Here is a 72,089-nt window from a genome sequence, read left to right as displayed (position 1 = left end):
GGACACTGGGGATAATACCAACGGTGTCCCACCTGTTTATACTGAAAGCAGGTAACAGGCCCTCTATGAACAGGTTTATTATTATAATTATTATTGTTAATTAATTCTTTTAGAGCGCATGGCTACCAATAGGCATCCCAGCGCATACGCAGCAACAGACAGCAACCTAGAGTCTTACTGCAGGTTTTGGAATAGCCATGTTTTTAGCTGTTTCCTGAATGTGAGGTGATCCGATGTAGCTTGGGCGGAAGGGAGTTCCATAGGGTGGAGGCATTGTAGGAAAACATGCGTCCACCTGCTCGCACTCACTTTATTTTAGGTACAGTGGCTTGGAAGAGGTTGACAGATCTTAGGTTACGCATAGGTTGATGGAAAGTTAAAAAGGCATGATTTATTTTTGGGCCTGTGCCCCTGTGCAATGCAGAGGGATTTAAATGTTATGCGTTCTGCAATGGGCAGCCAGTGAAGTGCTTTTATTGCTGGTTTTGCCGATTGTTTTCCTGGGATTTTGTGTAGTATTCTGGCAACAGCGTTCTGCACTACTTGGAGCTTTCTGATTGAGGTGTTAGGAGTTCCTAAGTATAGTGAGCTGCAATAATCCAGCTGGGGAAGGACCAGTGATTGAACCATAGTTCTGCACGCGGTATCAGGGAGTAACAGCAGTATCTTTCTTAGTTGCCTTAGGATGCCCAAGCAGGTGGCTGCAACTTGTACTGCTTGATGGTCAAGTTTGAGAAACCTGTCGAGCCAGATTCCTAGGCTTTTGATCCTATCTTTGGGCGTAGGAGGGTGACCAAGACATTTTAGCCAACTTATCTTTGAATGTGCCTCTGCTTTTTTTCTGAGAATCATAAGCTCTGCTTTGTCCCCATTTAGCCTGAGGAAGGATTGATCCATCCAGGTGGCCACCTGCTGCAGGCAGGATTCTAGGTCAATATTTCTCTTTTTTGGGTGATTGAGGGCTACCACCAATTGGGTGTCATCCGCGTATGTAACTATACTAACTCCAAAAGGAAGTAGTAGCTCGGCTAGTGATCTGAGGTACACATTAAAAAGGGTGGGGCTTAGCGACGATCCCTGCGGCACCCCGCAAACAAGAGGAATCTCTATTGAGGTGTGGCTGCCTTAGAACACTTGGAACGTTCTATCTGTTAAGAACGATTTGAGCCACGAGAGGGCATTTCCTACTACTCCTACCTCATTAAGTCTGTCTACGAAGATGCCGTGGTTTACCGTATCAAAAGCGTCTGTCAGGTCCAGCAGAATAACTGCTACTGTCCCACTGAGATCAATACTTTCCTGGATTCCTCCATTACTGTTATGGGTGCGGTTTCCGTTCCATGGTTCGGTCGGAAGCCTGTCTGTGTGTTATGTAGAATATCCTGTGATTCCAGGTAGTTGGACAGTGACCTATTAACATATTTTTCCAGTATTTTACTGTCTAATGGGAGTAGTGATGCCGGCCGGTAGTTCCCCCAGTTTTCTGGATTCAAGTTAGTTTTTTTTATAAGTGCTTTTACCATTGCATGTTTACATCTTACCGGAACTATTGCGGTGGTAAGGGAAAGATTGAGCATTTACAGGCGCACTGGGAGGATTGTTTCCTTGACTTTACCCAGCAAGTGTGCGGGCGCTGGGTCTCAAGGAGATCATGATTTGACTTTTGTAAAAAGTTTACCAAGGGAGTTTAAGTCCAAGATCGGAATATCCTCCAAATAATATGGTTTCTCCAGGCCATTGACTTGTTTGGGGGTCGGTGTATTCTTTTCCTGAGAGGGTTGGAATGCGTTGTATATGTTAAGAATTTTATTGTTAAAGACTTCGGCCAGTTTCTTCTCTGTGTGGCTCCTTCTGTTGAGCCTTCTGGCTGAGGGCATGTTGAGAGAGTTTTCACTATTCTAGCAATTTCTCTTGGGATGTTAGCTGCTGATTTAATTTTTCCTCAATATATAGTGCCTGCGCTTTTTTTTCTGTTTGGAGTTTTTCTCCAAGCAGTAGTTACTCCTCCATTCCCTCTCTAGCTTTTTGCATTTTTGCTTGAGTTCACGTGTGTTCGGGGTGTACCATGGGAATTTTTAATTTGCGGGCCTCTTTGCACTCCATTTGATGGGGATGGTGGCATCCAGGGATGCAGTAATCCATTCCGTATATTTGTCATAAACCGTATTGGTGTCACTGCTCCTGTTAGGGTAGGACGCTGTTAAGATGTCCGTCCAGGTTTCGGGGATAATTTTTGGCCACGGTCAGTCCCAAACCTTTGTAGACTGGTCAGTGGGCGGAGGGCTAGGTATTCTCCAGATTATTGGAATTATGAAATGGTCTGACCAGGGAATAGGGACAGGGTCATGTGCTGAAATATTGTCAATGTTCGAGAAAATTGGGTCCAGTAAATGTCCTTTGTTGAGAGTTGGACTGGTTACAGTCTGACGTAATTGAAGAGCTAGCACATTTTTTGTAAGGTTTCATGCCTCTCCTTTCGTAGAGTTCTCTAGGTGCAGATTAAAGTCTTCTAGGATAGTGAAGTTGGCGGCAATGATTTCCCTAGCTGATGCTATGTTGGTGAGGGATTCCATAAACATTCCACAGGGGCCAGGTGATCTGTATATGAGGATTCCTGATTGTGAAAATGTAGGGGTAAAAGTTAGTGTAAAGCCCATGCTCTCACAGTCCTGTATAATATCCAGTGCACCCTTTTATGTGCTCTTTGAAGAAATATAGCAATCCCTCCTCCCTTCCCTGAAGTTCTATCTTTTCTTAGTATGTTATAGCTTTGGGGGAGAGCTTGTACCACGTCTGGCTCTGAGTCTGTGTGCAACCAAGTTTCAGTCAGGAAAAGAGCCTCCGGCTCCTCCTCACTGAGTAAGATATTGATTTCCATATAGTCTTTAGGCATTGATCTGCAGTTTACAAGGAGTAGTTTAACCTCCAAGTTATTATCTTTATCCCTGGTGCCCTGCTCCGGTGTCTGGATTTGGAATTTGCATGTAGTGCAAGCGCGAAACCCAGATGACGGGGAGAAGCATTGTCTGCAAAGCTTGTTTCCCGATTTACTGAATTCCATAAGATGCTGCCTTGTGTGCGTTATTTTCACCACATTTGATCCAGGGGGACAGACGCCAGGTGCAGACGGGCGCATATGGGCTTGTCTATGGCGCGACTTTGGCGCGCCAATGGCGTGCCCGCTACGCGGGATGCGTAGCATTGTTATTTATCTGGTTTGTTCAATGAGCTGGGAGCAGCTGATTGGGGAGAGTGAGCAGAAGTCGTAATCGCTTCTGGTGGCACGTTCAGGTCCCTCCACGCAAACCGAATAATCGGCGGTGGACCCAGGATCTAGTGCTGAGGGTGCGGTGAGTGGTGGTGAGTAGCAGTGCTACGGTGCAAATTAAAACAATTATGCAGCGTTTTTAAAAATGGGGCGTTTCTGAGTAAATACACAAATATTTTTAAAATGGTGTTGTAAATCAACAGCGATTAGGTTAAGCATTAGCAGAAGACATGCTGTATTTGACCATTGTTGTAGCAATTAAACCGACTCCCTTTTATATTTGTGGCAGCCATTTTGTCTGCCACATGTTTCCATGTGCTCATCATGTGCTTTGTCCTACCTCCTTGTTAACTGCACCTGAAATCTGCCCAGCAACAGGCTATATTTAGCATCCCCCACTTTCAGCATTCCCAGGCATGCCCAGTAGGGTCTGCAGCTGTTACTAATTAGTTCCAGATAGGAATGTGTTTACTAGTTTCTGAAAACTGTTAACTCCGCCCACTCATCGATTGTGCCTTCCAATATGCCCTTATATGTACATAAAACTTGCTCTTGTATTTTGTACCGCCTTCTTTTGAGCCCCCTCATTGTGTATAAAAGGGGCCATGTGCTTTAGTTCATTGTGCTACTCTATGCAATACTGAAGGGTGTTGTGTGGACTGTAGTGCCACCTTTAAAGGTTTAATAAACTATGCTTTTGTATTTTCCAGTTTCTGTGCCAACTTCATCCTATGGTCTGAGGAGGCCGAACCCCTTGCACTGGTAGGCCTAGCTGAGGCTTGCTTACATCAATTGACGCCCGACACACAAGGCTCATCGGCGACTCGGATGCCCGAATGAGTGGTTGTGACGAAGGATTGGAATCTCGCTGCGGACGTGATCACTGCCAGAAGAGACCTGAGTCTTTGCATCCAAGGCTTTGTTCCTTTCTTTCTGATCTGGCCATCCAGGTGGTGCCGGTCCTCGACTGAGATCTCTTCTGTTGGCTTGCTCTGCAGTGGCCGTTTGGTCGAATTTAAGAACTTGGCAGTTGGAATCTGGGCACCCTGTGATTGGTAAGAACCATTGTACGGTACTTGCTGTGGGTTTTGGAAGCCTGGGATTGGCAAGGCAGTTTTAGGATACGCTTGCTGTGGCAATTTTGGTTTGGTATGACTAGTCATGATGTGTATGTGAAAGTGAAATATATGCGTTGCAACACATATAGGCAGGTACTGAGGTGATTTTTCTCTTAAATGGTGATTTTGATTTGAACGGCACAACGTATCACAGATAATTTAAGTGCTACTTTGATTATAATACTGCATATTTTGCACTATTTGTGGCATGCCTGCTTTTAGCGCACTTCATAGGATGTGCTGCTTTTGTGAAAATAACCGGTTAAGCCTTGAGAAATCGCAGCCGGCTCCCCCAGAGGGGACGCCTAATAGAGATATGTACATAAAATATGGTCTTTCTTCTATAATGTACAGCACATTATGGAGGAAATACACACCAAAAGATCCTGAGTTACGTTGGCCAATGTATGGGTCATTTGATATGCGAAAGATTGAGTATGTGGAACAGTGTATGTTCGAGCAGAAATCCAGACAAGACATGTTTGAATGTGTGCGAATGTGGGTGAAAGAAGTACGTGAGCATGAGAAACGTGAGCAAGCGCTGATTGAAAAAGAGCAACGGAAGAATGTGTATGAAAAAGCGCAAGAATTAAGGAAGAAAGAAGTGAAAGAATTGGAAGAGAGACAGGAGAAGGAGCGCAGATTACAGTTATCTGGCCAATATGCTGTTCGGCAACCTCTTTATCCTGTCCTTAATAAATCACAAGATGATTTTTCATCGCTTCCGTATGCCGTTCCGTCCGCTCCATCAAACGAAGATGACGATTCCAGGGCAGATCGAACAAAACCAGATTCTCGCTCTATGCTGTCGGTCGAACGTGCGGCGGAACTTAGAAAGACTGCTTGTCAAGCACTTTGTGATTCTGTTACTGTTTCTAACATCTTAGATTGTTTACAAGGGTGGCAGGACAGAGAGCGATTATATGTTACCAAGCATTTTGCTGAAGAAGTTGTTGACATGTTTCGGAAAGTCTCTGGTGTTTTAGAACCTGATGATGTAGCAGCCAATTGTAAGCAAATACATAATGGGCTTTTTACTCTCCCACAGGTGGCTGATACGATAAGACGGTTGTTCAAACTTCAAACTGAGGCACTTCATATGCAAGAGGAGAAACGGAAAACAGATGCAGATGCACGGACGGATTTGCTCGGCAGGAAACAATCATCTATCTTTGGAGCAGATAAGACCACAATAGTGCATGCAAAGCCTATGCGAGAGGCTGCGCCTTTATATGTTCCTCCTAAGGGAGCGGCTACAAGTGATGATAAGTCCTCTGTAGATGCTAAAGGTTATTTTATTTATAATTGGGTGTACACTCCCTGGAATAGGGCAGATGTAATGGCACTTAAAGCTGCATTGCCTGACCAGCGGAGAAATCCAGACGCTTTTTATGAGGAAGTTGAGGGAGCCTTAAATTCTTGTACCATGACATTAGCTGATATCGATTTATTTTTCGGGCTAATATTACCGCCTGATATGTGGAGATCCGTGCTTAAAGTTGATGATCATGCAGCGTATGGGGCATTATGGAAGGAGATAGAGATGGAATATGAGGATAGAGAAACAGCGAAAAAGCCATGTGAGTTGATTTTAGATCTTACTGTTGCAATAATTACTAAGCTAAAAACGATTATTCCCCTAAAAAGATTAATTGGACTATTTTAGCATCATGTAAACAAAAGGTGGATGAATCAGTTTCAGATTTCTTTACACGTTTTGAGGAAGCCTTTCATGATTTGGCCAGTCGCTAACGGACGATACAGGCCGACATTTGTTTGTAGATAAATATGTTACGAATCTATTACCAGGAGTGGCTAGCCATTTAAAAGCTAGTGAAAGCTCTTGGACTACCTCTTCTCCGGCATCCCTCCTGACGATGGCTCAATATTATGAGCGTCAGGAATTAGAAGCGAAGGGTAGTGAGGATAAGAAGTCTAAGGTACTAAAAACGAAGGTTATGTTATCTCAGGTTTATTGTCCACCTCCTAGAGGTAATGATAGAGGCAGACGAGGATTTTATGGTTCTTCTTACACTCGTTCGAATTTGGCTGTTGATCAATGCGCGTATTGTAGGAAATTTGGCCATTGGGCTGATGAGTGTCCATTGTTGCGCTCACAACGCTATGTCCGAGGTCGAGGACCAATGAGAAATCGTGTGGGATATTCAGGTCCTAGGGGCAACACGAACAATCGCGCTAGGTTTGATTCTAATGTGCGGGTACAAAATGGGTTCAATACTTTTGACAGGCGCAACCAATACCAGATGTCTGATCTGTGCAGCCTGATTTACATTATCCTGCTTCTGCATAGGATTGCGTAGGGTGGGGTAAAGAATCAGTTGAAGTTCCAGTAGATCAGAGGGGTCCTTATGTTACAGCACATGTTTTGGGTTATACTGATCAGTTTCTGGTTGATACAGGAGCTACTCGTAGCGCTCTGTCTAAACAATTGGTTCCGAGGGCTCCCCTGTCTGGCTTAACGATCACATCGATAGGGTTCGATGGAACACCCTTCCTTAGCCCAATATCACAGCCACTTGCTTTTCATGTTGATAAATTTGCTGCTCTGTGCCCGTTTTTGCTCTCCCCAAATACACCAGATAATATTGTGGGTCTTGATATGCTTAAGTTTTTCAGAGCTACAATAAGATGTTCCCCTGAAGGAATACATACAATGATAATTACCCATTGATGGACATAGTTTGCATTGCTAAAGAGGATACTGCATTAGCGTCCCTACCTAAAACTTTGTGGGCTACTTCAGATACTGATGTGGGACAGATGGTTATTCCCCCGGTGCATATTAATGTAAAGGAGGGAGCTGTGTTTCCACGTTTGCCTCAATATAGAATTTCACAGGAGAGTGAGAAAGCACTCACACAAATTGTACAAGATCTCATTGAAGTGGGGGTGGTTGAAGAAGTTCCATTTAATGTTTGTAATAGCCCGATTCTCCCAATTTTGAAGAAAGACACTGATACTAGGGTTTATCGATTTATAATTGGCCTACGGGAGATGAATAAGATAGTGGTGCCACAATACCCAGTGGTTTCTGACATCACAACACTTCTTACTTTAGTTCCACCTACTGCAACCACATTCTCTGTTATAGACTTGAAGAAAACCTTCTTTTCGATCCCTATTCCTGATAGCCGATATCTGTTCGGTTTCACTTTGAATAATCGATCGTATAGATTTTGTAGAGTTCCTCAAGGCTATACTGAGAGTCCTAGTATTTACAGCCAAGCATTAAAGACACAACTTGATTCTTTTGTTCTTCCTGAAGGTGTGGCGCTCATACAATATGTCGATGATATCTTGTTGGCAGCCGATACCCCTGAACAATGTTAAAAATGCACTTTGTCCTTGCTCTCTTTCCTTTCTTCACATCAGCACAAAGTATCAAAAAAGATATTGCAGTATTGTAGACCAAAGGTAACCTATTTAGGTCACCTTTTGTGTAAGGAGGGGCGTGCACTCACATCAGATCGTATTCAGGCAATTCTAGGCACACCAGTACCTTCTACACATAAAGAAGTTCGAGCATTTTTAGGTCTTACTTCCTTTTGCATGCAATGGATATTGGGATTTTCATATATTAAGCCTTTGTTAGCACTTTTGACAAAAGACACTCCAATACCCCTTCCATGGACAGATGAATGTGAGAATGCTTTTTGACAGTTACGACAAGCCCTTTGTTCAGCACCAGTGTTAGGTGCTCCAGATTACACAAAGCCCTTTACATTGTATGTACATGAGCGAGATGGATGTTCATTGTCAGTTTTAGTGCAGATACATGGCGATAAGCAACATCCTTGTGCATATTTTTCAGCAGTACTCGATCCTGTTGCTCGAGCGTTGCCTGGATGTTTCCGCTCCGTTGCAGCAACAGCTGTGTCAATACGCCAGAGTGAAGGGATAGTTTTGTCACACAAACTGTTGGTGCTGGTACCCCATGCTGTTGATGCCCTTTTGAATGAAACAAAGACGCAGCATTTAACTAGTGCTCGTCTGACAGGATATGAGCTGATGCTGTTAGCTCCTCATATTACACTGAAGAGATGCGCAACACTAAACCCAGGTACTTTGTTGCCGTACCCGGTGACTCAGCCTTAGGCGCAAGAAACACATGATTGTATTTTCCTGAGTAACAGACAAAGGGTCGTATTGATTTGCAAGATACGCCCCTTCCAGATGTAGATGGAGAACTGTGGGTTGATGGGTCTTGTCTGAAGTTGCCGGATGGTACAACTTCAGCCGCATATGCAATTACTACGCTTCACACAATAGTGGAAACAGCTCGCATACCACAGAAGTCAGCTCAAGCAGCAGAACTAATAGCTTTGACACGAGCATGTGAGCTTAGTACAGGTTTGCGTGTGAACATTTATACAGATAGCCGCTATGCTTTTGGAGTGGTGCATGATTTTTGCCCGCTCTGGAAGGAAAGAGGTTTTCTGACGTCACACGGGATGCAGATAATGGACGGAGAACTAGTGCATAATCTTTTGACTGCATTAACATATTCAAAGAAAATAGCTATAGAGAAATGCAGTGCGCACAAGAAAGTGACAGGTGGGACAAGGAAATGCTTTTGTAGATCGAGTTGCAAAAACAACAGGTGATGGACCGAATGTGGATCAATGTCACACATTCAACCCAGTCAAAAGATCTGGGTCCTAATCCATCATTTTTTTGCACTCCACACCACCCTGGGTTAGACAATGGCGATATGCAAATCAGCTCTGACCCTGTGCCCCATGGGAACAGTCCAGTCCGAACTACAAAAGCCATGTCCTTCCCAGAACGGAATCAAGCATCCGAGGACCGGACCGGTTTCGAGGTAACACCTCTCATCAGCCCGGCTAGCTTGACTCCAGTGGTGTGGAGTGCCTGGGACCCACGTCTGGGCATCCCCAGTACACTTATAGCGGAATTGCAAAAACAACAGGTGATGGACCGAATGTGGATCAATGTCACACATTCAACCCAGTCAAAAGATCTGGGTCCTAATCCATCGTTTTTTTGCACTCCACACCACCCTGGGTTAGACAATGGCGATATGCAAATCAGCTCTGACCCTGTGCCCCATGGGAACAGTCCAGTCCGAACTACAAAAGCCATGTCCTTCCCAGAACGGAATCAAGCATCCGAGGACCGGACCGGTTTCGAGGTAACACCTCTCATCACACCACTGGAGTCAAGCTAGCTGGGCTGATGAGAGGTGTTACCTCGAAACCGGTCCGGTCCTCGGATGCTGGATTCCGTTCTGGGAAGGACATGGCTTTTGTAGTTCGGACTGGACTGTTCCCATGGGGCACAGGGTCAGAGCTGATTTGCATATCGCCATTGTCTAACCCAGGGTGGTGTGGAGTGCAAAAAAACGATGGATTTGGGCCCAGATCTTTGGACTGGGGTGAATGTGTGACATTGATCCTCATTCGGTCCATCACCTGTTGTTTTTGCAAATCCGCTATAAGTGTACTGGGGATGCCCAGACGTGGGTCCCAGGCACTCCACACCACTGGAGTCAAGCTAGCCGGGCTGATGAGAGGTGTTACCTCGAAACCGGTCCGGTCCTCGGATGCTTGATTCCGTTCTGGGAAGGACATGGCTTTTGTAGTTCGGACTGGACTGTTCCCATGGGGCAACAGGGTCAGAGCTGATTTGCATATCGCCATTGTCTAACCCAGGGTGGTGTGGAGTGCAAAAAAACGATGGATTAGGACCCAGATCTTTTGACTGGGTTGAATGTGTGACATTGATCCTCATTCGGTCCATCACCTGTTGTTTTTGTAGATCGAGTGGCACGTGAGACTGCGATGCAGCCTGACACTACTTCCAAGTATGTAGTGAAGTCACAAGCTGAGAGGTGGCATGATGCTAGGAAAGAAGTATTAGAAATACAGAGGACTGCTTCTGACAAAGAACGGGAGCAATGGTCCAAGGATGGAGAGTTGGATGATGAAGGTTGTTGACGAAACAAACAGATGGATAGATGGAAGTTGCCTATAGCTTTTGTACAACCTATGGTTCAGATGGCACATGGGCTAGCACATCTTGGAGCTTCAGCAATAGTGAAATTGCTTACGCAAGTTTGGGAGCATCCAGAAATTGATAGTACAGCTAAAAGAGTAGTACAGTCCTGCATGATTTGTTTGCAATTCAATCCTGGAAAAGGGATACAAACTCCAGCAGGAGGGTTTGCTACACCAACTGCACCTTTTGAAGTTTTGCAGATGGATTATATTCAGCTTGAACACTGCAATACTCTGAAGTATGTCTTGGTGGTGGTATGTGCCTTCAGTAAATGGATTGAGGCATACCCTACAAAGGACAATACTGCAATTAGTACGGCAAAGGTGCTTTTGAAGGAATTTTTTCCTCGTTATGGTGTTTGTAGACTTTTGTGGAGTGATAACGGACCTCATTTTATAGGGAATGTTATCAAATATGTCCTGAAAGGATTAGGGATCAAACAAAAGTTTCATACAGTGTTCCACCCACAATCAGCAGGATTGGTGGAAAGATACAATGCTACTCTGAAGCTGAAATTAGCCAAGATACAGGCTTCTACTTCTCTGACTTGGCCAGATGCGTTGCCACTGGCATTGTTGTCTATTAGAACAGGTCTCACCCCCTATGAGATTCTGTTTGGTAGGCCCATGAATATCTGGGGAATTCCTAAACCAAGTTCTGTATATGATGTACCTTGTGTCTTAATGAATGACTATATGGCACAATTAACTGATAACTTGGTTTCTATTCATCAACAGGTTCGAGAAGCACTTCCTGACAGATCTACAGGTGAAGGCCATGAACTCCGACCTGGTGACCATGTGATGAGCAAGGTCTTCGAGAGGTCGAGCAGTTTGGAGCCAAGGTTGCGTGGACCAGAGCAAGTGCTACTTGCCACGAGGACTGCAGTTCGAGCCACGAACCGGAAAAATTGGATCCACAGCATCCATTGTCGGTGAGTACTTCCTACCTTGGTGGAACCTTCTGTGTTGACCGACCATCGAGAGGTTCTGACTGCGGAGAAAGGCCTTGCTGTGACACCTGACGGATCTGAGGAGTTCTTCCCGGACCAGACAATCCCTGGAGCAACAAGATAGAATTTGAGACTGAGAAAGGAGTCTGCAGTGCTTGTGAAAGTTGTCTGAGCATTCCCTGGGTTAGTGAAACGGAGAGCCGATGTGGCAAGGGGGGGGATCAGCCCTGCATTAGAGTAGTGACACCCGTCTTGGCCCGTGGTGAAGAAATCAATGGCTGCCCAGGGGTAAGAGCTCTGACAACTACTTTAGATTCAGGAAGAATTGTTTTGTGCTTTTGTAAAATAAAATGGAGAAGAAGATTTTTGTGCTGTACGGCTTATTGTTGTCTTGGTGATTGTGGCAACAATAACATGGTCTGTTGAGGAGACAACTCCTGCTCGTGAGTTGTTTATTGTTACTACACCGACAACTGAGGAGCATTATTTCTTCACGCTCCCATATCAAGAATTAAAGCACCGACAATCCTACCTTAATGACACTTTTATTCAGATGCTACACCATACCCACATTGCTTCAAATGCCACGAACTGTTGGATTTGTGGGATGATGCCTGCACATCAAAAGAAGGGAGGTACACCGTTTATACCTATCCCTTTTTCGCATAATGGCTCCTGTCGAGCCTGGTATACCCTGCTTTTTGCAACTAGGCAGCCTACCGTGGGCAGACTGCTTTTCCGGTTGCATAAAGAATGTCATCAAGACAAAGATGGTTATCCCCAAGCGAATAGAACTAAATGGGAGTGGGAGGAATATCGACCGGACAATATTTTAACGCCATATATCTTCACCAACACAAGAAACTCTATTGAAAGTGAACATGTTGTTATCTCTGTCACTCAGGCACAAGCAGAATTATGTGTACAGAGCATTGGACATATTGCTGTTGGAATTAGTGACTGTATTACTGTTTTGAATATAGATGGATTGAACAATAGTACCTTTCTAGCTTCACTTAACACTTACTTTGTGTGTGGAAATCGTAGATATTATCGATTGCCAGCTGGGTGGAAAGGTGTATGTTATGTGTCATTTTTGTTGCCTCTTGTGTTTCTGGCACCTCCATTGTATCATCGAGATCTTTTTCAACAATATTACTGTAAATCGTTGACCTTGAATACTGATGATGTAGATCAAACAGATACTAGCCTGCAACAATATGTAGATTTTAATTTAGGATTGTTCTTCTTTGTGGGTGCTGCATTAAATATTTGGAAAGTGCGACGATTTACTAGAGTTGTAGAAGCTGTTACAGATCAAGCAGCTGTAGCCCTAGGAAACCTCACTGAAGAATTGCAAATTGCTAGAATTGTTGCTTTACAGAACCGAATGGTTCTAGATGGTATGTTAGCAGATAGAAGTGGTGCATGTCGCATTATAGGTAGTAGTTGCTGAGTGTTCATCCCAGATCACACACCATCAGTGTATAAAGCGATCAATAAACTCCATAAGAGCACTGCAGACCTCCACACAGAGAATGGTATGTGGACTCTTGCAGGATGGTTCTGAACTTTAATCTCTGCTTGGGGCTGGAAGGTATTGACTGCTCTATGTATATTAATTGCAATAGTCTTCACATGTTGTGTGTATATCCAGTGTAGTCCGATGATATGTTCTATGTGCAGTACTGCTTGCATACCGACCAAAAGAAATGTTGCAGAAGTCAAAATGCTGAATAATTTGAACAAGGAGATAGCTGAGATGATGGTCATTGATATAAGGGATGAGTATCTAGCTTATCCTAGGGAGTCGAATGTCTTCAGCTAATGCTGAAAGGGTTGTCTGTTGCAAATCAACGGCGATTAGGTTAAGCATTAGCAGAAGACATGCTGTATTTGACCTTTGTCATTGCAATTGAACCGACTCCATTTGGTATTTGTGGCAGCCATTTTGTCTGCCACATGTTGCCATGTGCTCATCATGTGCTTTGTCCTACCTCCTTGTTAACTGCGCCTGAAATCTGCCCAGCAACAGGCTATATTTAGCATCCCCCACTTTCAGCATGCCCAGGCATGCCCAGTAGGGTCTGCATCTGTTACTAATTAGTTCCAGATAAGAATATGTTTACTAGTTTCTGAAAACTGTTAACTTCGCCCACTCATCGATTGTGCCTTCCAATATCCCCTTATATGTACATAAAACTTGCTCTTGTATTTTGTACCGCCTTCTTTTGAGCCCTCTCATTGTGTATAAAAGTGGCCATGTCCTTTAGTTCGGTGTGCTACTCTATGCAATACTGAAGGGTGTTGTGTGGACTCTAGTACCACCTTTAAAGGTTTAATAAACTATGCTTTTGTATTTTCCAGTTTCTGTGCCAACTTCTTCCTATGGTCTGAGGACTCTGTGCAGAGAAGGGCAAACCCCTTGCACTGGTAGGCCTAGCTGAGGCTTGCTTACATCAACGGCAGTACTGGTGTATGGAGCTCTTTCCCAGGCGCTCTTCCTACACACAGTCAGGCTCTGTCTGTGTCCGGCTCAGGGGTTGTGACTTCCTGTTGGGGGTTCTGACTTCCTGTCAAGGTTTTTGACTTCTTCTCAGGGGGAGGCTGGGAATCCTTACCTTGGTTCACTTGGGAATTATTTTGGGGCCCTTTCTGGAACTCCTTCTATTTACCCTTGTCCCCCCACTCTTCTGCTGGGGACCCTGCCCACCCTTCACGGAGCCTCCCACATGACCCTTGTGGATCCTGGTACTGACCCAGTGGTCCGCCTCCTCAGCAAGTTTCCTAGAGTTAGTTAACTTACTATCAATAAGGTGCTGGTGTAGCTCTAGAAAACTATTAGCAGACAAGTGCTCCCTTGCAACCAAATCATAGAGCGCTTGAAAATTATCCACTTTGCTACCCCTCACCCAACCATCCATAGCTCTGCAAAAGTAAGATACATATGCTACCCAAGTGCTTCCCTTCAGCTTCTTACAATTTCTGAACCTCTGTCTATAGAGTTCTGGGATCAAACCAAACCTTGTCATCAGTGCTTCCTTCATGTGTGCATCAGGCATCCTATTCTCACTGGGCAGGTCTGACAAAGTATCCCTCCCCTCACTCACAAAGCAGCCCCACAACCCGCTCCCCAATCCTTCTCAGGGACCCGGTGGGCCAACATTGCTATTTCATAGGCTGCAAACCACTGCCCAATATCTTCATTTTTATGGAAATCTTTGACATCCTTGGGCCTATATACTCTGCCTTCTGAAGGCACAGAAGGTGAGCTGCCGCCAGAGGGATTGATCTCTAAGCCCTTCGCCTTGATCTCGAACTCCCTCAACATCCCCTAATGTTCCATTCTCATTCTCTCTCTCTCCAAGGACCATCTGTTATTCTCTGCTTCCCTCTGACTCTCCATCTTAAGCTTAGCCATCTCCAGCTTGTGTGCCCTATTTCTCTCCCTGTCTTCCAACTCTCTGGGGGACAGGTCTTTGGAAGAGATACCCCTCCCCTGGCTGGAAACAATGGCCTAGCTAGTTGCCCATCTGCATCCCCAGCTGGCTCCACCACAAGATATGGGGCATTTCTTGCTTTTACCTAGTCCCTCAGTGCCTTTTGGTAGTCATCCTTTTTAGAAATGCCTGGTGTAGCAACTTTCATTTTCTTGCAGAGATACATGAGCTGTTTCAAAGTGTAGGTTTCTAACCTCTCTTCCTCAAAATCAAGATCCATAGGCGCAACATACGCTGGTCTACTCATGGTAGCTTGGCACGAGCAGACAGGCTTATCTCAGAGGCAGTGTGTTAAGCATTTGTGAATATACACAGTAATACAGTGAAAACACTACAGATGGACACAACACAGGTTTTTATAAAAATAAGTATTCATTATATAGACCTAATACAAGACCAAAAAACAACAACAATCCACAATACTGTACTTAAGATTGACTTAAAGAAGATAAAAAGACCTTAGTTCAAGTTGGTGGTAAATGCAACAAATTTCTCAACAAAGTACCTGGATGCATAATGCAAAATAAACAAAAGGCTTGCAAAAGGTGAGATGTGTCAGTTCCGTGATCCGGTGGAGTTGATGCGTCGCACTTCAATGCTTGTGCAGAGTAGGGGATGCGTCATGATCCCTACCGGTGCAGGAATGATGCGTAGGTTCTCGGCTTGCGGTCCCGTTGCAATGTGCAAGATGGCACCTCGATGCGACAATCCTGATGCGATGCAAGAAGATGGCACCCTTGATGCGACGCTGATGCGTAGACGCCCTGGCAGCCTTGCGACGACACTGTACTTTGGAGCCGTGATAGGCCCTGCGACACGCTTCTCCAGTGATGTGATGGCGACTCTCTTGATGGCGTCACGCTTCTCCGGTGATGCGACAGTAGGAAGCTTCGACGAAGACACGCCTTCTGGGAGATGCAGCACGCTTCTTCAGCTGGGAGACCATTTCAGCTGCGGCGGCGTCACGCTTCTTCTCGTTGCATCACGCTTCCAGCTCCCAGGGACACGCAGGCTTCTGCAGTTAGAATTCCCAGCAAGGAAATTCAGAGGGGAGCTGGAGATGTAGTCTTTTGTCCCTGAGACTTCAGCAGGAGGCAAGTACAGCTGGTTTTCTTGTGAAACATATACTCACACCGGAAGAATAAACACCTAAAAGGTCAAAAACATTGGAGTTGGATCTTATCTTTTCATTGAATGATAACAAGACTCAATCTATAAACTAATTCAGGTTGTGTGCGCTTGACATTGCTTTCATCTTTACTAAAAGATGTATTTTATCATTCTGAGCGCAGGCATACTAAATTCGAATTTCTACCATGTTTCCTGAGTCATTTAGGAGTATAAATTGTAATAATCTTACTGCCCATTCTGGCCTATGGAGAACTGGTAGCCTTGCAATAGTGAAAAACAAAAATGGCTCTAATTCACTATTAAGACATGCTGCACACACCAGGGTATGTCCTACCTTATACTTACAATGCACCCTGCCCTTGGGCCTACCATAGGGGTGTCTGATATGAAGCAAAGGAAAGGTTTAGGGACTGGCAAGTGGGTGCACTTGCCAAGTCGGCATGGCAGTCAAAGACTGCACACAGACCTTGCAATGGCAAGCCTGAGACACACTTTACAAGCTGCTTCTGTGGGTGGTACAACCAGTGCTGCAAGCCCACTAGCAGCATTTGATTTACAAGCCCTGGGCACACATGGTGCACTGTACTAGAGTCTGACAAGTAAATCAAATAACCCAATCATGGAATCACTAATTAGTACATCAATTTAACATAGGGAGCACTTGCACTGTGGCACTGAATAGCAGTGGCACAGTCCCCAAAGTATATAATCAGCAAAAACATATCAAAAACAGAGGAGGCAATCCGACAAAAATGGAAGGGAGACTCACGCCAATGATAAGTATAACACTCTGCCTGTGCTTCTTGAAGATTTAAGGAGGTGCACTCACTCCCTGATGATGCATTCACATTGGGTCACTGTAACATTAAAAATCCTCTACCAAATGTGAATGCTAGGATGGAGGCCAGCATGGGTCAGCAGACTTACATTCCAGCATTCTGATTTTGGGGTGCAATCTGATTATTGCCTCATTAATATTTACGAGGTTGGTAGATTGGGAAACACTCAAGTACACAAATAAATCTGCTCCCATGTCTTTGGTGCATTTAGACAAATGTTTTTACATTGGTCCTAAGCAGCTCTTTCACATTAATAATTTTGATTTATCTTCCGCTGAGTCGAGAAGCATAAATAATCTAAGGGACTGGAAAGGGCTACTTAGTGACTGTGTCTTAGCGACATAGAGATCAAGGAAGAGCGAGCTATGCTTAAATATACATTGTCTGCATCATTGCATTGTCTACACAACAGTGACACAGATCCGGCAGCCAGGTCAGAAGTGAACTACATTCTCAGCTTAAGAATTAGTGTTAATTGTGAAAGTTGAGGATTTCAATTACAGGTTTATCGCTGTTTAAATGTGTAGTGCTTTGGGTAAACTACATTTAAGGCGAGTTAAAGGCAAACACATAAAATGAGCAATTTAAAAACTCATACTCAAAAGGAGCACAGTATCACAGAAATGCAGATTTATGGAGCAATAGACCTACTGGAATAGCACATCACAAATTAAACATCCACAGACTGTGCAGTTAAAGAACATTTTACATTCTAAAGTAATATATACAAAGCCTGAGACACAGTTTGCGTTTGGACACTAGGGATCTAATCTTGGCTAGAATGTTACCTGATTCTGCATTAGAGATTAGTTGTGCTAAGACTTATATTGCATGCTGTATCACACCTCACAAATGGCCCTCTTTCAAAAAATTCATCATGATTTGGAAATGGATGATTTAGGAACACAATTATTTCTTGTCTATCTAAAAAAAATAACACATCTGCCCTGTGCATGCTAATTAGGAGCAGATCCCTGCACCTCTTTTCAAACAGCTAAAGGAAAAGCATAGGTGCATCATATTATTCATCGATGCATTTGAAAAACCTATGAATTATAGTTTCTATGCTGCCACATCTCCACAAGAAAAACCTAACATGTTGCAGTCTTCACATAAAAATATCTTTCATTCATACATTAAAATCAGCACCTACCACAGCACCTTACAGTACCGAGTAAGGCGTAAGAGGGACAATGCATATTGATTGTGCTTCATATATACATCAAAGCGCAGATTCCCAAAGGTTTAGCATCGGGTTAGCATCACTTTTGTAATGCTAACCCAACACAAAAGCTATTTGGGGATTAACAAACCAATGCACTATACTCTGCTTCTCCTTACTTTCCGTCAAGGTGGTGTTTCATGGGTGGTACATGGGCATTCCCATGCAACCACACATGTTTTTTAATGCTGAACCCTATCTACTAACACTAGTAGACAGGGTTGTGCGCCCAAAATAATGCTGCTATAAAGCATGCTTTAAAAGGAGAAATGTTTTAATTTGTCCTTTATTTTCCAACTTTGCATGCATACTGCACTGTGCAACACATATGCAAAGTAGGAAAAGCTTTGAAGTGTGTCTAGGCATACTATTTTGTACAGGTAGGGTACTCTTCTGTGAACAAAACCTATGTTAGGCTCAGGCCCCCACCCTAGCACTATGGAGCTAATATATGTGCTGGGCACACGGCAGCTACAATCAGCACCGGGGCTAGGAAGAGGGGAGTTCAATATTTCTTTTACAATGGCACTCTCCTGCTCGCTTCCTGTCACGCAATGCAGCACAGCCTCTTTGGGGGCTGTGCTGCGTTCTGTGGCAGTTTTCAGAATCTGGATCCAAGAGTCCTCACCCTATTTGCAATACAAGATTTTGAAAACACAAAGGTTACTGCATAAATATTTATCTTTTTCCTTGAACTGATATATATTGTAAATCCATATTAAATGCTAGGAGTTAAACAAACCCCAGGGAGCTAAGTGTAAGGCAAAGGAGCAACCTACAACACATTTAATATAAATTATGAGAAGAACTCCAGTTAGATACCCACCACATTTGCGACAGATTATTTCATCCACTAAACTAAAAAAAAGGGCCTCAACCTATTTGTTATTAATCGTGCTTGTCCTAATAATATGTTTAGTGTTTGGATCTTTGATGTTTACTTAAGCTTCAGACTTCCACACAGACTTGATGAGTATCTTCATGACCACAGCACATACTTGAAATTGAATGATATTCTCTGCTAGGAATATAAAAAAAATATTAGGCAACATTTTACAAAAAGCACTAGAAAAGCATTAAATATAAAATGGATCACTGAAAACAGTAACAAATTTTGGAAGCAGTAGAATGGGTCCTATTATAACAGAAATTTTAAGGAGCATCACCAGTTTTCATATTAGATTTCAGTGCATCACAATTTCTTTAGGGACATTATTTATTATTATTATTAGTCGGATTTGTAATACGCATAGCTGCCCCAGCGACAGGCCGTTCCACTGCAACCACAGACTCCAAGACAAGGACCAAAAGAAAGACAGGTTACACAGGGAAAAGCCGGGTCTTTATGGCGTTCCGGAAAACAAGATGGTTTTGGATGACCCTGATGGGCACAGGGAGTGAATTCCAAAGTTGCGCGGCCAAACTACGAAAGGAGCCCTGGCTCTCGAAACGCGCGGGGTACAGACCAGCCCTGAATCAGCAGATCTCAAAAAACGCCGCGGCACATAGAACTCTAACAGACCATCCAGCCCCAAGGGTGCTTGAAGCATCAGGATCCTATGCGCCACACAAAGCGGCTTGAATTGGATGCGCTTCTCGAAAGGCAACCAATGGAGTTTGCGAAGCACATGAGAAACTGAGCAAAATTTCGTGAGAGCCACCAAAATGGGGGCAGCTGCATTCTGTACTCTCTGTAGACGCTTAACACTGGCCTTGTTGGCACCGAGATAGAGGCAGTTGCCATAATCCAGTCTGGATAGAATTGAAGCCTGGATTATAGTGTGGCGTACTTTTGGAGGGAAGAACCCCAACAGTGGCTTCAGGCCTCGCAGAAGGCCAACACATGCCCCAGCCACTAAGCTTCGATAGGCCGTCAAACAACAGGCCACTGTCGAACCACACGCCTAGGTTTTTCACATTCTCCTTAGGGAGGGGGGCAGGTTTAAGGCGATCCAGCCAATATTGCTCGGACCACAGCCCTTGATCCTTCCCAAACAGTAGCGGTCGGCAGTAGGTGTTTCTATAGGGCGGTGACGTGGGCAGGAGGAGGGGCAGGGTGGGGGGAAATAATGTATGGATTACGGAGTTTTACAGGTAAGTAAACATTTAAATACATAAAACGAATTTCGTTGCGCACACTGCATCACATTTGGTGATGCAGTGTGCGCAACGAAATTCGTTTTATGTATTTAAATGTTTACTTACCTGTAAAACTCCGTAATCCATACATTATCTCCCCCCACCCTGCCCCTCCTCCTGCCCACGTCACCGCCCTATAGAAACACCTACTGCCGACCGCTACTGTTCCCAAACAGTGGGATCTCTGACTTACTGGCGTTCAGCTGCAAGCAATTTCACGCCATCCAGTCCGCGATCGCTGAGAGATCCTCTTTAAACTTGATCAGATTGGTGCACCTATTTTTAGAGAAAGCTATCACCAGCTGGGTGTCGTCAGCATACGGCAGCAGTGACAAGCCCCTTCCCTTCGCTAGCACAGCCAAAGGCCGGACATAAATGTTGAACAATAAGGGGCTCAACACTGAGCCCTGCAGCACCCCCCTGATGCAAAGCGAACTCCTGAATGTGGAAAGGAGGCACGAGGACTTGAAATTACCTTCCCCCAAAAAAGACAGAAGCCAATTCAGAACCGCGTCCCGGATGCCTATGTCCTGAACGCGTCTTAGAAGAATCGCATGGGAAACGGTATGAAAAGCTGCACTTAGGTCCAGGAGGACCAGTGCCGCTGAGTCACTGTCATCCAGATTCGCCCGGATGGCCTCCGCGACTATCAACAGGGCAGACTCAGTGTTGTGGCGGGCTCGGAAACGATGCTGAGATGGATCGAGGATGGCAGTCTGCTCAATAAACTTAGAGAGAATGGAATTCACGAACAATTCAGCTAGCTTCGCCAGGAAGGGCAATTTGGAAATAGGGCGATAATTGCCTTTCTCCATAGGGTCCAAGGAGAATTTTTTGAGCAACAGGAATGACCTTGGCGTGTTTCCAAGCCCTCGGTACGGAGGCTAATGCCAACACAAGATTAACAAGGTCGATTTTCAACGGGGAAAGACAAGTGTGAAACTGACGGAAATGAGCAGGTGTGAAAGGGCCGGCCGGCGAACCCGATTTGATCTTCAAGCAGAGGGCCTAGAACTCCATCTTGGATGATGGAGGGAAAGTTGACAAGGTATTTTCCACGCTGGAACACATAGCCCCCATAGCCGCCGCCTCAGGGGAAAGTAGTTAGTCCAAGATAAATCTGTTCGACTTTATTCAAGAAATACCGAGCCAAATCCTTACACTGCTGATTAGAGGAGATTGATGAGGTCCCCGTAGTACCACCGCTCTTCATGCCCTTCAGCATGGAGAAGATCGTCTTGGTGAGATTGGTACTAGCCAGGATTTTATCAGCCACATACTCTGCATGAGCTCACCGAATGAGCTTATGGTACTGTTTAATGACTGCTCGATATTCACTCTTTGCTACGCCATCATAAGAACGTCTCCAAGCACATTCAAATTGCTTGCAACCCTTTTTGGCTGTGACTAACGAGTCATTAAATGTGGGGTTCGATGGCCTACGCATTTTCCCCCCCAGTTTAGCCAGGATGCAACTGTCCAAGCCTAGTTACCCACTCATTGAAACAGGAATTTGCCGCCTCCACATCCGGTGGCAGCTGGGGCCTATGACTAGACAACCATGCTGAGAGAAAGCCTATGTCTAACCTATGCCAAGGGCGTTTCAAGACTGGAACAGGACGGTGCAGGTCAACTTTCCCCAGCAGCCGCAGCGAGAATGAGACCAAAAAATGGTCGGTACAAGACTGTGGGACCGGCAGCAGGGTCGTAAGGGAACTTAAGTTAGAGAATATGGGGTCAAGCAAGTGGCCAGCCACATGCGTACCAACCCGGACCTGCTGGATCAGCTGATAGGCCTCTAGGTCAGCCAGGAAGAGGGAAATCTCTGCCTTCCCACAGTTCTCCAGATGGAGGTTAAGGTCCACTAAAATTGTGAAATTAGCTGCCCTGCACGCATATTGGGCAACTTTATTCAACAAATCTTCCCTGAAAGGATAATACCTTTTATCTTCAAGTTATATGCCTTTGGAGCAACGCCATTGTACATTAATGTTTTCATGTACAAATATACATATGACAAATTTTTTTTCAAAAAGCCACTGACAAATAGAACTAAAGCTATCCCTCATTGTTTTTGATGAAGCTATCATACTATTGAGCAAGGCACAGAAGAACTTACATGTTATCCTTGAAGGACTGACAGAACAAAGTAGTCAAACATCAAATTCACCCATATCATGATCAAATAAACCATTGACTTTCTAGACTAGAAGCCTGTACAAAGCATCTTACTCTCTCACACCCACCGACTACCATATAACCCTGCAATGGCCACCAGTCCAAGCCTTCTATCCTCCAGATTTTGTTGACATACTCAACTCCCTCAAAGTCACTTCTGATCATGTACAGCTAATGGCTAGGTTTGTGCTATAAAAATACAATATAATGACATACATACCTACAGGAAGGTGATATCTTACCCTTGTTCTTCATTATAGCTCTCTCTGGGGATGCTCTCATACCCCCTAATTACGATTTACAATGCCTCCCTCACTCAATGCATCTTCCCAAAAGCTCTCAAGGCAGGCAAGATCCTCCAACTCCTAAAGAAATCTGCACTATACCTGGATTAACTTAGCCAACTACTGCTCCATCATTCACCTACCATTCATTAGCAAGTTGATTGAAAAAAAAGCTATGTTCAACTCTAGGATCATGTCTCTGTTAACCATCTCCTGCACAACCCTCAGTCTGGTTTCAGATCATGCTGCGGCACAGAGACAGCAAAACTACACCTCATACACAATGCCCTCTTGACCACAGACATAGATGAGCCCTGCCTTTTAATATTGATGGCCATCCATTCCTCTTATATGCACCCAGGATCTCAAATAAAATAGGATTCACTGCCAATGTCCTTTATTAGTTTTTGTCATATTTTTTCAACCAAGACCAGTTTGTGTGCATGGGTACCTCCAGGTCAAAAAAGATCCCTCAACAGTTATATGGAGTCTACCAGGATTCCATACTGTCTCCTGTAATCTTCAAACTTTACTTGGAATCTCTTGGTGCCCTACTCACAGATAACAGCATAAAGATCCAACAGTATGCACATGATACACAACTACCTGAAAGTCTCCTATCCTCTTAAGACATACAATGCTTCAAACACTGTTTGCATATCATCCAGACCTTAATGCCAAGCCCTACTTGAAGCTCAACACAAGCCAAGATAGAATTCCTGTTTTTGGCACAAAAAAACAAACCAAGAAATGGTACGAACTTGCTCAATGAAATGATCCTTGCTAGCTTCAAACTACACTTTGCTTGATGTTTATTTTATAATTTACTACTAAAGGGATTAACTGGTTTTTTACCATGTATAAGTGAGAATGACATATGGTACAGCTGTGTTGTTGAAGAGGGTGCTATAATGTTACAAGGTAACAAATAAATTAAGTTTTGTGTTTTGTTGTGGGTATGGCTTATTGAAGTGAGTGCATGTAGTTATATAGCTGGGTTTATCTGTAGATTTAAAACTGCAACATAACATAAAAACTCTTTTTGTATTATATGTAAGTTAGTAGTAAAGTAGTTGGTACGTTGACTAGAGTAAAAATTAAAATATACTTATTTTTGTTTACAGAACAATCTCAATATCTACATAACTGCAGACAGTAAGAATGCCTACAAAAGCTCTGAGTAAAAAGCAACAGAAGCAACTGCAGTATCTCTGAAGAACTGAGACACAAAAGAGAGAAAATGCTGAAAAAGCGCTGAAAGGAAAAATATCTACTGATAAGAGGACAAAGTCATTTCTTAAAAATATATGTGGACATGCAAAGATTACAAAATAAGGAATATAAAATGCAAACTATGCGAAAGAATAAGAGTTGAAAATATCTATATTAAAAGAACAGGATAGAATGTAACAAAAATGGACACACCATAGCCAGGAGGTAGAAACAGTTTAAGGAAATCAGAGCCAGGATGTTTCATGGTAGAGTGGTGGTAAATCTCCTAAGAAATATGAAGAAGTAAAAATTAAGGAGAGAGGCACTGAAACAGAAAGAACAAGTTAAGAGAATAGCTGATAATACTTTTGTTTTAAAGAGGAAGATTTTCATTTTGATTATAAAGACAATGAAGCCACTTGACAAAATGGTGTTGTACATGAGGAGACAAAACAAGAAGAAAAAATGTATGAATAGAAGTAACTTTGGAATAGTTGTTAGTGGAGAATGGATAAATACTTCTACTATAAAGCCTTTCTTTAATGAACAAACCTATATCCAGGATAACACATTTGTCAGCGCTATTGATAAAAGCGGACAAAGTTATGAAATGAAAATGGCATTCCTATAGCAAAATAGGTGATGGGATCTAGAAATGTAGTTCATGTTATTGCAGCAGAGATACAGGGAAGGCGTAGTCAGGCCCTGTACACAAATGGAATTGTGGTAGTGTCTTCAGTATTCTACAATAATCCATTGATACACTTAGAAAAGTTCTACATATCTTTCCTAGGCAAAGTTTAAAACACAACTTTACTAGGATGGGATTCTTGCAAGGTTAGAAAGCATAACAATTTGGAGGGACAACTGCTACCTTGTTTATCAAAGAAAGTGTGCCAAAGCACCTTTAATTATTTTAGGATGTAATCTGTATGCCTTTAAATAATGCAAACTTTAGTTAGAAGGCTGAACTATGTAAAAACTCCTGCTTTATGTTTAGGAGAAATGAATAAAGCACTTTTGCATGATACTGTGGCTTAGGTAGAAAAAGTTTGTGATGATGTGCAGTTTCATTTCTTTTGTTCAGGACAGGACTCTACGGAAAGCGAAGAGTTGATAAAAGGAGGAATTGAAGAACAAGACACGGGCATTATACTTGATAGCTTTGAAGAAAAGATAAAAAAATGTAACAGTGTGGTCATAAAAATTCTGAGTATGTTTATGTATGTTGTCGACACACTCACTACAAGATTGAAACACAGACTGTTGACTTGTATTTGAAATGTGAAAAAGAAAATAATCATAACTAGGAAACGTTTGTTGTGTACTTATTTGTAGAGGAATGCTTTGTCTTGTCCATACAGCAAGTTATGTGCAAGTACTGTTACAATAAATTAGAGGACAATAAAAAAGCTGTGTATAACAAGTTAGTACCGGTTCCTAGTCCAGAACCAATTCAAGGTTTAAATGTTTATAAGTCAATTATTATCCAAATTACACTTCTATTTCAGGATATAGTCCATATGGAACCAAAGACAGGCAATATACCACCACGAAAGCTGCAGAAAAGTCTAAAATGTAGAGAAGTGTTCTGGATTACTAGTGTTTTCTCAAAATGTTCAGCAGGATCATCAAGAATGTTTAATAGTAATCCTAGGGCTATTAGAGGAAGAGGATGTGAATATCAATGAATTATATGGCTTAACGTATAAAATGAACCAGAACTGTGGACATTTTGAATTCACCTCTAGCACTGACATTAATTTGGAGCAATCCCTCTACTTGATGTTACCAGATTGTAAAGCTGTGCCTTACAAATGTAACCAAAAACACCCATCAAGATATGGCCTGCCAAACTGCCAATCAGAACTGAGGCATACATTGTTACTACAAAGGTATGGGAAATATGTCATGGTCATGCCACAATGATACAGAGTGGATGGTACTAAATTAGAAATTGAAATTACAAACTTTGTAGGTGGACACATTTCCATTTCAAAAAGAAGTTTCACAACCATAGCAATCATATTTCATGAAGGAGTTAATATAACCTATAGACACTACACAAAATATTTGAGATTTAAAAGAGGATGGACAGAGTGCAATGACATAGAAATGTAATTCAAATCAGACTACATAAAACATTGTCAAACTTATATCTGCTATTTGTAGAACTGAAGTTCTGAGGACAATTTAGAATAACAAAATGTGGTTTTGTGTTGTCATGCTTATTAATTATGAGTTTCTGAGACATTATTCGGTCTATAAGGGATGTTGTCTACAGCAAGTTGCTAGAAATGACAGACTCTTTTTAACTGGAGTATGGAATTTATAAAACATTACCGGACTACATTCTGCTTCTACAGATAAAAACTAAAGGGAGGTACTAAAATACCAGAAGCCTTAAGTTGCATCAAAGATGTCTTTCTCCATGTCACAACTGGTTGTGTAATGTTCAAAATAAAATCCTAATACATTTTTGTTGGTTTATATTTTTTTCACAGTGCTTCAACTGCTGCAATAAAAAAGGAACAATAAATATTGTTTTTCACATTCTGCAAAATGACATCCAAGCGATGTTTCTTGGCTGGTACGATGGTGTTATAGTTCATGCAGAAGGAAGCAAAACACCCTAGTTCTAGTGAAATTTCACTGCAACTTCTTTCCACTTCAACTGGTACTTTGTCATCAGGAGCAGGGCTTAAGGTCTGGAGACTGATGATCCTGCTCTTTTTCTTCTCTGTGCAATTTTAAGTTGCTTCTACTGGTATGTTTTCAAGTAGCACAACATGCTTGTTGTACCTCATGAATATTTTTTCGCTCTGACCTGAGACAATGTCTTTTCACGTTTGCTGCACCTCACCAATTTAGTTGTGGTCTTTCATTTACCAGATATAATAGAGAAAAAAATCCCAAGATATGCATTGTTTCTTCATTGCTGGTACTTCATCTGAAGACTGTTTACCAGTTGTAAATCGTACTCTGGGTCTTCTGATGCCATTTCATTTTTGTAGAACTAGCCAAAAAAAGTTATAAACCAGCACTATTTTCAAAATCAGCCTGGGTGACTGTGGGTAGTTTGATGGGTGTTTGATAGTTACGTCCTATTTGTAAGTTCCGATGTTCAAAGTTATTTTTTTAAACTGTTGTTTTTACAAATGTATTGTTAAAAAAGTTAAACCAATATGTTACTAAACAGCTAGACTCAAACTTTCTGTAAAATATGTCTATTTATCTCTTCTTCAGTGATGCAATATATGAGGTCATAAGCAGTGCATTGCGGGCGCACAAGTTATAGTTAGCTGAGTTAAAACTATAACTGCTGAATTTCTCCGGTATTGTGAGAGTGAAATGTTAGCCGAACTATACCGTTCCTTTAACCTTTAATTGTTTCAGTGAATTTTTAAGGTTTTTTAAATTCTATTTCCTAATTATAACATTCCTTTAACCTTTGTTTTTTTCAGTGAGTTTTTAAGGTTTTTTTCTTAATATTTACTAGTTTCCCGACTACTACATCCCTGTAACCTTGGTTTTTTCTAGTGAATATATATATTTACTTAATACCAAACATACCAACATAATAAACACATGAATTTATTAAATGAAGGCTTCATATTTTTGCCCCCAGGTAGAGCCCACCTGGATTTTTAAGGAAGTTGACACTAAAAAAGCATGTCCTACAAAAAAAGAATTTTCAGCAAGGGAAAACAGAAGAGGCAAAAAGGAGAAGGATCACAATAACTTTTTAAAAACCAAAAGATGTGGTACATCTGAGAACTTTAACCTCCTTGGCGCTGGAGAAAAGGGACACATTGACATCAGAAAATATACAAAGCTTATCATAATAACAGTTTTGTGAATCTATGGGAATCCAACCAACGAAACAAGTACAAGCACGTGCAGGGTCAATCTAATTTTTGGTACAACTTTCACCAGGCAACAAGATAGATGTCTTTCAAGAAGTAGTAACAAGAATGGCACACGATAAACAAGAATGATCACAAGAAAAGGGAAAAGAAACCTCATAATATGACTAAAAATGATTGGTGGTCGTTCATAGATTTGCGCAATGATGGAAATGTATTAACCTAATTATGATGTGATCCTAAACAAAAAGCAATAAATTGCAAAAGCCAACAAGCATCTGAGGAACACAGAACATTATCAAAAACTATCAAGGTATCCTGTGAAAGACTTTAAGGATTTTTTCCCCATAAGAAATTGTCAATTTATCATCAGAAAGATCGACCATGCTGTAACTCCCACCTCTTACTTTCTACTGAAAGTACATAAATATATAAATATTCCACCATGGAGACCAACTGTGAGCTCAATTGGAGCACTCCTTGAAAAAAATTTGCAATGTATTGATCTCTTACATTTCCCCTATGTGGCTGTTTTATTATCCTATCTAGGAGACTCACTTGATTTTTTAAACACTCAATCAAGAATAACTTTATTTGGTTCGAGTAGTCATAAAAGTATTACATTCATACAGAATATACAAAATTACATACCATATTGTATCAGTACTATAAACTGTTACATGATTCAGGTGCTCCATGGTTTATCTCAGAAATTTAAAATATATGATTCTTAAATTCAAAAATTCTAAAATTCTTGGTCTGAAAATCTAAAATTCTAAAAGGGAGACGCCTGTTTTAGTTACATTTCATACAGTTTTAATATTAAAAAAGCACTCCTGATCAAATTTAGTACTGCTGTACAGGTTACCTCAGTAGACAGGGATAATAATCGATTAAAACCTTCCTGGTAATTACGAGGGTGAGTTTTTCCTAAAAAGGAATTAGGAACCAGAACCTAGGTTCCTTATACAGAGCACAGAATAAGGTAAAGTGCAAAGTGCTTTGTTGTGCTGTATTGTCGCAAGGGCAAGGAATGAGATTATTGCACCATCCGGCCTGTTTAGGAAAGGCTGCTAAAAAGTGCAATGTGCAAAGCCTGAATCTAGTCAAGTAAAATCTAAACTATACGTTCGTGGTAAAAGATAAATACAATTGGGGATGTGAAAATGGGTGATCGATAAAAGGTTGCAACCCAGCTAACCGCCGGCGATTATCGCGCTCACCACAGTATGCATTTTTTATGGTTGATTTCATATTTGTATTTATACTGGTTGGATTGTCATAATAATGCCAAGACCTATTTCATTAAGTTTTCTTTTTACATAGCATAGCCATACAATCCTTGAGAATTTCTCTTGTTAGCTTTAGGTCCTCTGACAGCCAAACTTTGGCCCAGAGGATCAGTGGGGCTATATTAATCCAATCATTGATAAAATCCACCCCTACCTCAGAGTGACAGAATGCTGTAGGGGCGCAATTTTGGATCATTGGCAATCTTTTTAAAAATGTATTTTCTAACGTTTGTAGTCGCGTGCTTTTATAATATCCCCATACTCCCGCCCCATATGTGGCAATAGATAAACATTTTGATCTGTATAGGATTAACAATTTTGCTATTAGCTTACGGCCCAATTTGCACGGAAAGTGGATAAGACCTTTCACAGCACGGCTAGTATTCTGAACTCTGGATGTGATAAGATTTTCCCAGTTTAATTTATTATTAAAACCATTCCCCAGTTAGTTAAAATGTGAGACCTTGTCGATTGTCTTGGCACTTACCGTAAAATGTCTTGATTTAGTGTCGCTGGGTCCGCAAACCATGTTATAGGATTTGGTGAAATTAATCTTTAGATCCAGGGGTAACATAAAATCAGCAAAAACATTTAAAGACTTCTGTAAGCTGTTAGCAGTTAAAACCACTAAAACTGTGTCAGCCGCATATGACAACAGCAGGATCGGCTTTCCCCTAATTCTTGGAAAATCTAGCTCCTGATCTTTCAGGGCGAATTAAAGACCGTTTGTATACAGGAGAAAGAGAAAGGGGGCCACGATGCAGGCCTGACGGACTCCTTCTGTTGACACAATGGGCCTCATCCTTTCTCCACCTGGGCCAAAGCGTATGGCTACTTTGGTAGATGCGTGCAACCTACGCAATAGAGTGACAAGAGGTTCCTCAAAGCCCATTTGCCCAATCATGGCCCATAATTTGCCTCTCTTAACCATATCAAAATCACTGGACAAGTCCATGAAGGCAAGGGGTAGTGACCCCTTCCTTGACTTCATGTACTTGCCCATAATCAATGCCAGGTTTAGGCACTGTTCATTTGTACCCCTGCCTCTTCGAAAGCTGTATTGGGTTTGGGATATCGGCTTTTTAGAGTCTGCCCAGGTATCAAGGCGGGCTAAAATCACCCTCCAGAGAACCTTGACTGTAGCGTCAATTAGGGAAATGGGCCTATAACAGGCCGAATCTTCCTTTTTTCCCTTTTTATACACAGGGACCACTATGGCCTCTTTCCATGACGTTGGTATGGGGCCAATTATTGCTGCCCTGAAAACATGTGCCAGAAGGCGTGCCCAAAGTTGGAGGTTACTTTTAAATAGGTCAAAAGGTACCCCATCTGCCCCTGCAGCTTTTAATTGTATGCCTTTTTAAGGGCCTCTTCCACCTCACTCACTGAGAGGGAGTCACTAAAGTGAAGTGCGGATGTTAAATTTAGTGGGACCTTCTGGCTTGTTTCCTGGGTAATGATACCATTTGGGTTAAATATCTTGGTGAAGTGGGATTCCCACAAATCCCCTGGTATTAATGAATCCATACCCCTTGAATCCTTTGAGAACAATGGGTGGTTTTTTACCTCCAAGAGGGTTTTAGAATCTTTGAGTGCACTCACTCTCTCAAGATACTCCCAGGCCAGCCTCCTCTGGTCCTGTTTCCTCTGCGCAACTATTTTCTTATAGCGCTGCATTGCGCTTTTAATTGAGGTTTTATCTCGTGGGTCCGGAGGTACTGCCTTCTTTGAATCCAGTTTTGAGCCCTTGTGCACTCAGCGCTAAACCATTTGGTACCCCTGGATTCCCTTGGTGCGGAGGTATTCGTTAGATTTCTAGATGCGTCCCTACAAATTCCCTGGAATCCTTGTATACCTGTTTCAGGAGGAGAGTCATATTCAAGGCATTTCAGAAAATCAATTAAGTTTGCCTTGACTATACTCTCCTCGAATAGTGGGGGATTGATCTTATTCCATTTCATTCTCACCCCTTGATTTATATTATACTGCAGGGGGCGGCCATCACCTTCTTTCTCTTGGTTGGTTACATGTAGGGACGCAGCAAGGGGTTATGATTGCTGGCGTTATTTGGCCTCACCGTGGAGCTATCTACCAAGAAGGCGAAGTTTCTATTTATTAGCATAAAATCAGTGATACTTTCCCTACCTCTACCCATGTAGGTTGGATATTGGTGATCTGGGTTACTGACCTGGTTATCAAAAATAAGCAGGTCATTCACAACAATTATATCATTTATGGCTTCTCCCTGAGGCGTATGTATAAAATGTAATAAGAGTTGACACTCAGTATCTGTTATCCTGCAAACCATATCTGTGCTATACTGACATAAAGTGCAATTAAAAGCCCCGACCCAGTAGATGCACAGGGGCTACCACTTCCCCCCGATCTTCTCAATTTCCTTCTTAACCCCTTCCATGCGGCCGCGCTTCACCTGGTGTGCTGTAAACAACACAAACAGGGGCGGGCCGTGACGAACCCCAGCCGTCATCATCACTTGAGCACCGTAGTGCATGACGGCTGGGGTTCGTCATCAGCATGGAAGGGGTTAAGGTTTACAATAATGTCACTTCTGCTTGGATCAAAAACATTATATTACCAATTAATTAAAAGGGTCTTGATCCTGAAACAAATTAGAAATCAAGATCAATTGATACCAAGGTGAATTACAAACAGACTTGACATTTATAGCCCCCTATTTGACAGAGATCAGGGTTGACAGTCCTCCTTTCACTCTCCCTGCGGGGGAGGCAAAAGCATGCACATTAAAAGAACAATAACCATCCAATTCAATATTCTCCCTTGACCATGTCTCCTGGGTACAAATAATATCAAAGGGCTTTACAAACTTTAGCCACATGTCATCCTCTAATTTAGAATGAATACCTGCGATATTCCAGGAGACCAGTTTAAGGAGTCTGGTTGTACATGACCTTCTAACTAGGTCCTCCCCACTACTAGCATTCGCAAAATCTCAGCTGGGTCCCCCCCTACCAGGGTCAAGTAATATAGGGGGGCCAGAAGGGTCATTCCCACTCAACCGCTTCTCAGTTATGCTAGTGGTATCAAATGATGTGTGTATATTATGGTCTGTGTGGTTTGGCCCCAGCCTAATCCCTTCTATTCTATTGGCTGGGCGTTAGTTTTCCCTGGATAACCCTCTTGTCCTCATTTGCTTACATGAACTATGTGGGCCCAGTGGTAGTCGGTCAATATCTGTTAATCCCGACAATATTTCAAAACGGTTAGGGTGAAGCCATGTGGGTGGATAAGGAGGGGAGATTCTGTGCAGAGGACGAGTGCGGGCATAATGCCCCTTTGATGTGGCAGGTAGAAAAAGCCAAATGGATGGGCCTGTATGTACTCCACAGGGGAGTCTCTGAGATGGCATAAGCAAATCCGGCCCATCTTTTGTTAGTAAAATTCAAGACCACACAATCACCTTCAATATTTTTTTGCATTTTCCCAAATCCAGCTCACCCATCAAGCCATTATAATATGTTTGCTCCAGTTCACCTGCGGCTGTATTCTACTAGCGCACCAAAAGGCAGATTTATTACGGCTCTGACAACCTTCGTGATCCAATTGCTCTCGCTATGATCCCTTTCAGGAATCAGGGAATTAAGTTCTCTACGGGTACTGTTGGCCCTCCTATCGTGACCTCCTGCCTGTAGTTGCAGCCCTGGTTGGGAGACCGTCTGATTTTCGCTACCCTGTTGAGGACGCAATATGTTAACTTCTGCACTTGTGGCTATTTGCCTATCTATAGCTAACCTTCTCCTTTCAGTAACATTAGAGGTGCCATTTTCTCCCCTATCTATCAGACATTTGCCGAGAGGGCTGCTTACATTAGTCCCAATTTGCTTCACGAAACCTAGAGCAGGCAAAACTTGTCCAAGGTGCTCTTCTATGCGTGCCAGTCACAATAGTATAGTCTCTAGTGAATCTGCCACTACTTTCCCAAATTGAGCTGCCATTGTGTCTAAATTGGGCAGAGTTTTTTGCTTTCCATCTCCTCCTTCCTCTCCCTCCCTCAAAGTTTTCCTGCAGAAACCACAGGATTTTGCTTGGGCCTCTTAACCCGGGGCAATTGACCCCGTGACCGATGTTCAGTTTCCGTCGGGTCAGTGCGTTTTCTTTTCCCCCAGCGGAATTTGGATCTCTTTTGCTTGTCGATGTTGCAGTATCCAAATCTTTTGGCTCTCCGCCTTGTAGGCCCTGGCTCAAGAAGATAACTGCTGGTGAGAGTGCAAGTGGTAGATCCTCTTGACTAATTGGGGGTTACAGATATTGTTTGTTTATGGGTCTCTGTTGTTGTTAAGGGGGCAGCCTGTCCAGAATGTATGTCCAAGTTTCCAGCTACGGGTAGAGGGGCCAGTGATAGTCCACACTCTGCCAGTTCGATTTCTTTGTATAGTGCCCCCAAAGCTTTTTGCAATAAGCCATCTAATGTTGTGTCTGTGCATTTTGGGGCGGGCGTAGGTTTCTTTCTCCTCATTTCCTCTCACTAGCTCATAGTAAATATAAGGACTTTTTGTGTTTTTTCGCAGGTCTTTCAACCCCCACTCCTTACTTCTGTAACTCCTCAGATGAAACCAAGAGATGTGGCCCAACACAGCCTCCTCCGGTTGCTGAAGAGTGCAGATGGGCCCGTCCTTGGTCCTTGTGCATCCTGCGCTGCGGGAGCCCGCGCCCGATTTTGAAGCGCCTCCTGGCGTTCTGATTGGCGGGATGCATAGTGCGGTGTCAGCAGCTCCGGCCGCGAGAGAAACCCAGCAGGAAGCAGATTGCCAGCTGGACCCGCGCTGTGGAAGCCTGCGGCCAATTTTGAAGCGCCAATGGTGCTCTGATTGGCGAGATGCGGAGTGCGGTGTCAGCGACTCTGGGCACAAAAAAAAACAGCAGGAACCCATGCAGTGGGACCCATGCAGCGGTAGCCCGTGCTCGATTATGAAGTGACTCCTGGTGCTCTGATTGGCGGGATGCAGTGTTAGCGCCTACAACCGTGAAAGCAACCCAGCAGGAAGCAGATTGCCAGCGGGTCCCGCTCTGCGGGAGCCCACGCCAGATTTTGAAGCGCCAATGGTGCTCTGATTGGCGGGATGTGGTGTCAGCAGCTACGGCAGCAAAAGAAATCCAGTAGGAAGCAGATTGTCAGCGGGACCTGCGCTGCGAGAGCCCGCGCCTGATTTTGGAATGCCTCCTGGCACTCTGATTGGTGGGATGCGGAGTGTGGTTTCAGTGGCTCTGGCTGCCAAAGAAACCCAGCAGGAAGCAGATTGCCAGCGGGACAGCGCTGGGGGAGCCCGCACCTGATTTTGAAGCGCCTCCTGGCGCTCTGAAGGGCAGGATGTGGAGTCCGGCCACAAAAGTAACCCAGCAGGAAGCAGATTGCGAGCAGGATTTTTTAAACAGAATAGATGGTATACCATGGAAATCGAACTATGGAATGGCCACAATGGGTATGGTGTCTAGTTCCATACAGCACTAAGATGGAATGAAAGCCTGTGAATATTTTTTTAAATCAAGATCACTTATACTGTTAACACATTCTAGGATGATTATGGAAAGGATGAGTTTCTGTCTCCAACATAATCTGTTTCTTTTCAATAATGAGTATTTTCTCCAGAAGCAAGGCGCAGCCATGGGGACGATCTTTGCACCAACCTATACAAATCTCACCATGTGTTGGTGGGCGGCGAAAACAGTGTGGAATGATCAAAAAATAGCTAGAGCAGACAAGGTCATCCTGTGGGTCCGCTATATGATGACGTATCTTTAGTATGGGAAGGAGGAGAGAAAAGACTTTGAAATGTTCATGAAGTCCTTGAACATCAATCCACAAAATCTCAATTTTACCTCTGAAATCAATAGTACGGAGATTAATTATCTTGACATTAATGTGTATGTAAAAGATTGCAGCTTATGTACCAAGATTCATAGAAAGGCCACCAGTAGTAACAGCATTCTTCATGTCAACTTTGGAAAACCACATGCTTTAAAATGGAGCGTTTGTTAAGGGGAATTTCTCCAAGTAAGAAAAAACTGATTAGAAATAGATGAATTTGAGAAACAGGTAAGAGAAATGTACATGCACTTTAAACTAAGGGTCTATCCAATTACAATACAGGATGATGCCATCACAAGGCTTAAGAAATAGAAAATAGAAGGTCTACTGGTGGTGAAACCTAAAAATATGACAAAGAAAGATGGAGAAGAACCTACAAGGTGCATAATGGACTATAATTCATCACATCATGAAACACGAGAATTGTTGAAAAAGAGATAGCAGATCCTAATGATGGATGAGACTTTGCTAGAGGTAATCCCAGAATACCTCAAATCACCTGTAAAAAACCCTCATTATGAGAAAGACTGAGTTCTAGTTGTTATATGCAACCAGGTGAGCAAATGGGGAACCAGTTATCATGAAGTGACTTATGAAGAATAAGAAGGGATCATGGAAGTGGCAAAAGTGAAAAGCCTGTCAATGTGCCTGCAATAAATCTCAGTTTAGAACTCAGAATGGCAACCTCTGTGAGAACAACGAGTGGATAACTTGTTAAACCCCATTGCAATGTATGTGTGGAATGCTTCTGTGAACGAAGATACATCGGAAGCACAATAAATACATTGATATTGCATATTATCCAGCACATAAGAGCTATCAAAAATAAAGGCTTTGCATAGTCTGTGGCTAAACATTTATGGGAGTCACCTGATTTAGATATAAGGAAGTTGCCCTTTTACGGTATTCACAATGTTTGAAAAAAAAACATTGTGGTGATAAAGAACAGGATCTCCGAAGAATGGACTCAAGGTGGCTCATTCTAATGGGAAAGGGACAACCATGGATGCTGAATTACCTGTACACCTTTAAAGTTCAAATATATTTTTGCACAAACATGAAGACTTTTTAAGTATGATGATCTAGAGACATTCACTCATCAGGACTTTAAAGGGTTATGATATGAACTGGGATTTGGATATTTTTCCCCTAAAGGCAATAATATGGGATAATAAGATCTTAGACAATCACTCTAAATTTTTTGGAAGCACAAATGGAATAGATTTTAGATGTCAGTGACACAGGTTCTGAAGATGTAATTCGGCATTTTAAAACATATTTCCTTAGATTCTTATTATTTTTAGTATGGAGGATAGGAGTAATTGAAAGATGGCGGAGTATATTTTATTGTGTAAAAATGGTATTTATTCAAAATAATCTATGTGTGATTTATTTAGCGACCCTATTTGCAACCTTTGCACTTTTGTCTAACTTGCTGTTTTTGCACAATTGTTCAAGGGATGAGACAACAAATCCAGTGGGATATAATTTTGATACTATTTATCAAGCCTCACTCTCTTTACCACCATCTTCCCAAGTACTGTATGACACCAGCCCTTCGAGTGTGTAATTTATTGGAATGTACATGCTCATATGAAGCATGTACACTTTATATCTATTGGACATGTATTATGATCCTGCACACCTGCCCTGTGTTGATCCTAAGCCAATAGCCAGATAGTAAATAGTTGAAAAACAAAAAAATGAGGAGACTCTGACTTGCCTTGCATTCCCCTTAGGCTCGTTTGATATCTGATGCTGAACATAAGTGAACCTAAAATTAATTTGGCTGCCAGAATTGCACAAAGACACTTTAGATTTGAAGAACAGGCATTGCTTTTAAATCCCTTGGTACTTTACTAAGAAGAGCAGGAATAAAAATTCATTCCAAAAAAGAGAAGACTGATATGAAAAAATCACCATCTGAAAAACAGATATTTTGTTTTTTGCACACCTTGCTTCTCATGTCATTTTCAACTGTTATGTTGCGATGTGATTAATAATATCAAACTGCAGGACTATTGGAAATGTAAAAGATGTTTTTACTTCAATAGAAGGACCCAGTGTGCAACAACACTTTGCAATTTTTATAATTATTTAGTAGGTACTTCACCTGATAACAAGTGATAAAGTAATGGGAAACTGTATATGTAAAATCTATCATCTGAAAACATATACATGTTTCTTTTTTGCACATTTGTTATTTTGCTCACATTGAATTGCTAATTTGCACGATAACGAAGAATATGAAATAATATTTTTTTTCAGGGAAAAGCTATGAATAATAACAGGATTTGATCTTTGATATTATCTTGTTTCCCTGTACCCTGTTTCTTTATGCCACAGGGTATTTTGGTGCTTTGCCAAGAATATCATGCAATAATGAAACGATGAGCAGTGTTATGTAAAGTTTACCTTCTGAAAACACTTTTTCTTGCCATTTTGCACATCTGCTATTTTTTGCAGATATGGAATTTGTAAATTTGCACAGTGACAAAAACAAATACTGTAGATCTTTTTAAAAGTACAATGTTTTTGTCGTGTTAATAGACATGTTGAATGACAACAGAATTTGTTTTGCAATTACAACCTTGTATCTTTAAATCTACATTGGTGTCTCGGATTGAAAACAATTGTTGCTCCATTTTATTTGTTTGTACTAATTTAAGAATCTATGATTTATCTACATTTATGTGTTTACCTTATATTTGGTACCTTACTAATATAAAGTTTGAGTTCATCTTGTTGAACATCTTATTGAACATATTTAAAAACATGGAGGATGTAGAATACCAAGCAAAAGTAATTATTTTTTAAAATCTCATGTGTGGAAATGGTGGTAGTTTCCTTTAACAGGGACAATCTGTACACATACACTCTAGGGGCCTCATTTATGAGGCCTTGCGTCAGTTTTGCGCTTCCGATGCACCACTTTTTGTGACGCATCACCGGCGTGAAACATGCCTCCTGTTGCGCACTATTTACAAAGTGATGCATCTAAGCAGATGCGTCACTTTGTAAACCCCTGCGCTAAATTATACCTGCGTCAGGTATAATGTATGCAGGGGGGGGCGTTCCCACGCAAAAAGCTTTCTTAGAAGTGACGCAGTGATATCTGTGAGATTTCACTGTGTCACTTTTAGGACGCCGTTGCATCAAAATCTTGTGCCTGCCTTACAGCAGGCGTAAGATTAACGCAGGCCCTTTCACATGGGGCTTGCCCCATGTGAAAGGACGCATTGCTGGAGTTGCGTCACTTTTGTGACACACTCCAGCAATGCGTCACTTTTGCGCTTACAGATACATCAGAAATACTGACGTATCTGTAACTCCTTGTGACATGATGAGTCATACTGTAAATATGACGCATCAGGAATGTCGCAAGGAGTGCGCACTGAGAAGTGACGCATCGCTGCTTTCACGCAGCGATGCGTCATTTCTCATAAATGAGGCCCCAGGAGCCTGTGGAAGGCTACTGTCAAAACGTGTCGGTCTTTCCTTTATCCTGTGACATGAACTGATAAGGGATTATGCTATGCCATTTATGCCGTAATGCTGCTCAATGTTCCTATGGAACTTCGCATGGGAAAATCAAATTTTGGGACCCACTCTTTTCTCCATCCATGGTTGACAAGTCATCCTAAAACTTTCCAGGGAGAATGTCAGGTGGATGAATTGTATTTTTGAAACATTTCATGAAGATTCGTCAAAATGGGCCACAGTATTAGCAAACCAAAATGCTTTTCCTATGGAGGCTTGGTCCTTACTATAACTACCTAGTGGCAACCCCGTTGAGTACTTATAACAGTATTAAATGTAATCTCATATTCAGATGCATTACCCATAATTCTACCAAGTCACTTTCAAAAGGCTAAAAACTGCTGAAAATTACGGGAGAAAATGCCCAGTAAAAAGTCCTATATGCTGATTTCAGTAAGAATCTGCATATTGTTACCCATTTGTATGGGGAAATTGCAGTTATTAATAAGCCCAGATGAATATCAGTATTTGTTTTTATTGTGGGAGAAAAATTACTCTTGCCTCACCGGGCATGTCAGAATAAGGATGCACGAAATACTTCGTTATTGCAAAAATATGTTTTAGGCGTTCAAAAATAAAATTTTCTGAGACTGCTGTGAAACTTATAACATTTCTTGTTAACTACTTGCCATCAAGTTACTCTCCTTATGAAACATTGATGGACAGGTAGAAAACCCGTAGAGATTACAAATGTGCATATTTTGTAAACAGTTAAGAATATCACTAGAACAAGGGCCACAGATGCCTTTACTGGTGCGTTTTATAGAACTTGAGATCTCATGAATTATTGTCAAACTTCTCCATGTTCTTTCTCAGTGGTTTTTAATAAACAGGACATGGATGGTTTTGCCAGTATCTCGTTGCAGGAAAGCTCCGGAGACAAGCGTTAACCACCCCTTCTGAGAAACAAGTGAATGTCATCAGCTGCAATAGAAATTTGTTTTAATTTGTCCCAGAAATATCCTGCTGTTTTAGTCATTTATCATTTCCCATATTGTAAGGGTTGCTTGCGCACCACCGGCGTGCTCATCCAGTGTAGAACAAAATGTCTCCAGACAGAACCCGCGCGCAGTGACCCCCCAGAGTCTGTGTCAGGAAACAATAAACTGAGGTGGGGAGACCGGTCACCTTGACACATCTTTATTATAACAAATGTACAAACCATCCGTGTGAAAGACGGTCATTAGGGACCGAGGCTTAAGAAATATTCGCACACAACAGCCCACCAGTAATAGCAGCACTGCCAGCGTCTTTTTTTTATCAACTTCACTTTTAGCAACACTTTTAAAACCACTAGAAACATTTCCACAGCATCTTCCGCCTGCCATGGTTGTTATATTAGTTTTACTGACGCTCGAACCTACTGTGAGGTAGAAAAAAAACCTGACACTCGCATTTGTGTTCATGCTTCCGATTTCTCACGCTACCCTTGGTTAAAGGGGAATAACCAACCACCCTTCAGAGGAAAACAAGGAATCTGACACCAGTATTCTGCAACTTTAAAAACGTGCATGTGATGTCATGTTTTGGGATCCTTGTACCCGGTCTTTCGCAGATTTTGAAATCGCCTCGCTTTGAAAGGAAGACTACTAAACCCACACCTATATATTGTGTTTATATGATATGGGCAATGTAGTTAGAGTTCATGGGAAAACTCCCGTGGACTGAATTATGAATATCAGTGTAAATAACAAGGACCCCCTGTTCAGAAACTTAATTCACAGTACAGGGAAATAGACAGTGTAAACATTTGGCTAATAATATACATACATCAGGGAAGAGCTCTTCCCTGATGTATATTATTAGCCAAATGTTTACACTGTCTGAATTATGAATATTGCACTAAAGAACCACCGTTCAGTTAGTGATTAGTAGTAACTGAAGCAACCACAGTACAGTTCTGTTGACCTGGATAGGAGTGTTTATGCCTTTCATTTTTAGGCACTTGAGGGTACCAAGGCCACATGTAAGAAACTCCACAGCCCACCTAGCCATTTCCTTCATTTCTCATATCGCCTTTTCTAATACCTTCCTGTTTTTTGCTGTTGGCTTTGGAGCACAAGTTTGTATCCCTATTTTAGTCTTGTTATTATATAAGGGATAAGTACCTCCTGTCGTACACTATAAGGATATTGCAAGTCATGAGGAGTTCTATAATCATGATAGGGCGCGCAGGTCATTCGACCCGGTTTTACCATACTCACCTGGGCCCATAAAACAACATATGATGAGTTTTAATCAGGTAACCTGTGCACTTTCCTCAAAACAGTGATTTATATAAATATGTTTTTAGGACCTATACCATTGACTTACCAATCCTTGTCACTGGTACCTAAAAGTCCTAAAGGATCAGGGAGTTAGCAAGAAAATAGGTAGAAAAATAACATTTGCACTCATATAATAACCACAAACTCGGGGAACAGTTTAAACTCTTTATTTAAAATTCTTTAAAAGTCATAATCCAAACATTTGTAACCAGAAAACTTTCAATCAGGAAAATAACTATTAGAATGCGAATATGCAAAGATTTAACAAGGCAGTCTTTACGCATTTGATATTAGGGTGGGAAGAGAGAAGGAAACAGTACAATGACATACCCACGTAGAATATTTACCTAAAATGGTGTGAAGAACTAACCCTGGCCACGGGTCAGTTAGAGGATAGAACCCCAAAAGTGCAAGTGCCAGCAATACAACAGGTGCAGACCAAAAATTAGGACAGGTGCAGCCAAATTGGATCAGGACAGGACCACCACAGGCTAAGAAAGGCACCCACAGTTAAAGTTGCTACGCCAGCGCTACAACCCTCTCTGCAGCTGACAGCCTAACCCCGATTGGGTTATCGAATCTTCCGTCAGAGTGCTCCACCAGAACCCTTGCTCCCGAATTCCGATTGGGTTATCGAATCTTCCGTCAGAGTGCTCCGCCAGCACCTCTCCTCTTGATCACCTATTGAGTGCGTTAGGTCAGTGACAGGTCAGCTATTCAGACCAGTCAGACAAATTAGCTAACTAAGCTTTCTCTAGTCATACTATTTTCCAAAGCAGTGTACCACCCCCCATTGTTGCAATTGTAAGGATCCCCAATTTTGATTGGACAAAAGATGAGGATAGATCATCACACCATACTAAAATGAAACTTTTACTTCTGAATATTCTATTAATGTTTCCGCCCATCAAATTTCATTTTCCCATGCATCTTTATTCCACCCAACAAGGGATGTTCTTTATAGAAATACAATGTTAACAATATTTTCTTCCGCTTGAGGTCAGCAGGTTAGAGTTCCAGGCCCATCTTCTAGTGAGCTGTAAGCTTGGCATTGCTTCAATGTCAAATGACTTCAGCTCCTTCTGGAGTTTGACATGCGCAGTGTGGATTTTCAAGATGGAGTAATAACACCTCCAAGGCCCAAGATTATCGTTATATGAAAAAATAGAAAAGAAACAGTTTTTGAACACAGAATAAATGAATGCACTGTATACCACTTATCTCTACTCTATTCCCATTACTTTATTTTAACTATATCATTAGAAATTAGGCAGAACGAACAGCTTAGCAAAAGCAGCGATGCAAGCTTCTTGCACGTTATTGAAACAGAGCAACCATCTTAATTCTAGTGCACAGAAGTGAAAATTTCCCACCAAAGCATAGAGTACGTCATGTCACGTGAGTGTGACATACGCATGCACCGAAGAAAATCCAGCGTATCAGCGGCCATTTTAGTGCAAGCAAATTATTGTTAGTAGAAACACATAAGCAAGCTTCTTATAGATACCTAACATGTCGTGAAATGCAATATTAATAAGACAAACATGTTAGTTACTACATTATGAGTTATTAGAGAGGGCTGAATAAAAGCAAGTCGCTTTACATGCGCAACCTTGCACCATCAATCCCCTCTTTGATGATATTTTATATCATCACTAATTAAGGAAACAGATGCCAACTTTCACATTTCTCCCAACTCAAATTCTTCAAACTTTCTGTCTGGTTTCTTTTTATTATTCATTTGAAAGGTTTTCACATTCTTGTATATGTTTCCATTCAGTTCTTCTAACTCAAGGTCATCAATATTTCTCTTTTTCCCTCTTTTATTTACTGTATATATCTTTGTGTGCTTACTACAATTGCAATAAATTATTATCCTTAAAATCAGTAGGCCTATTCCCACCATTGGCGTCAGTATTCTACCTACAAAACTTTTTCCTACATTTGAAATCCAAGTACATATAGCAGAGAGACCATTGGTAAGTCTCTTCCACTATCAACCTCCAGTGGTTTAAGCTCTTTTTCCAAATTATTAATATTTCTTACATACCTCTTAATTTCAACACTTTTGTCAGGTATGTAAGTGCAACAATGTTGCGCTTTTAACATTCTACAGACTCCGCCCTCTTTTGCTAATAATGTATCAAGAGCAAGTCAATTTTGTAAAACCATTGATCTGATCGCAACTAATTCGGTATTGACCATTAAGAACCCTATAGCAGTATCAGTCAATAAACGATCCACTACTGTTGACAATTTGCAAATTCTTTGCGTATTCAGAGCCACTCCCACTGTAGGTATCTAAATGTACTAAATATATTGCCTACTATTTCTCCAAAACTAGCTCTTTTGCTACATAATATTCCATTAGTTTCTTCATTGTTTCCAGTGATTTTGTTTAAATGATATATTTTTGGGAATCCTATTCCAAAATAACAGCTCCCATAGTAATCATCTGGCAGTTTGTAATAAGCCTGGTTTCCGCATATAAATTAAATTACAGGAAAATCAGGTTCAGTTCCATCTTTGAAACCCCAACCTTCAATTAACTTATAATTGTGTTCACATTCAGTGGAACCAATGAATATATTGTTATAATAACTTGTTCTTTCTCTATGGAGACAGAGTTTCCCTTTCTTTTCAAAATCCAGCAACATAGCAGCATGAGTCTTGCCATTTGGGGTGAACCCTATATTTTCAGCCCATTTAGGAATTTAAGGTTCTTATCATTTGCCTTTCTTTGGAAATTCTCTCTCCTTTCCTCAACCATATTCAAAAATATTTTCTCTTTTTCACGTAATAAGCATGTTAAATTATTCTTGTGTGCTTCAGCTATATCGATTGTACCTATAGTTAGAAAGTATTCACCCATAAAACGTGTTACATCACTCTTAGTATGTACAGGATTCAGGTTACTATGTATAGGAAGTTCAGAAAATATCACATCTGAATTAGAATAGTAATACTGTAAAGGTCCTTTCTTATAAAATAAACTAGCTAAAATACTACATGAAATACCATATGTTAGGGGTAAATGATGATACCTAACCCTCTCAGCAACTGAAGTAGGTAATTTCAGACACACATAGCAATCTTCTATTACCATAGCTTCTACATAGTGTACTAATAGATTTTCAAATACACTTAAGTGAGTTCTGCTTTTAATTCTAGTATAATGTAACCCTTCCTCATCTGATGCTTCTAAATCTACTTTCTGTTGTTTAATGCTAAGTGCTTTCTCTTGTGTATCTATTCTTCTAGGTGTATCTATCGTTTCAAGCTCATTAGTGTTATTCTTCATGTCTCTACTCATTTTGTAAGGAATAGCTATTGTCATTCCTAACCATACTATGAGTACTATCACTATACTATATGTGCATATTCTACAACATATTTTTAAACAGTTTCTTTTCGGTTTACCATTAACAGTATGATCAGCCATTTCTGACCAAGGAGACTTAACCCCTCTTTGTAGCTTTTACACAGTCTTTTAACCTGTTAATTTTTTCAAGTGGGTCTCACTTCTCCGTCAGTCTGATCAGCAATTAATTTGTCATCACTTTCGTCACTTATTTCTAAGTTCTCGAAATCTTCAAGGATGACGTAAGTCCATTCAGTGCTTCTGAATTTGTTATTCAGTCTTTTCACTCGAGGACTTCTCCTTCTTGGTTGTACTGTAGATTGTTCAGCTTGTTTTGTTATTTCACTTACTTGTTCTGGTTCTTCATTTATTGTCTTTAGCCAAAATCTCAGTCTTTTTACAAACCTTGGCCACTTGTCTCCTTTTCTGAGCCATTTAGCTGGCACTGTGCTCTGGCCTTCTTCCAGTGCTCTCTTACTTTCATTCAGTTGTGGCACATCTATTTCAATGATATCCTCTGTATCCCTCTCTGTCTTACTTGGTCCAGGTCGTATTTCAGTTTCTTCTTCCTTGTTCAGGTGTTTGCTGAATTTGACTTTGATTTGATTCACCTTCTTCTTCCTGAACATATTTTTCTACTCCTATCTGGCCCCGCTCAAGCTCTTCGAACCCTTGATTTTCTACTGCCTGAGCTTCCGCCCTAATACCTATCTGTCCCTCTTTAGACTTTGGAGTTCTTGGTGGGGTGTCGATTGTTTGGGTATCTTTATCTTTCCCTATTTGGTCCTCATCAGAATTACTGTTAGCTTGGATTTCTGTAATCTATGTACGTTCTTCTAGACATATCTCATCCTCACTATCACTCTGACTGTCTAGATAAGTCTGACTTCTGGTTCTCATGTATTCTGCCGGTATTTCAACTACTGGAATCCAATCATCTTGACTGGTGCTTGATTGTTGTTCTTCAGCTTCTTCAGGATTGATAACTTGAGACCCCTCAGCTGCACAACCTTCAGCTTCAGTTTCATCAGGTTCAGTCACTCTTTTGTGTGACTGGCATGAATCCAGTGTGGAACTCCTTGGCACTTTACAGCTGTAGTGGTAACCAAAATTACTTGACGTGGTTTCCCCACCTTGGTGCAAGGCAAGATTTTCGAGTGTGTTTCTTTAACACTACCCAATCACCTGGGTTCAGGTCATGTGCTGGAGTTGCTTGTCTGGAGAAAGCGTCTTCCCCAACCTGGTGAGAGATAGAACGCACTTGGTCTGCCAGTTCTTTGCAGTACTCCAGTCCTAAATGATCAGATATTTTTATCAGCTTGTGTCCTGGCACCCATGTTTGCCTCATTGCTCTTCCCATTAGTATTTTATGAGGACTCAAGCCTGTGTTCCGGTCTAGAATACTTCTCAGTCCCATCAGAACAAGAGGTAAAGCATCTGGCCACTCTAATCGGGTAGATTCATACATCTTTAGCAATCTTGACTTGATTGTGCCATTTAGTTGTTCTACCACTCCAGAAGCCTCTGGGCGGTATGCACAGTGCAGCTTTTGCTTAACGTTGAATGCTTCACAGATTAGGCCAATTATTTCATTATTACAATGACAGCCTCAGTCTGATTCAATTGTTACTGGAAAACTGAACCTAAGTATGAGTTGTCTGAGTAGGAGTTTGGCTACAGTGATGCTATCATTCCTACGTGTGGGGTAAGCTTCCACCCATTTAGAGAACAGACAATGACAAGAATATATTTAGTCCTCGACAAGGGGGTAACTGGATGAAATTAATCTGTAGTCTTATAAATGGGACTTCTGCCTTTCCAATCTTTCCTGGCAACACTACAGATTTCTTTACAGGATTCATTTTCTGGCAAACAAGACACCTCTGGCAAAGACTCTCTGCTACATTCCTGAACCTCGCATTGAACCAACTCTGTTTGAACAACCTGATCATGGCATCCCGCCCTAGGTGGTAATCTCCGTGGAACATACTAGCCATAGGAGCAAGCATACAGTCTGGTAACACAGGCCTACCATCAAGGTAAACAATGATACCATCTTCAACCCTTTTCTGACAACCTATTTTTCGCCACTCCTCCCTTTCTTTCGCTTCTGCTTCATTTTCCAAATCTCTCACTTCCTCCCATGTTCTCACACCTTCAAGCAACATAAGTTGGCAGCTGTTTCCACATGCATCAATTTTCTTATTTACAGCCATTTTATATTTGGCACAATGTTGGGCCAATTGGTCAGCATATCTGTTACCAGCTGTCACTTTGTCATTTCCGGATTGGTGAGCAGCACACTTGACCACAGCCACTTCTTTTGGCAATTGAATTGCTTCCGGCAAATCTTTTACATCATGACCATTTTTAATAGGAGTACCTGAAGAAGTCAGAAACTCCCTTTGCATCTAGAGTTGGCCAAAGTCATGCACAACCCCGTAACCATACTGGCTATCAGTGTAAATGGTTACTTTCCAATTTTTCCCAATTTTGCAGGCTTTTGTTAATGCAACCAATTCGGCTACTTTTGCACACTTGACTCCAGCTATATATGATGCTTCAACTGGACCCCCCAATGTGCACACTGCATAGGCAGCACTCACGTCTCATACATGAGCCATCTACAAATAACTCATATTCAGAATTTATTAATTGCTCTTCTCTTACGTCAGGATGTGGTTTGGAACTGTATTCAGTCAGGTCGATACAATCATGTTCGACTTCTCCCTTCATTTCTGCAAAGGGTGAATCAGGTAGCAGTGTTGCTGGGTTCAGAATATTACACCTGGCAATGGTTACATTTCCAGCACCTACAACGATTCGCTCTTACTTAGTCAGCTGACTAGGAGTTAGGTCCTGAGTCTTGGTCCTTGTTAAAAAGATCACAACGGCGTGTGAAACATACACTGTCACTGGATGTCCCATAATAATGGACTAACTTTGCTCAAGGCTCATGCAGGTTGCAGGTACTGCTTTCAGGCATCCTGGCAATGCAGATGCCACTGGGTCTAGTGTAGAAAAAAAATATGCCACAGGACGTCTCATTAGACCGTGAGGTTGAGTCAGAACTGAAAGTGCACAATAATCTTGTGTATCACAGAATGGTGCAAAGTCTTTTGAATAGTCAGGCATCCTTAACACTGGAGCTGTACACAGACATTCTCGTAGTTTCAAGAAAGCAGTCATGCTTTCGTCATCCCATTCTACCGGGTCTTTTGCCCTTTTCTTTGTCATTTGTATCAATGGTTTTGCTAGGACTGATAATCCCACAATCCATTGCCTGCAGTAACCTACAACTCCAAGAAACATTCTGATCTCTTTCTGAGTTTGAGGTAGATTCATGTTATTGATTATTCTGATTCTTTCTGAGGTAACCCTTCTGACACCTCTTTCTAGCTGGTGCCCCAGATATTTCACTGATGTGGTGCAAAATTGCAACTTTTCAGGTGACACTTTATGTCCTCCCTCACCTAAATGATGATTCAGTAAAGCAATGGTATCAACAACACAGTCATTTCAAGTTTTAGACGCCACCAATAGGTCGTCTATATACTGAACCAGGACTCCGGGCAGTACCAGAGATTCAAGGCACTTTTTGATATATATCTGATTAAAGATCTATGGACTCTCTGTATACCCCTGAGGAACGCAGTTCCAAACGTACACATGACTGTCGAATTCAAAAGAAAAAATACATTTGCTGTCTGGGTGTAATGGAATCGAGAAAAATGCGTGACATAAATCTATTATGGTGAACCATCCAGCTTCCCACGGTATCTGATGCAGAATCACTGCAGGATTTGGCACAACTGGACAGCATGGGACAACAATCTTATTGATTTTTTTGAGGTCCTGTACGACCCTGTACTTTCTGCTCGGTTTCTTTATGCAAATTATGGGCGAATTACATGGACTGCTCATGCTTTTTTGTAAAATGCCTGTTTCAACCAAACACTTTATTTCTGCTGCAACACCTGCTTTTAATTCTGGGCTCATTTTGTACTGTCGAATATTTGGGTATACTGCACCTTCTTTTACTGTCACTTTTATCGGATCGACAATTGCCATTAATCCTACATCTTTTCTGGTAAAATCACACACATTAGGATTTACAGTATGCTGTAATTCTTCTGGCAGGTCTTCTACAGTTAACTTTTTATTCTCTACTTCTTGTTTTGCTAACATTAATTTATAGATTCCGTCTTCATATGGGGTTTGAATTTCAACACCACTCGGGGTACAAAAGATGGTGCAATTCATTTTGCACAACAAGTCTCTGCCTAACATGTTTACTGGGCTAGAATCGCAAACAACAAATTTGTGCATTTCTTTAAAATTACCTATTCTAACTTCCATTGGTTCTGTGACTGGGGTACTAATTTGTTTATTAGAAAAGCCCACTACTGTATTGCTTCTCCTGAGAGGGATAGGTTTGGAATGTCTGCAGTTCTCACAGTAGAATGAGTAGCACCAGTGTCCAATAGAGAGGTGACATCATTTCCTTCAATCTTTCCTTCAATGTATGGACCTGACTGATCTACCGGCAATGAGGTGCCAAGTACACACTCCTCGTCCTACCCTCTCAGGCACAGTCAGTATGTCTGCTCCTTGAAAAATGTGTCGCTCAACAGAAAGTGTGATGTCACTGCGTCTTTATTACCACTTCCCTCCCAATTTGTGGTATCCACACTTTGGTGTGCTTTGCTCCTAAAATTTGGCATAGGTGCAAGGGGTAACTGGTTTTGTATTACCTGCTGCTGTTGTTTCCATGGCGCCTCATTCTGCGTCTGTGGATTTAAATCATTAGTTTGAACAGTGTTATTTTGCACATTATCACACTCATTCTTCCAGTGCCCCAACTTGCCGCACCTGTGACAAGGGAACTTCTTTTTGGCTTCCTCTCTATTGAGTTTTCCCCTTGCCTTACCCCCATTATCATCCCCTGGAGTCTGGTTATTATTCATTTGACTTAAGTGAAGTTCTTGTTGCTCTGCTAATTTTACTTGTGCCCACATTACTTTTTCTTTTAATTCTTTTCGTTTATTGTCAAGTTAATCTTCACAATATTTTGCATGTTTCAGAATTTCATCAATCGGCTTGGCCTGACAACAAATTTTATGATCTTTAATCCTTTGTGAAATTTCTGGTCTTAATCCTGACACAAACCAATAGATGAAATGCGTCATGTCTTTCATATCAATATTATCTAAACCACTGTACTGTTTAAATACTTGTAACAGACATTCATAATATGCATGCATAGTTCTATCTATTCTAGTCCAATCAGTTTCTTATGCAGGTACTTTCCCTTTGAGATACAATATTACTTGATTATATTTCTTCATTACATCTTCTGAGGGGGCTCCTGTCTTTGGGTCTCTAGGGTACTCATCACTTGGCCAGTCAACAGCAACTTTACATTCTGTCCACAAATCTATAGGAACGACAATGTCAAACAACCCGTCTAAATCCTTTCATAAACATTTTGAAACCTTCACAAACCTTTCGACTTGTCTGTACCACTCTACAGGTTTTTCTCCAAGTTTTGGGAAATCATTTGTGAATGACAAAATATCCTGTTGGGACCATGGAACATGCACATAACCTCCACCTGGCACTTCTCTCATGGGACAAAGCCTTTCCACTTTTTCAGATTCTTTTAATACATATTCGGATGCAGTTTGTTTTGTTCGAGACTCTTCTTTTTTCTTTGCCTATCTAGTATTCCATTTTTCTATGTCACCCCATTTTTTAAATAATGTCATAAGCTCCCTAATTTGTACCTTTCTACCTGACACATTCATATTTTCCAAATCCTTGTCTGAAAATTCAGCTCAATATGGTTTCTGTAACACTTTAGATTTGCCAATGTCTATTCCCATATTAGAGGCCATATCCATACATTTTTCATGAAACACTCTTGTATTTCTAGTTATGCTCCTGCATATGAACAACAACTCGTCCTCACTGAATGTATTTAATCTGTCTAATCCCAAATTTCCCGCCATCATTTCTTCTAATTCAACTCTTAATTTGAATATGTCCAATACCTTTGGCTGTGACCTTGGGTTCTCTATTTCTCGTGACCATCTCTCTATTTCTTCTGGGGTTACTACTGTGGCACTTCTTGTACCTGAGGATGTCTCCATTTGTACTTCTCTAGAAATTATAGGAGTGGTTTTCCTGACCGAGTCACTCACTGGTTCTCTTATTGGTAAATCCATCAGGGAAATCACTGACTCACATTCACTTGCTTGATCATCAATTATTAAGGGTTCTTTTCTAGGCTGTACTACAGGTGTAGTAAGTATGATATTTTTAGGACTAGGGTGTTTATCTCCATACAGAGGAACAACTGGGCCAATAGTTACCAGAATTGTCAGGGCTTCAGGACTCGTATTCAATTGAGAAATTTTCTGAATTAACACACTTCTTTGTTTATTTAATGCTTCTCTTTCTTTTTCCTGAAGTACCTTTTCTATTGAAGTCTCATGTACCACTTGCGAAATCAGAGGTGGTTTCAGGAATGGAGCACTTGGATTAACTGTGCTTGGCTCCTCATTATAAGGTGGTGGATTTTTCATTAATAAATCCTCTAAATAATTATCATCTGATTCACCACTAGTCATTAAATGTTTCATTTTCTCAGTCCTTTTACTTCCTGTAGGATTTTCTAAAGTAAATACAGGATATAATCCTTCCACTAACATGGACTGTCTCCATTGTTTCATTTGTTTGTCTCTTGTCTCTTTTGGAAATCGGGGATAAAACGTACTCCAATTCCGATTACTTTTAGGTCTGTCTCGCTCAAAAGCCTCAGTTTCCCATTCCTCTAATGCCTCATATTGTGTTAATCTAGGTCTGGGATCTAATTCATTCATACGAGTTCTCAAATTGTACAGAACTCCGCCATTAAACGTACTATTTTCTGGAAATGCTTAAACACCATCATCTTTTGTGTACTCCATCCAATTTTCTAACCACACACAAGTGTGATAGCCCCTTTCAACCATTATGTATGATGCGGGCGTATTTGGTGGTGGAATAATAATCCCTTCTCTTGTTTTAATTGCTTTATCTTTCTTGAAACAATTCTTAATTCTTTTAATGAATGACATTTTTCTTTTCTCTCCGTACATGATATGAGGTCTTCCTCTTATATACTGTTCTTGCGCAAACCCTAGATTTTTTCTATTGGGTCTACCTCCTACAATCGGACCTATATGCCACATATATTTCAACAAAAATCTTTAGGATGACTCTTAATTTGTTTACAAAATACTTCCAATACCAGCGCGTCTTTTATTTTTCAGTGACCAATCAAAAATTTGAATTCAAAATAAATCCAACGTATAGTTGCGCTGCTTTTCTCGTGAGACTAGTTCTCATGCTCCTGTACTCACCCCTCCTTTACAATTACTATCTCAACTACACACCCGCTGTCTCAACCAATACCAGCGTGGCTCTGAGTGACGTCAGTGCAGCTATGCGACTGACTCCCTCCTTTGCAAGGTAATATGAAAACTTAATTTCTTTCACTTTTAATGCAGATTGTATTATTCAACAACGTAAAAAGATTCGCCACTGTGCCCGAGTGACTCATTCAAAAGACAGATCATTTTCACACACTGCGAGTAAATCCCTTCCGCTTACTCTTCATACACTGCAAGTAGATCCCTTTCGTCTACCCTTGACTTAAGCATTGAAGAACCTGTTACTCCCTCAAACTTACTTGCTACTCCCCCAGTGTGACCCTTTCTAGGTGATATCACACCAAAGTTTTCCCAGGGAACTGTTTGCTATCAATTATTTACACATTTATACAGGAAAAGTCCCTAAAAAAGTGCTTCCGGTTCTTCCTAACCATGCACTTACTTCCTACAGGCAAGTGACCTCACTGCCGTATGGCTTCCATTTACCACCCACTATTTTGACCCCGGGGATTCCAGACCAAACATAAAACAGGTACGAACAATTCTTGGTTAATCAATACAAGGCAATATTCATCAATACAGTCAATAGTCAAACTTAACTAACTACCTATCTTAACTAATCCCTTACCTTTCCTCTGCTACCAAAAGAAATTCTGATAGGGCGCGCAGGTCACCCGACTCGGTTTTACCATACTCACCTGGGCCCATAAAACAACATATGATGAGTTTTAATCAGGTAACCTGTGCACTTTCCTCTAATCAGTGATTTATACAAATATGTTTTTAGGACCTATACCATTGACTTACCAATCCTTGTCACCGATACCTAAAAGTCCTAAAGGATCCGGGAGTTAGCAAGAAAATAGGATGAAAAATAACATTTGCACTCATATAATAACCACAAACTCGGGAACAGTTTAAACTCTTTATCTAAAATTCTTTAAAACTCATAATCCAAACATTTGTAACCAGAAAACTTTTGAGATGGCTCCCTCGCACAGTGTGAAAGGCAAGATATATCGCTATCATAAGATATATCTATTTTTTTAACTCGGTAGATGCCAGCTGACCATATAAAATTGAGGCACTGCATACTACTAGAATCTAAGTGGAATCAATACAAAAAGATATTTCCACTATAGAAGCTAACTGAGGCCAACAGATCATACAAGACTGAGGCACACCATACCACTATAACTGGAGTGGATTTTAAACATAAAAAGATTTTGCACAAAAGAATCAGTCTTGAAGAAGGTGTCGTATAAGAAAAACCGAAACGCTGCGTCGACTTTACCTGTGATTCTTGAAATTCGTTGTACCCCATTTTAATTAAATACGCACTGTATGATACTATGTGAAAATATTAGTTATATGTTTGCTTTTATTGTTGTTTTTAACCGTGATGAATTAATGAAATGTATATGAAATAAGAATACATTTGTATATTTTTTACCAAAGCAATCTGTTTTAGTTTACATCTTTGTCACCTGATAATCAAATTTATACACAGCCACATTATCTTGCCTTGTTTTGTAATTATTTCCTTAGAATTTAGTGATTTGTACATCAGATACTTGTTGCTCATAGTTGCAAACCCCATGTGAAAGAGTTAATTCAGCCCATTTAGACCCCTGACTAGCCAAAGGTATACATATCATCTCCTGTTCATCCCAGTTCAAACATGGCTATATGCAAATCAGTCTGACCCTTTGCCTCATGGGAACAGTCCAGCCGGAACTGCCAAGCCATGTCTTCCCTGGAGCGGAAACAAGCTTCCGAGGACCGGTTTCTGGCATTCCAGCCGTCTTCAGCCCGGCTTGCTTGAATCCAGTGGCAAAGTGAGCAAGGGACTCACGTCTGAGCTGGGGTGGCAGAGTGGGCTAAAGAACGGTGATGGATTAAACCCAGATCTTTTGACTGAGTGTGAGTGTTTGATTGATTCAGATGCTCCGTCCATCACCACCCCCTTTTGTACCGCTTTTGGCCGCCATAAGTGTGGCAGGGTGTGCTCAGACGTGAGTCCCTTGCCTACTTTGCCACTGGATTCAAGCAAGCTGGGCTGAAGACGGCTGGAATGCCAGAAACCGGTCCTCGTAAGCTTGTTTCCGGTCCAGGGAAGACATGGCTTGGCAGTTCGGGCTGGACTGTTCCCATGAGGCACAGGGTCAGACTGATTTGCATATAGCCATGTCTGAACTGGGGTGGCAGAGTGGGCTGAGGGAGGGAGTGGAGGGAGTTTCGGTGGGGCGGAGAGGCGGGGAGAGGGAGGGGCAGGGTGGGGGGTGCTAAAAACTGGAGTATGGATTACTGAAGGTAAGTAAAAAATTTAATAAATAAAACGAATTTCGTAGCGCACCTTGCATCGCATTTTGATATGCAGGGCGCGCTACAAAATTCGTTTTACTAATCAAATTGTTTACTTACCTTCAATTATCCATACTCCAGTTTTTAGCACCCCCCGCCCCGCTTCTCCGCCCCACCAAAACTCCCTCCACGGGCCGTGGCTGACTCTTCCTATCCATCTACAATTCCACAGAACTTTTCCCGCTATGTATGTATTTCGCAATGTTAAAATTAAACTCCCAGATAGGAGAAGCACTGGACAAGTCTTTACTCATTAAATCAATAATAGTGGATTCCAGGGCATCAATAATTCTCACAGGTTGTGAAGTAAAAAAATGTATAATTAAAGTTGATTAAGATCATATTAAACACCTCAGGATGAGACAACTTTAAAATCACATAATAGGGGTTTGAGACCAACATCTTGAGATTCAAATTCCTGATTGTAGTGGACACAAGGGCTAACAAGCCCCTCCTTCCCCTGCCTGCAATAGATTAAATGGCAGAGGAGCAAACGACCCAAACCAATCAACAGAAATAAGATCAAAGGAAAAAATCTCCTGTTGACAGATAACATCACAATCTTTAATAAAGCACACGCATTTCTTGTTATTTCGTTTTGAGCATAGCCCTGCCACATTGCATGAGAGGAGCTGTAAGTCCTTTGACCACTCTGCTGCTGCACTTTACATTCTAAGCATTGGGTCCTCCTGCGTAATCCTGGAAAGGCCAGGGCTGAGAGTAAGGGCTAGCATCACTTCTAAGTCACAGGGCCAAGAAGTCCTACAGGAGGCAACCATTTCATACCAGCAGTTTATAAAAGGCAGACTTATCAAGGGAATCAGAATTAGTAAATTGACATGACTAGTATCCGGGCAAAAGACAACGATTTCCAAGAGGTGTAAGGTGTCGAGAGCTGGGTTTTGGACCAAGTTACCATTTGAGGTGTTGCGGGCAACTACCACTGGCTGTTGAAGGGCACCCCCTTGAGGAAGCAGAGATGCATTATAAACAGATCCAACAATTCAGTCGCTTGGCATACAAGGTGCCCTTGGAAGCTCTATAGGAAGAGCAAGTCAATCGCTAGTATCCAGCTCCCAAAGTAGCATAAATCTGTTGTGGGTCACGACCATGAGAGCTCCCAGAAATTCGGGCCGAGGGTAATATGAACCTCCCCTTGCATCCTACCCAGAAGGTCTGGTAGGGCTAGGTCAATAGAAAGATCTCTGCAACAGTTACCGATATAGTTGTACCTACAGAACCATGCCTATTGCCAGTTTTCAGCAAGTGATGCATCAAGTCAAGATTCCTGCGGTTTACAACTATGAAATCTCCCTCTATTCATTTTGTTAAATGTCTAATCCATCTAAGTCTCCTCACCAGTAAAACATCATTGTACTGCCAGATGGCAAAACCAGTACTTCAAGAAAGCTAATGGCAAATTTTATTTTGTAATTCCAGATATGACTCCTCCCCCCATGCTAACCAAACAGCCACATGTGGACAAACGTCTGGTGTAAAATCCAAGACTGTTGTACTTGGGGGTCAGGGCTGAGAGGGCCGTCTGGTAATGCTGTTAACCCAACAGGCCATTCGTATTCAAAACCAAAGCGCGGACGTGGACCTTTCCCTGCATGCCGAAATGGGATTATTTACTATTAAAGTAGATGATTCTACTTCCTAAAGCTGCATTTGGGGAGTCAGGCTGTGGTAGACTCATGCTTGAGGTAACAAACTTAGGACTTTCTCCCATAACACAGGACAACTGTCCTTCTGCCAGTTCTATTTCCTTTGAGACAGCACTTATGGCTCGAACCAGGAAGGAATCCTGTGTGATACCGGTATGAGGATTAGTAGGGGCAAAGTCCTCCCCTGCAACCATTTTGTGCAAGCCTATGTTTAAAGAAGAGATCACAGTCAATAGATTACAAAAAGTAAAGGACTCACCAAAACGAATAGGGAGCAGCCAGCATAACATCCAAATAAGGTGGTTCAGCCCGTCCTCCTCCTGCAAAGACTGGCCTGACTTGGCTCAGTCTTCATTAGGGCACACTCTGCGGGCCGCAGGCAATGCGGAAAGCACCTCTCAGAGTGTCTCTGCCATCACCTTTCTCAGCAGTGTCATTGCCTCGCCGCGTAGTCCCATCCCAGCACTCATGTCAACCAGGAAACAATGGGTTTAGGGAACAGCTGCTTGAAAACTGCAGTGCTGTGGGCTGCAGGCAGTGCTTACAGCACCTCTCAGAGTGTCTTTCCCCTGCCCCTTCTTGATGGTGGCATATCTGGGGAATCTAGTCTCACCCAACATTCGTGTAAGCCAGATTAAAATGCCAGCAGGGAACCAATAGGCAGGCACAGGGAGCTCCATGCAGGAGAAAAGAGGTTCTGCCATCTTGATATTAGGTAGAGAAAGACACTGTGAGACTTTTACAGGAAGTGACACAGGAAATGCTACAAAAGTGGGTGGGATTATCCTTGGGAAGTTGTTCCCCATTAACTAAGGAGTGGCGAGAAGTCCGCTCCACCCATAAACTGACAATGGGCATAAACATATCATCCAAGCAACCTCCTCAGGAAACTTCTGGACCTGTGAAAGACAAAGAAAAGATTGTACCCAGTACTGAGACATGGACTGCAAGGGACGGTTGCCCGTACCTCTTCTTGAGCTCCACGTACACAAAATTAGCAAGAAGCCCTCTTTCCTGAAAAGCCTAGCTCACCAATACCAAATAGACCTGCCCTAGACCTTGCTGGTGGCTTCTACTAGAGTGAGTCCTGACCTGTAACTAATGCCCCTAGATCATTGGACACTGAGACAGAGTGTATTCCTTCTGCCTAACCTTAACATTTGAAAATTAGAAACTTTTTCAATGATTTTTGCCTGGAGAACCAAAGGGAGACCGGGACCAACCTTCAATTCTGACCGGCTGATTACGATACAGCTGGTCAGATTTGAAACCGGCCGGACATTCTGGCTGGCACCGGTCCATAATCCAAATGGACAGCGGTTTACACCATCCGGGTTAGGATGCACAGGTTTCCATGTGGCCTTTCCGACATGGAAATACTGTCGGAAAGCATGTTTGGGGCGCATAACAGGTGCCCATTTCTCTTGCGGCCTCCGGTTGAGGGCCAAGGGGTTAATAACTGCACCTTGCGGCAGGCAGCTTGAGTTGCCTGCCTTGGGTGCAGGGATTAACACATTCTCACTTTTACCTTTGGAAGCAGGTACTACAACCGGTTTACAGCTGTAAAACATGCTCCCATAGGGAATGCGACTGCAATATGTGTGGCGCATCATAATCAGCCAGTCAGGACTGCTGACCCGAGGCCGGTTGGTCCAGTTTCCACCACAGTGTTGCTCTTAATAGGCTCCTAAGTTTTAGGTAGAACTCTTCACCGGGTCCGACGCTGAGCAGCATCTGATCTATGTTAATGGCTTCCTGGGAGTGAACTGAGGACTTTGCTGCTCTGACTTTTTCCCTCCTTTGTCTACATATTTACTGAGATCTCATGCTTCACCAGCAGGTTGTTGACAAACTTGTCTTCGATTCTAACCTGCAATCTTACCCCTCTGAGAACTCTACCTTCTCCGATAATTTCTTAGTCTTAAGGTAACTTGCATCCTACTTATACTCCATCACGATCAGCCATAAACTTTAAAACTAGCGTGACCAGTTTCCTGCAGTTAGCGATTTGTGCTTTTTGGAACTGAAATGTAATTTAAAATTAAAAAATTCATGTCACCGGTTTGCCTGCTGAATGTTTGTCACTTTTGTGTAATTTTGGGCATTAAAGTTTATGTGTCAACTTTGAATGTGTTTTGTTACTCTTAAATGCCATAGCTGCCAAGGGTCGAGCTCAGGTTTGAATTGCTAAAACCTTTACTAGGCCTAACAAGAAAAGTGACATTATTACTTGTGGTGGACTACCATCCACCCTAACTAATTATTAGGGGTGGGCAAGATTCCGCAAAATTACGGAACAGGCATAAAATATGTAGCGTGCCCTACAATTTAGCACCAGCAGCGTGAGCAACGCTGAAAGTCAGCACGAACAGCACCATGCATTGCGCAAGAGCGCTATGCCATTACAGTTGATCTGCTGTTGCCAGAGTAGAAAATCTATTCAAGCGGCAGCCAATCCACAATGGCGGCCTTCTAACCGCGACCACTTGTAAACCCTGGTGACTGCCCGCATTAGAAAATCACAACAGGGGACAACAAATCTCAGTTACGGTCACCAGTTTGCATAATCTGGGGCCTCGGGTGATTTGCAAAATCTGGCCAGAACTCAGTGTAAGGGAGTAACAAGGAGTGACCTAAATTCTGCTAATACCACGGGGAGAACGGAACATTAAGCCAACCCCTACGGATAATCCGCTTTCTCACATGTACTATAAAAACCTCTTTGGACTTTGTACAACTTAGTATGAATGTTTGTAATTGCTTGGGTGCAATCATTTATTTCTAATAACACCAATAACATAAGAATCAGATGAGCGGAGTGGGCCTTATGATCGAGTCATGTGACTTATCCCAACACAACTCTCTCTTTTCAAAGTCCATTTACAGCAGCTGGCCAGCTCCTCATGCAATATCTGATGTATTTTTAAAATGTATGTCAATATTTAAATCTATGTCAATGACACCCAAATCCACATCAAGGTGGATATTGGCTCACAGAGCCAGGTTAACCTCATAGTTTGCTACTATCATGCCTTCGACTAAAAGAAGGAAAGTTTCCTCTTGGCATTTAGAGCCAAAACAGAAATGTTTTGGCTCTGTTGATGGGAGAAACAAATCCACTTCTTTGTCCTTTGCTTGGCCACCTGGCCTCAGAGCACCGTCTTTTACTTCAGCAAAATAAGGAATCAGGGAATTGTTTAATCTGAGCTCTTCTTTGCATTACAAGTTAATGAGGGGGGTGCCATAAGGATAATGGCAGCTCACTGCCCTGTACATTGGCAGTATACATTTTGAGACACACAAATATTGAGTTTTGAATACCAAGGGATATAAATATTGTGATGCAGAAATGTAGTGGACATAAATATCGATTTTTGGGCAAGCAATATCCTTAACAAAAATATCAGCCTTTTTAATATTGTTTGCAAAAATATTGCTGTAAAAAATATAGTTTTTAATTATTTTTATGTGTTTTAGATAATTTTTTAATTGTATAAATAATATATTGTTTTTGTAAGGGTTGGTAATAATTTTAAATGATAGTTTTTAATTTTAAGTTATTTATATATTTTATTTAATTATTATTAGAAATTTATGGAGATGTAGCATGTTAATTGATAATTGTTTATCCACATTGTGTAATTATTTTATTTTTTGAGTGATATCTTAGGTGCTTGTTGTATTGTTTGTAGGGGTATAGAGTGTGAAGTTAATTAACTAATATTGTATTCATTATTAGTTAATTGTTTATAATTAATTAGTTACTTGAAAATGTATTGTGTAAATCTTGTGAGTATTATTTATTTTTGGTGATATTGTGGGTATGTATTTTTGCCTTTGTAGGGTTTATAGGGTGTGAAGTTAATTACATAATTATTAATCAATTATTAATTATTAATTTGACATCAACTTTAATTGATAGTTAATTAGGTAAATTGCCTAATTATATTTTTATGTTTTCCTTTTAGGTGCAGATTGTTGTGTTTGTAGGGGTATAGAGTGAAAAGTTAATTATGCAATAATCATATACATAAATTTTTCATTTTTATTTATATATTTAATTTCATAATAATAATGTAAATTGTTTAATACTGTTTTCTTGTTTTGTTGTAGGGGAATAGGGCAGGACGTTTTAAATTATAATTAATTAGCAAATATGTAATCATTATTTAAAAAAATATATTATTTCATATGTTAATTGAGTTTTTATTTTAATCGTGTGTAGCAATGTTTGTGGGAATATAAAGTCTCGTTTTAATTACAATTTTATTTAATTACAACATTTTATTGCATTAATAATTTTTTTTAGTTAATTACTTTTCGAATATATTTTTTAAATGTGTAAGTAATATGTTTGTATTAATAATTTTATATTTCTGTTCAATTAATAGAGACATTAATATATGTTATGTGCTGGAACTGGATTCTTTTTATTGTTGCACAGACTGGGGTGCAATCACTAAATTTTACCCCTTCGAAGTCCAACGCTTTCCCTACAGTTGTACAGACTGAAGCAGGAATTATACATTTTAGCCCTCCAGTGTCCAATGTTTGACCTGCTATGCCACAAACTGGAGTGGAAATAGTAAACATTTCCCCTCCGGAGTCCAACTCTTTCCATACTGTTGTGCATATTGGAGAGGAAATAGTACATTTTACCCGTCCAGTGTCCAAAGCTTTCCCTTCTGTTGCACAGACTGGTGTAGGAATAGTACATTTTGGCCCTTGGAGTCCAACACTTTCCTTATAGTTGCATACTCTGGAGTGGAAATAGTAAGTATATTTGTCATATATTTTAGTATTTTTTATTGTTTAAATTTGTGTTATATGAGATGTTGATTGTCCTTGCAGCTTATTCAAAAAGAATCAAGGTTTGTTGTTGAGGGCTCTTTGATCTTGCAGGTCAGGCAATCACAAATCCACTACACCTCACAGGAGTCGGAAGAACCAGACCTTGTGAAACCATTAAAATTCCAGTCAATAACCAGGTGTCTCAACAACTGCATGAGGACAGTGGTGGTTCCTCCTCTAAGGTGGAGGAGAGTTCACCCCAATGCTTTGCAGCAGACTTCAGATTATTATCATTTTATTCTTTCCTGATGCCGTCAGATTTGCGGGCAGGTGGGGCTGCTCTAATGACAGAGGAGTAGGGAAGGAGTGGTTTGCCCACTCTAAAGTGCACCTAACTGCTTAGCCGGCCTACTTGGGCTGGCCAAACCGTCATGGGCACTTTGCATGTTCTCCATGCAGGCTTCATTACAGCTTGCGTGGGGAACATGCCCAGGTCCCCAGCTCCTGACTGAGCACCTTACCATGGAGCTCAGACCAATCACAATGCTGCATTGCAGTGTTGTGATTGGCTCTGGAAAGCCTCAGCTTGGGTGCCACCTCTTTCAAGACCAGCCAGGATAGAAGACGGCTGCATGATGGCAGAGAGGCGTGGTGAGGGGTAAGTTATTTTTTTCTTTTTTTTCTCCTACTTGCCTCCCTGCCCCACCACCCCGATCAATGCTGGCTGCTCCTGTGTGAGGAACTGAACTTGAACATCTCCAGTACAGAGATAGCTGAATTCATCAAATCCCTGACTATCAGCTGCACCTTTGAGAAGTATGGCTTTCCTCGGACAGCCTCCCGGGTGGTACCACCCATGGAGAGCGTCTTCAGAAAAATGTCAGAGACGAATTCACTGCTCCTTCAGCTGAATAAGGTCTGCATCACCCTCAATTCAAACCCAGAAAAGAACATCCAACATTTCTCCGAATATAGGACCATTCCTCTTATCAATTATGATGTTAAGATCCTGGCATACGAACTGGCCAGGAGACTGTGCAAGGCCATCCCATACCTGATCCACAGAAATCAAGTAGGGTTAATACCAAACCACTTCTCCTGAAACCACCTGCAGACACTTTTGCACTTCCTTGTGTGAACAAGACACATCCAGGTCCAGAAAGTGTCCCTCTCCCAGGATGCTAAAAGGCGCAAAATTGGGTAGAGTGGGGATACCTATTACATAAACTAAGGAAATTCAGGTAAGAGACTCAATTCATCAACAAGGTGAGGTACACCCATAACACCCTCTACCACCTTAACCACCCTGGCAGACTCACTCTTCCAATGGGTGCCTCACCAGCGACTATATCTGATCTGGGCATCCTCATTAGCACCGATTTCCAGGCCATGGTTTGATAACACCTGTACTGCAATCAGAAAAATGGAGCAGGTCTTCGTTAGAAACGGGGTAGCGTGGTGCGGAGTGGGTAGGCTAAATTCAGAGGCATTGTGTAAAGTATATGCGCAGCATACTCACAGGCGACACACCGGACACACTACAAAAGAGACACCACATCAGATTAGGTGAAAAAACAGCATATTCATTATGCAGAACACGTCATAAGGCAATCACAGTTGTGGCAGTACTGTGCTTACTGGCACCAGGTAGACATTTACAGGGGGACTATTTACAAGGCAGGGCCAATCGGGCTGCTGCCAGAACATCACCAGCACAATTAGAATAAATGGAAGCATCAGTAATAAACGTAAAGCGGCCAGTACCTTCTGGCAGGATCATGCACTTAGCCACAGTGCAAATAGCCTTAGGCCAACACATAGAGCATCATCACATTAGCATGCAAACACTAGAATAAAGCATGACCAACACATTAGGGCTAATCACATTACCGTTGTCATTACTTTATAACATCGGCAATACATGTCTACCATCCAGTAGTTACTGGCAAGGCCATGCACTGACCAAACTTACGATGAGCAATAATCCCTTTTTGCAGTTTAAATACCAGGAGAGCATTGAAAAATGATATAGAATATGCCTGTTTCACAAGCTTTCAAAAACCTTCACAATAGCGGTAATTTTGCAGTCAGCACGTGTTGAGAGAGGGATGTTTCACAGCAAACAGGAGGGTTGGGGGAAGGGTATAGCGAAGGGAGAGGAAGTGATTGGGACCACCTGGGAAGTGTTATAAGTGATGTAGGAATGGGGAGCCACAGTGGGTGAAAGTTACAATCCAAGGATGGGTGCACCTTGGGTATATCAGAAGGGGGGATATGTAAAGTAAGATGCAATGTGTGAATAACAAATGACTTAGAAAAAGCGCAATACTGATGAAATTTTGTTGCAAGTATACATGTACTCAAAAATATTGGTGCTAACGTTGATTTCTCTATTATTAATTGTAGTGACCCCCGAAGAAGGGCCCTAAAAGGGCCCGAAATGCATTGGGTTTTATGTTGAAATAAAAACTGCCTGTGATGAACACTGCATCATTCATATTCTTACAAGAGGCCAGGATCGGCACAGTTAGAATAGAAGAAAATTGAAAATTGGCATGATAATCGGTTTTGTGGATTTGGATAAAGTAAGATGAAAATGAAAATGATTCAAGATGAGTGACAAAACTAGAAGAAACATTTAGATTACTACTGATAAATGGTTAAATTACCTTCGAAATTAACATGCACGCCAGGGGCGGCATGACGCTGTGCAAATAGCTTCATGGGGCTGAATGCAGCTCCATCTCAAACATGTTCATTTTTCTAAATGGCAAAGCGGCAGGCCAGAATAACCATTTTGCACGCGAACTTAACAAAGGCTTGAATAACTTGAAGATCAAAAAGTAAAAAGAATTTGGGTGTGCATCCCTTCACTTATTTGACAATAATCCCTTTAGGCATTTATCAGGGCAGGCCTAAAAGTGGAGTATTAACCTCATTAGTCTGAAAACATTAACAACATGAAGGCATTAGGTCTACACATAAAACCAGCCATGTAGGTATTAGGGAAAAAGCATTATAATGAATCAATGTATTATGTGTCATAGACACAAACGTCATCACATTCTAAGGAGGCATGGATCTCATGACATGAGGCATACTTGCACGGGGCATCTCCATAGACGTAAAAACACATTATGCAGAACACCAACAATATAAGCCTTGGGGGAAAAAGAACATCAGGCCTTAACCTTAGGTTTTGAAACACATTACGCATAGCATTGGCCTGCAACCACCTTATGCAGTAAAACAGATGAGCCATAAATGCAATATCATTTGTTTAAAGACACGTTAGGCATACATCATGGCTTTAGGCATCATCAAATACAATAGACACCAATCCTGGGGTATAAACACCTTAGGCATGAATCTTTGTAGGTACATTAGACATCATTAGGGCATTTCTCATTGGCATAAGAAATGCATTAGGCCTCAAGTCAGAAGGGCGAACCTCATACATGCACACACAGTGCAAAGATTGTCACCACTCCCTGGAAGTAGCTGTCTCTCAGGTAGGCAGTATAGATAAAGTGCTATTCTCATGCAGGAGTAAAGTTGTAGCGCTAAGTCTAGGAATGCAGGACTTAGAGTCCTGGGGGCTGGAAAACAGTTGCAGCACTTCATGAGGCGCTAGACAGCAAGCAGAGCACAGTCAATGAGAATATAGCACTCTGGCAGCACAGCGCTGCAGGACCCACGCACATTCTTCTCATGGGCAGGGGCTGGAGGCAGCGCTCATGAGGTGTTAGAGGGCTCTCAGTCCCAGGGTACCACCTAAGTGAGTAGCGCCCACGCTCCTCACCTCCTTGGAGTGCAAGCAAACAGAAGATAGCGCTCACGAGGCGCTAGGCGGCAGGAAAGTTTGTAGGTGCTTGGATAGTGCTGCAGCCCCCACAAGGTGCTAGGCAGCAGGAAGAGCCCAGTCACTACAAATATAGCGCCCACGAGGTGCTAGGGGAACATGCAGGTGGACTCCCTCACCAGACATCAGCTGCAGGATCCACACTCCTCCTCTTTTTGGGGATGGAGATATAGCACTATGACAGCTCAGCACCGCAGGCGTCAGGTCCTCCTCTTGCACTTAGGAAAGTAGTGCCTCCCAGGCGCTAGGGAGCTGGTGAGGAAGTAGTGCCCACTCTTCTCACCTCCTGAGAATACAGGCACTTAAAGTATTGCGCTCAGAAGGCGTTAGGGCAGCAGAGCAGGCAGGCCAGGCTGGGCAAGATCAACAGACAGTGGGCACTCATCAGTACAGGACAGCAGCTCCTAGAATCAGTCATCTCCCATAAAATGGCACTCCTCCTGACATAGCAGGCTTCACTCCAGCAAAGGCTCTCACTGGCCCTGTGGACAGCAGAGAGGTACAGATGGGCTCAAGAGCCAGCACACAGGCCCTTGCTGCTGTACCTCCTGGCAGATTTTCTCATCTCAATCAAGTCCACGTTCAGTCTGAGCACATGGAGGCACAGCCCCCCTTCATATACACCCCTCACCCCACCTACCAGAAAGAACCAGAAGCTTCTAGAAGGTCCCTGGCAGTTCCAGCCTCAACTGTCACTGTGGGGGAAGTGCAGGGCACTCTGCCACTTAGAAACACTTCAAACACTAGACTGCCAACCCACCTCAGGCAGGCGGTACAAGCAAACAGAAATGGCATCCATTTTAAAAATGACATTCACTGAATGGTCAAAATAAACCTGCGTACACCATTGCACAGCATTTAATATTTCCCATCTTACACATCAAACGTACATATTTAATGAGTTTCCTTTCAAACCACCAATTCCAAGATAGCAAAAAAAACTAGGGGGAAAGGCAAAAAGTTTCAGGATGAACCTGCAAGCAGGGCCAAGTCCAACAGTCTTCATTCATCAAGAGGGGAAAACTCATGCTATTGCTCTGGGGAAGGGTGCAGACATTAAAATGGTGGTGGCCCCAAAGCTCAACTGTCTTTTTGGTATGCTGGAGCTCCCAATATGGACCACTGCCCTGAAATCTATGGATGAATCGATCAGGAAATACATTGGGGGTTCCACCCCGCCGAGACTGGCTGTGACTCACAATGCATCTTGCAAGAGACCTTCCAGACATGGTTGACAATGCTCAAATTCCACTTGGAAGGACAGCAACATGCTGACCCACCACTCTGGAAGATTACAGCCATAGATATGGAGAAGAAACCATTTTGGTGGAAATACTGAACCAACAAGGGCACCATACTGTTGGGCATTTATATTTAGCAGACTCTTTCAAATGCTTCATGACCCTGGCTGAAAAAATTCAGCTTGTGCAGGAATCAACATTGGCAATACTTACAATAGAGACACTGTGTATATAGCAAAAGATGGCAAAGTAACCTGATGCTTGGTGTCCTGTCTCATTCTAGCCGGGTCTGGTGGCTCAGTGGACTAATGCTTTTTCTTCATACTCATGGTCACAGGTTCAAATTCCGGCAGGTCCACTCAGCCTTTCATCCACCTGAGGTCAATAAAATGGGTACCACTGAGTTGGGTAACAATAAACATCTGTTATTCAGCGTCAATATACCTCCGGGTGAATGTATAATTTACAAATACACATGTTAGGTGTGTTCTAGACACCCCCAACGGATTTGTTCGCCTGTATACCTGCTAGCTTACAGTGCCACTATGAACACCTCTTGCCAAGAAGAGAATTATTTCTGGCAACTATTGAGCATGACAACACTGTCTCTCCAGGGATTGTGGAAACAGTACAGTATTTTTCCGTCAGTCACTCATGTTCACTTTTTCTCAGAGTGATACACAGAATACACAGTGGGGACGTTTACAATAAGCATTTATTGAAAAAGCTTCATTTTAGTGTAAAATATGTGTGCTGACACAACCATAAGACTGAAACAGATATAAACAATTATGATCACAAACAGAAAAAATGGATAGTAAATTTCTATCATAGTGCCAAAACAATGAATAAACGCAAGCACATAAATACATGACAGTAATAATGTGTACTCCTACGTCGCAACCCTAACTAAATCTACCTAAGTGTACCTAGTATGTATGTAGCTGTAGAACCAAGAATCACCCTAGGATGAGGCCAACCCCATTACCTGGTGTAAGAGAATGAAGGACCCCATCTTGGTTTCAAAAGGGACACCACACAAGGGATGTCAGACCACTGCGTGCTGGAATGTCTGTGTGCAGGGACCTCAGCATCTCACATCAGTGTGTCAGCATGGAAGTTTTTCTCCTCTGCCTGCCCCGGCAAAGATATGGTGCATATATACCCCAAACGTACCCTCAGGGGATTCTAATTTGCTGTGTCATGTCGGCCGAGGATGAAGGAAGGGATGACCTTTATACATAGTTATTATGCAGAAGATGGTAATCCTGCAATGATTCTGAGAATCTCATGCAATATTAATGAGGCTAGTTTTTGGGGGAAAACCACACAACATTTATGCAGTGCTTAACTAGGTAAAAGGTCAATAACAAAAGGTGTTATGTACCACAATGGCAAGGTAAATGTAGGGGAAGGGTCAGGTGACTACTCAATCCTATATTGAGGTACCCTACAAAAGATAACACTGTATGAACTCCTAATAATGAAACAATTTTTGATACTCATACAACAATTGCTTCAAAGGTGGGAAGAAAGTCTACAAAGAAAATTCTCCAAAGAGGACTGGGCGAACCTATTGTCCTCGTATGATATAAGCCTATAGGAATCCTTACATTTAGTACTTTCAAATTACTACTGGACTGGCACCATACTCCCTATAAATTACAGAGAGACAAGATGCCCCTGAGCTTTTCAATTGGAAGGGACACCAAGAGGTAGGTGCCAATTTACACGTTCTACCCCCGAGACTGCTGGTGTTCTGGCGGCTGATCTGGAACTCTGTATTCTCTTTCCTGAACTGGCAATTATCCATGACACACATGCTCCCTGAGCCTGACCTCCCATGGGCATCGTAGGTTGTCATCAACCCTGACGATTGTAACAATTTGCATTCTCCAGAAATGAAAAACAACAGCAGCTCTAATTAATGATGACTGCATGGACACCATGGCCACTGCTACAACAATATGAACACATATTATCAGCATTTAAAGCACTACACTGCCCCCCTCCATCCTTGTTAGATGTGAGGATTCACTTTAAGGTCCACTGCATTGCCCAGAAATCTTAACAGGCGAAGACCCAACATGTTTGCATCATTTAGCCCGCCAACTATTCAACAACTAGGAACCTTCAAGGTGCAACACATCCCTCAAGAATCTTTTAAAGCGTAGAATCATTGTGGCCAATTCCTGTGACTCCAGGGCAGTAGCCTGTGGAATACTATCTAACTAGGTAAAAGGTCAATACCAACAACCATATGTAGTACAATGGTATAGTAAATGAAGGTGAAGGTTCAATGTGACTACTCAGGCCGATATTGGGGTACCCTACAAAACATGACACACACTCCTCATCCAACGGATAACATACTAAAAAAGAATGTCCTTCTAATCAAGTATTAAGCATTGTTAAAAGGAGTTTAAAAATTTCAAAAAAATCTCTTAAAATTAAACTAAAAGTCCCTTAAAATATGTTCCTATATATAGTCTGAGCAACTGAGTATGTCTGAAAGCTATGGTGCTCAGTAAGAGTAAATAAGAGAAAAATCTTTTGTTTAAAATTCCAATTTCGGTTAATTTGGAAAAAGGCCGAATTCTTCCAAGCACATGGGGAGCCAAATGTTTGTGTGTCCTTTGTGGGAGATGCAACATCACAGCTGCTTGTCTTCGCAGACGAAGGTCCCTGTAATACCTCAAAGATCAGATCAATCAAGCAAAGATGATTTTCCTCAGTTCCCACAGCCAATTCTGGGAAAGCCTTTGAAAAATCCAAAGTGTGTGTCCCTGTAGTGAAGCCAGTATCCAGTGCAACAGGAGCTGAAGCATCAACATCCAACATCAACATGAGAATATGCTGAGGACACAGCACTATGTGGGCCTTTAATAGGTCCAGCAATGCATCCACGTCTGGTGGCTTCACCAATGGAAATGTTAGACAGAGATCCAACACCATTTCATATACGCAGAACAAGCAGCGGAGAACAGGCACAACACAGTCTATCCAAACTGGTCGAATTGATAGGATCCAAGACTCGCTTAGCTCCTGAAGTCGAAGTGTGCCAAGATGGAGTACCATGCGATCACGGTAACGTCACTCCAAGAGCACTTTTTCCATTTCCTTGGGGACTGGGACATCCATTGCGTAACAGAAAAATTAAAATCAAGCACCCACTATCAGGAGCAGAATCAGCAGAAGCCCTCCAAAGATACTTCCGAATACACGGTGTATAAAAGCTGGAATCACTCCGAAGACTGCCTGAAAGGTGATTAACAGTTCAGAACCTGTGGTTCTAAATAGGTGTACTATACCCTTTGTATCATGACATACGCTGTATCATTTCTCTGAAATGGAAATGGCAGTTAGTTCATACCTGTGCCTTTCGCTGAGGACCTTGCAACCTGGAGATCAAAAGTCTCTTGGGCTGAGGTGTAAGGGCACATCCTTCTGTAAGAGCATAGCTTTCATTCGGCCCAGAGTATCGAACCATATAAATGAAACATTCAATGAAGGCCATAACAGTGCCTTCCTGACTGTGTGGGTCGAAGGAAACAATACTTGCATACAACAAGTCACCCTGGAACTAACAGTGACAAGATATGCAATGCCTGGAAGCATCCCACAACAACCTTGATCATTCAGTATTAAGTAATTCCCATTTGAGAGCGGCCTGAACTCTAGATTAATCAAGGCAGCGTGGGAACCCTTCAAATGACCAAATAAGTTAGCTACAGTACCAATAAAAGGCCCATGAATGATAATATCTTGACAAATGAGAGACCCACTAAAAGAATTTTTGCAGTCTGTACCGCTGAGAAACACTTCAGTGTCCCCATTCCTGCATCTAAATATGCACAGTAATTCCCAAGAGTCATAGATGAATTCCCTATCCAGTGCTTCTTACCTGCCTACCTGGTGGTGGTATAGGCAATATTGAAATTGGAAAGTTGTTAGTGACAATGTTATATGGCCATGAATTAACCATTCTGTGGACGGTGACTCTGCCACGGGGAAATGTAAATGGTCTCATTTTTCAATGCACAGGACTGTATACTTTGCATCCCTCTGTGCCATTGTTGTCTGCTTTTCAGTCAAATTGTATGCAGAGAACAGAGACATATTGTTGATGTATCACCAGGGCACATAGATAGAGTGCAAAGATTGCAGCCTTCAGCTTAATGATACAATAGAACGGATCACTGACATAATATCGATAACAAAAATATAGAATTACATAAATATCGAGGATATAATATTGAATACAAAAATATTGAATTCCTATCTACAAACAGGTAAATACAAAAATATTGAATCAAAATTATTGTTTAAAAAAATATAATTAGTCAAAATATCGATTTTTTTAAAATGTGTTGGAAATAATTTAAAATTAGTGAAATATTAACAATATGTAACTAAAATATACTTTAAAGTACTTAAACAACCTTAAGAATATTAAATAATTAATTTAAGTTATAAAAAAATATAATATTTTTTTCAAAACACAATTATATATATATATATATATATATATATATATATATATATATATATATATATATATATATATATATATATATATATATATATATATATTAACATATGATTATTAAAAAAATATGCAATATTTATACCGTAGGATAGCGGGATGGTAAAAATTACTATTCCCACTCCAGTGAGTGCAACAGTAGCGAAAACGTTGGATAGCATAGGGGTAAAAATGACTATCCCACTCCCGAGAGTGCAACAGTAGGGAAAGCGTTGGATAGCGTAGGGATAAAAATTACTATTCCCACTCCAGAGAGTGCAACAGAAGGGAAAGAGATGGAAAGCATAGGAGTAAAAATTAATATTCCCACTCCGGTGAGTGCAACAGTAGGGAAAATGTTGGATAGCATAGGGGTAAAAATGACTATTCCCACTCCAGTGAGTGCAACAGTAGGGAAAGCGTTGGATAGCGTAGGGGTAAACATTACTATTCCCAATCCAGAGAGTGCAACAGTAGGCTAAGCATTGGATAGCATAGGGGTCAACATTACTATTCCCACTCCAGCGAGTGCAACAGTAGGCTAAGCATTGGATAGCATAGGGGTCAACATTACTATTCCCACTCCAGCGAGTGCAACAGTAAGGAAAGCGTTGGATAGCGTAGGGGTAAAAATTACTAATCCCACTCCCGAGAGTGCAACAGTAGGGAAAGCGTTGGATAGCGTAGGGATAAAAATTACTATTCACACTCCAGTGAGTGCAACAGTAGGGAAAGTAAATACTTCATATATTAATAAAAATAAATTAAATATAAATACCAAAAATAAATTAATTAAAAGTAATTACCAATTTAATATAATATTATAATTAATCAATTAGGAATACAAATAACAATTAATTATTAAAATCCATTACCTATTAATACAAATTAATTACCAGTTACCAATGAATTAATTAGCAATTACAAATTAATTAACAATTATTTCAAAATAAATACCAATAAATAAATTAAAATATTTAATTAATTACAATTAAATTACTTCCCACCCTATTCCCCTATAAACCCACAACCCGCTATGGGAAAGAATTTTATAAAATGAACATAATTATCAATTATTCAATTAATACAAATTAATTACCAATTTAAATGTAATTAATTACCAATTAAAAATTAATTAACAATTAATTCTAGATAAATACCAATAAATACATTTAAATATTTAATTAACTATACCTAAATTATTCCACCCTATTCCCCTATAAACCCACAACCCGCTACAGAATTAAACTACGCAAAAAATAAATAACATAAAATTCATTTTTATTAATAAATTATAAAAAATATACAATTTTCACACATATAGTAACATACAAAACACTTAAAAAATTCGATATTATTAAAAAATCAATATATTTAATACCTATATTATATTCTTCGATATTTTGACTTGCTATATTTATGAAAATTGATATTAAATTACTTACCTTAAATTCTATATTTTTGTTGACTATATCCTGTCCATTCGATATTTTGTCCATTCTATATTTTTACTTCGATATTAGTGCAATTCGATATTTTTAACTCAATATTTGGCTTATACCAATAAAACATAACTGTGATTGTTCGTGTTGTAAGATGGACAGATCCTGTTCCATTACATCTATAGCCCAAGATACAATGTTGCCCAGAGAATAAATCCTGGATATTATAAAATTGAAGAGGGTAGCAATGGTTTTTTGATCGCACCACTATTGGCGTGTACTAGTATATTTGTATGATATATTTCAGGGACGGTGTGGTACAGATGCATCATACTACCCAATATGCATTTAATACATCTGTGAGGCATCTCTGTATAAAAGAGAAATCGATGTACCAAAGCACTCATCATATAGGATATAAATGGTGTTATCATCATATACAGTGATGTCCAAACAAAAAAAAATCTGAGAAGTGGAGTAAAAAATGTTTCAATGAAGCTTGTATTATAATCCACAGAAAAAACTGCTGACACATGTTTCATCACACAAGTAACTTCTTCAAGGCTAAGTGGATTGGTAATGTAGTAATGATCCTCTAGATGAACAAGCGTATGTCAAGACAATATCTATAAAACCAGAGCCTAAGTTAGGTATATCTTCCAACATGTCGTCAAAGATGTCCAACTGTTCCAAACCGCAGATTACCCA

The sequence above is a fragment of the Lissotriton vulgaris genome, chromosome 5, assembly GCF_964263255.1.
Source record: "Lissotriton vulgaris chromosome 5, aLisVul1.2, whole genome shotgun sequence".
In the NCBI taxonomy this organism is placed as follows: Eukaryota; Metazoa; Chordata; class Amphibia; order Caudata; family Salamandridae; genus Lissotriton; species Lissotriton vulgaris.
This window is presented reverse-complemented; position numbering follows the sequence as displayed.